Genomic DNA, 72089 nt, shown 5'->3' on the forward strand with positions numbered 1-72089 from the left:
AGAGAGAGAGAGCGAGAGAGAGAGAGAGAGAGAGAGAGAGAGAGAGAGAGAGAGAGAGAGAGAGAGAGAGAGAGAGAGAGAGAGTGACAGAGACAGAGAGATATGGATTGGGTATAAACTACAGTACTTGTCTGAGTGGTTTTGGTCTGGCAAGGTGGGGAAAAACGCTTCAGATGTCTGGGGCTTGGGGCTTCCAGCTGTGCACGAGGGCTTTGGAACTTGTCATCACATCAGGAGGCACCTGTGGGGGGCACATTTTACTCTCTCACACACACACACACACACACACACACACACACACACACACACACACACACACACACACACACACACACACACACACACACACACACACACACACAGTTCTGGCAACTCTGTTGCTGTAGGCTAAAAAAGCACTTAAACCATATATAGTAAATGACATAAAGAAATAAGATTAAAAATAATCTAATTATACAGAACAAGGAGAACCACCTCATAAGCTGATCGAAATGTTGGCTCAGTGTCGTTGTGTCCAGCTCCTGTACTGCTTAACTGTGGTGGATTGATTAGACAATGGATGGCAGATGAGTCCCAGATTGATGACCTCGGAGGAAGTGACCCGTAATGAAGTCGTTTGTCACTCATTAGCCCTTTTCCTAACTGCAGCTTTTTTCCAAATTCCAGCACATCCCGAAGTGAACCCCACGCAAATCACTCCCGGCTGGAGAGAAGCCACGTTTCGTGTGTGTGTGTGTGTGTGTGTGTGTGTGTGTGTGTGTATGTGTGCGTGTGTGTGTGTGTGTGTGCGTGTGTGTGCATGCATTTACTGAAATTAAACAGTGTTTGTGAAACAGTTATTTTACTTGTAGATATGCTATATTATTGTATAGTCCATGTACTTTAATAAAAGTCTGAAACAATGAAACTGCTTAAACAGCAAACACAAGTACAGAGATTTAATGAAAACTAAGCAGAGGTGGGAAGTAATGAATGAAAATACTTTGTTACTGTACTTAAGTCGATTTTTCTGGTATCAGTATTTTACTTCACTATTTATTTTTTAAAACACCATTTCTTTACTTTACCTTGAATAAAAAAAAGTGTAGTCAGAACTTTAACTTTAATTTTAAAGCATGAATATCTGTACTTCTACATGAGTAAAGGATGTGTGTAGTTTTGCCATCTCTGAAACTAAAGGTGTATTAACATACATAATCATACAACAAATTAATTCCATTTGGCATATTGTCTTATCCAGAGCAACTTACAATTACAACGGAGTAGCTGAGGGTTAAGGGCTTACTCGAGGGCCCATCAGTGGCAGCTTGATTTTAAACACATGACATTCTGGTTTAAAGTCCATTGCTTTAACCAGTGAGCTACCCCAATGCATAAAATGCAAACAGGGAATACAGATTTTATACATGTATATATTATACAATTCAACAGAAAATATTTTTATTTTGTTTATTTTTTATTTTATGTTATTTTCTGGCTATAATAATAATAATAATAATAATAATAATAATAATAATAATTATTATTATTATTATTATTATTATTATAAAAACTGCATTTCAGACAAATGATTCCTAATGTAGAAATAAAGGCATATCATTTATGGGCACACTTTATTTTACATAAGATATTTATTATTATTTAAAAATTGTATATTCACTTTCTATCAAATTTTCAATAGTGTACAGCAATGAGATAAAAAAAAGAAAAAAAAAAAAAAAAAAAAGTTAATAGGCTTTTTATGGCTTTATTGACCACAAAGTGCACCTACATGTTGTGAGCACACAAAAAGCTTCACACAGCTTTTGTCAGTAACAGATATGAAATATTTGTTTTCTTCTAGTACATTTTTTTGGTATTTTTATGGCATACAATGGATACTAAAGAATTCAGAAACTTTCACCACTGTACCACTGTATTGAACAAGATATCACAGAAATGTTTGTGAAAGAAAAATAAATAAACAAACAAACAAACAAAAGAAAGAAAGAAACAAAAGAAAGAAAGAAGATTTTAGTGCATGTGGATGCTTGTGTTTATGTGTTTATGTACATAAATACTCGTGCATGCACAAATGCATATCCTTTAACTTGCATGGGTTACTTTGCATTGGTTACTTTGTATGTGTGTGTGTGTGTGTGTGTGTGTGTGTGTGTGTGTGTGTGTGTGTGTCTGTGTGTGTGTGTGTGTGTGTGTGCGCGTGTGTGCGTGTGTTTCTGTTTACTTGTGGATCCAAAGGTCAGAGGGAGGGCCAGGCCCTGACGAATAGGCTGGTGCGGACAGCAAATGGGCCTCGGCTGGATGATGTATGTGGCCACAGTCTCTGAAGGTCAACTTTCTGACATGTTTACACTCGCTGGGTAATCTGTGTGTGTGTGTGTGTGTGTGTGTGTGTGTGTGTGTGTGTGTGTGTGTGTGTGTGTGTGTGTGTATGTGTGTGTGTGAGTGAGTGCACGAGTGTTTGTTCCCCACAACCATCAATTAGGATCTTGTGGAAAAAGCAACGAGCCAGAAATAGAAGTGAAGTTTGTTTTGTCTTTTGCTTTCATGGTGTTTGATTCGACATTTTAATTGCCACATGGTTGAGAAAAATATCATGAGGCTCAAAAACTGAACCTGCCCCTCAACCAAAACAAGCTATGTATAGAAAAGCAGGCGAAGAAAGCAGGTCTGCACAAGGCATTGGGGGAGAAAGAGAGCGATCGAGATGCAGGATGGGGAGAAAGAAACAAGACTGAAAATAAAAGCCACTGAAGCAGGGAAAATAATTTCTTTCTTTCTTTTTCCACATTTTAAACTTTTTCTTTCACCATTAGCCCTTGTTTTCACTGGTTATGTGCTGGATGTGCGGGGACCTAAAGTAAAAAAAAGGAGAAAGAAAGCAACGAAATGTGCCAAAATGCAGGAGCTGAGGGTATCATGTTAGTGTCATTTCCTTATGACATTAACTCAAGTAACTCAGGCTATTTCCTGACTGCCAATAAACCAATACCCATGAGGAAAAAAAATAGTATTTTAACAATGAGTCACTGTTTCAAGAAATATACAGATGTTTTGAGTGCAAGTGCAAACTAAACTACCAGAGATTCTACTGCATTGAACAAAAGGTTATTAATGCAATATCCGACTAGGAACAATCAATGTAAAAATTCCTACTTGGGAAAAATTCCAAATTCCTACTTGGGAAAAAACTCAGGATGGTCTCCTGAAGTTCTAAATAAATTCTTCACTTTGGATACAAAGTATATACAAATGTTTTACTCTAAATACAGGTAGTCCTTAACCAACAATGGAGATGCATCACAATGACACCATTGTAACCTGCTCTAAACAGAGTAATTTACAGTACCATAATGTATCTTCTTCTTCTTCTTTCGGCTGCTCCCATTAGTGGTCGCCACAGCGGATCATCCGTCTCCATACCACCCTGTCCTCTATATCTGCCTCTTTCACACCAACTACCTGCATGTCTTCCCTCACCACATCCATGAACCTCCTCCTTGGCCTTCCTCTTTTCCTCCTACCTGGTGGCTCCATCTTCAGCATTTTTCTACCAATATAATTCATGTCCCTTCTCTGCACATGTCCAAACCATCTCAATCTCGCCTCCCTCACCTTGTCACCAAAAAATCCTACATGTGCTGTCCATCTAATAAACTCATTTTTAATCTTGTCCATCCTCGTCACTCCCAATGAAAACCTCAACATCTTCAGCTCTGCTACCTCCAGCTCCACCTCCTGTCTTTTACCCAATGCCACTGTCTCTAATCCATACAACATCGCAGGTCTCACCACAGTCCTATAAACTTTCCCTTTCATATACCACAACTCCTCTCTTGACACCCTGTCGTACGCTTTCTCTAAATCCACAAATACACAATGCAGCTCCTTCTGTCCTTCTCTATACTTCTCCATCAACATCCTCAAAGCAAATAAGGCATCTGTGGTGCTCTTCCTCGGCATGAAACCATACTGTTGCTCACAGATGGTCACCTCTTCTCTCAGCCTGGCTTCCACTACTCTTTCCCATAACTTCATGGTGTGACTGATCAACTTAATTCCCCTGTAGTTACTGCAGGTCTGCACATCTCCCTTATGCTTAAAGATCGGTACCAGCACACTCCTTCTCCATTCCTCAGGCATCCTCTCCCCTTCCAGAATCCTGTTAAACAATCTGGTTAGAAACTCCACTGCCATCTCTCCTAAACATCTCCATGCTTCTACCGGTATGTCATCTGGTCCAACCGACTTTCCATTCTTCATCCTCTTAATCGCTGCTCTCACTTCCTCCTTACTAATCCTATCTACATCCTGCTTCACCAACTCCACATCCTTCAACCTTCTCTCTCTCTGATTTTCCTCATTCATCAGCTGCTCAAAATACTCCCTCCATCTTCTCAACACACTCTCCTCACTAGTCAACACATTTCCCTCTCCATCCTTTATTGCTCTAACTTGCAGTACATCCTTCCCAGCTCGGTCCCTCGGCTTGGCCAATCGGTATAAATCCTTTTCTCCTTCCTTAGTGTCCAACCTCTTATACAGTTCCTCATATGCCTTTTCCTTGGCTTTCGCCACATCCCTTTTAACCTGCTGCCGCATCTCCTTGTACTCCTGCCTACTTTTCTCATCACTCTGTCGATCCCACTTCTGTTTTGCCAACCTCTTTCCCCTAATGCTCTCCTGCACTTCCTCATTCCACCACCACGTCTCCTTGTCTTCCTTTCTATTTCCAGATGTCACACCAAGTACTTTTCCAGCTGCCTCCCTCATCACTCCTGCAGTAGTTGCCCAATCATCCGGCACCTCTTCACCACCACCAAGCCCCTGTCTGACCTCTTCCCTGAACCTCACACTACACTCTTCCTCCTTCAGTTTCCACCATCTTATTCTTCTTTCAAACCTTACTTTTCAAACCATCCTACAGACCACCATCCGATGCTGTCTAGCTACACTGTCCCCCGCCAACACCTTACAGTCCCCAATCTCCTTCAGGTTGCATCTCCTACACAGAAGATAATCCACCTGTGTGCACCTTCCTCCACTCTTATATGTCACCCTATGATCCTCCTTCTTCTTAAAATACGTGTTCACCACTGCCATTTCCATCCTTTTAGCAAAATCTACCACCATCTGCCCTTCCACATTCCTCTCCTTAAAACCATACCTACCCATCACCTCCTCATCACCTCTGTTCCCTTCACCTACATGCCCATTAAAGTCTGCCCCAATCACCAATCGTTCTTTCCTAGGTACACCATCTACCACTTCATCTAATTCACTCCAGAATCTTTCCTTCTCTTCCATCTCACAGCCAACTTGTGGAGCATAGGCACTGATGACATTTATCATCATCCCTTCAACTTCCACCTTCACGATCATCACCCTATCAGAAACTCTCTTCACCTCCACTACACTCTTACTGTACTCTTCCTTCAGAATCACCCCTACACCATTTCTCTTTCCATCCACACCATGATAAAACAGTTTAAACCCACCTCCAATGTTCCTGGCCTTACTCCCTTTCCACTTGGTCTCCTGAACACACAGCATATCTACCTTTCTCCTCTCCATCATATCAGCTACCTCTCTCCCTTTACCCGTCATAGTACCAACATTTAAAGTACCAACCCGAACCTCTACTCTCCTACACTGCTCCTTTTCCTGCCATCTCTGTAGACGTCTTCCTCCTCTCCTTCTCCTCCTTCGGCCAACAGTAGCCCAATTTCCACCGGTACCCTGTCGGCTAACGATACCTGTGGCGGTCGTTGTTAACCCGGGCCTCGACCGATCCGGTATGAAATTCTCATTTGTGATCCGCATATTTGATTTGGCACATGTTTTACGCTGGATGCCCTTCCTAACGCAACCCTCCCCATTTACCCGGGCTTGGGACCGGCACTAAGAGTACACTGGCTTGTGCCCCCCTAATGGCTGGGTTACAGTACCATAATGTATAAACTATATATATATATATATATATATATATATATATATATATATATATATATATATATATATATATATATATATATATATATATACAGTGAGGAAAAAAAGTATTTGAACACCCTGCTATTTTGCAAGTTCTCCCACTAAGAAATCATGAAGGGGTCTGAAATTGTCATCGTAGGTGCATGTCCACTGTGAGAGACATAATCTAAAAAAAAAAAAATCCAGAAATCACAATATATGATTTTTAAACTATTTATTTGTATGATACAGCTGCAAATAAGTATTTAAACACCTGAGACCCCTCGTGGGGTCTCAATGATCAATGATCAATCCACAGTGTATATATATATATATATATATATATATATATATATATATATATATATATATATATATAATAAATATATATATATATATACATATATATATATATATATATATATATATATATATATATATATATATATATATATATATATATATATATATATATATATATATAAATACAGTATATGAGGCAGCAGCCGCGTAGAAGGGCACGGTTCGAGAGTGGAGGGCAGAGGTGAATGCAGAGGTGAATGTACTCACCTGCAGGTCTCACCACAGTCCTATAAACTTTCCCTTTTACTCGCAGATACTCTTCTATCACAAATCACTCCTGTCACTCCTCTCCACCCACTAACACACTCTCCATTACTTTGCACTGTTGACCCCAGGTACCCAGGTAACTTCTCTACCTTCACCACCTCTTCTCCCTGCAACTGCACCACTTCACTGCCCTTCCTCTTATTCACACACATGTACTCTGTCTTACTCCTACTAACTTTCATTCACCCTCTCTCCAGCGCGTACCTCCACCTCTGCGGCTCTTCTCAACCTGCTCCCTTCTGTCACCACAAATAGCAATATCATCCACAAACATCATAGTCCACAGAGACTCCTGTCTGACCTCATCCTTCAACCTGTCCATCACCACTGCAAACAGGAAAGGGTTTAGATCCTTGATGCAGTCCAACCTCCACCTTGAACCAGTCTGTCGTTCCCACTGCACACTTCACTGCTGTCACACTGTCCTCATACATGTCCTGCACCCCCCTCACAAACTTCTCTGACACACCTGAATTTCTCATTCAATACCACAACTCCTCTCTTGACACCCTGTCGTACGCTTTCTCTAAATCCACAAATACACAATGCAACTCCTTCTGACCTTCTCTATACTTCTCCATCAACATTCTCAAAGCTAATAATGCATCTGTGGTGCTCTTCCTCAGCATGAAACCATACTGTTGCTCACAGATGGTCACCTCTTCTCTCAGCCTGGCTTCCACTACTCTTTCCCATAACTTCATGGTGTGACTGATCCACTTTATTCCCCTGTAGTTACTGCAGGTCTGCACATCTCCCTTATTCTTGAAGATCAGTACCAGCAAACTCCTTCTCTATTTCTCAGGCATCTTCTCACCTTCTAGAATCTTGTTAAACAATCTAGTTAAAAACTCCACTGCGATTTCTCCCAAACATCTTCATGCTTCATATGAAAATTAAAATGCTGCTCAAAACATTAAAATATTTGTAAAAAAATCTTTGTATCATTATCGTCATCGAAAGATAAAATATCATAAGTTGATCCATTGTAACTCGGATTTCCTTTAGATCCAAATACATAGAGTATTTACTTGCTAAATCTTTAACACTGACTAAACAGTTCACTGTTGGAAGTTAATATACATAACATTACAGTGAGCTTGAAAAGACCAACACAAAGGCTTTCATTATTTCCGAATATTATCGCCTGAAATGATGCAGGAAATGATATTATTCTCAACTGACTTGATTAATAATTTATTTTTCATTCTGGTTCATTCCAAAGAGGACGGATGTTTTTATATTGCATAAGCAAGAAGGACATTTTTCTTTATATGCTTGAGTGATTTGGTTGTCAGTTTCCTTCTTAGTGTTAAGGTCTTTAATGGTTAACATCTGCTGTCTTCTACTTAAAGTGAAATGTTTGCCTTGTCTACAGTGCTGTAGCTATTATGTCAAAGCATCAGTCATCTTTGCATTATTATGTGATGCTTGCAAGAATAAAATGTTCTACCTGGATTTTCCTACCATCGCGCCAGCTTCAAAATCCTGGCAATTGCGTATATGTAATGTATAGACAGGTGACCAGGAAGGGATCTAATATCGGCAGACATTTAGTACTATTGGGAAAATGTTTAACTTTTGTACACTTTATGGACAAATCTTAGTCTCTATTTGCTGTTTTAACAGCCTCCACTGTTCTGGGAAGATGTTCCACTAGGTTTTTTAGTGTGCTTGTGGCGATTTGTGCCCATTACCCACAAGAGTTTTAGTAAATTTAGCTATGGATATAGTGTGAGGAGGCCTGAGGTGTAGTCTGCGTTTTTATTCATCCCCAAGGTGGTCAATAGTGTTGAGGTCAGAGCCAAATAATATCTTCATGGAGCTCACTTTGTGTACAGGGGCATTGTTATGCTGGAACAGGTTTGGGTCTCGGAGTTCAAGTGAAGAGAAATGGTGCCACACACAAACAAATCCTATACAATTGTGTGCCTTCAAATTTGTACTAACAATTTACCGAAAATAACAAAATAACCGATATATGCAAAGGTATTGGGACACCTGCGTTTTTCTGCCATATGTGGTTCTTCTCCAAACTGTTACCACCAAGCTGGAGGCACACATTTGTGTAGGATGTCTTTGTATGCGGGTTAATAAAATGTTGCATATACTTGAACTTGGAAACCCAAACCTGTTCCCTCATGACAATGCCACTGCGCACAAAGCGAGCTCCATGAGGATATAGTTTGGAGGATATGGTTCAGACAGAATGATCTTTAGTGGCCTGCAATAGAGCTCCTACGTACCTCAACTCTACTGAACACTTTCGGAGGGATTGAAACTCTGACTGCTCCCCAGGCCTCCTCACCTCACCTACATCAGCACTTGACTTTATAAACCCTCTTATGTCTGATGAACACAAATGTTCACAAGCACACGACAGAACCTAGTGGAACATCTTCCCAGAAAAGTGAAGGGAATTATAAGAATAAATTGAGACTAAATGTTGAATGCGTTGCTCAAAAAGCACATGCCATTTTTATGACAGGTGTCTGCAAACTTTTGGCAATGTCGTGTAAATACTTTTGTCTTCTACTTTGCTGACAGACAGACAGACAGACAGACAGGGGAAGAAACAGACAGTGAAATAATTGCATATGCGAGTGAGTGAGAAACGCCGCAGTTTTCTCTTCAATTAAGCAGACTAGCCAGTGTGTGTTCACCATCAAATGTGAGTTGTTCACCGCAGGGGCTTGCTAAATGAGATGAACTAGCTGTGCTTTCTGTAGCAGTGCACTTCCAGAACTTTATATGTGAATATTAATAAAACAAATTAGAGGATAGATTATGGTACATGTCATTCAAAGCTCAGAGTCCTTACTGTGTGTGATAAGGCAAAAATAGCACCAATATACCATTGAACTGGGCTTGGCAGGTCTGTCTGGCTGTCTGCGTGATCAAAGTGGGACAGGGCGGTGATACTGATGAGTGCTAATAACCTCGGGTCATACCATCGCACTGCACTGTGAGGAAGTTTAACTGCAAATGAAAAGGAGCTGCTGCAATTAGCATGGCAATTGAGTGCTCAGAGGAATAAGCACAAATTAAAGCAGCATAGAGGAAATCAGAGTATTTTCTTTCCTTTCAGTACATCACGGTCAAATTTGTACATCTGGAACTAAATAATAAGCAAATAATTAGGCAGTATATTAATGTACATTTATTACTTAGTGCATGCTAATCGGGGTTAGTATTGCTGCCTGACATATTCAGGGCCAATCCACAGCTCAGGTTACTGCCTGTGCAAAGCTTCACATGTTCTCCTCGTGTCCCAGTGGGTTTCCTCAGGGGTTTCCCGTTTCCTCTGACCCCACCAAAAGCATGCTATTCAGTGGATTGGCTACTTTAAATCACCCTTAGGTGTGAATATGTGTGTGTGTGTGTGTGTGTGTGTGTGTGTGTAGAGCTTCGAGAAGGACTGTAGTTCCATTCAGTATGTACTCCTACCTCATTCTCCAATACTAAAATCTAAATATCACTTTTACCAACTTCCTGTTGGACGTTTAACAAGATTGTAACCACAAACATGCAAAAGTCTGGTAGTTTTGGCTGACAAAAAAAGTAGATGGGCAGATTATACATCCTAAACTTGAAGTTAGACTTTTAAACACAAATTTATTTACTGCTTGAGTTCAATTTCCATTTGAGAAAATGTGAGATTTCCCCTGAAATGCTCATAAAGATAAATAGAGAAGACACTGTAGAAGACATAGACATTTTTATGTCTAACTTTGTGGTGCTTTTTGGCGCTTTCACCACTTTTCGCCATGGATCCACCCAGAACTGATGTTACAGTTTGTGCAAAGTTTTGTCTGTTCTCATTTTGTCCCAATGAGCTTTTCATCTAGGTTTTCCAGGTTTCCTTTCACCTTCCATAAACACACTAATCAGATTGGCTCAGAATGTCCTCATGCCTCACACTTCCAAGATAGATTCCAGATTTACTATCACTGATAATCTAGATTTCACTTTGCCATCTATGCCTTGTACTACACCTTGTCTTATACTGTTTAAATGCAAGTGGAAAAATGGGCATCAGAATACCCATGAAGTTTAAAAACATCGAAGTGCATGTAGTCCATGAGTAACGATTGTTAAACATCTCACTCTGATGAAAGCGATACAACAAAATGAAAAATATTTTAAGTACCTTGCTCTCGCCAGGTGTTTTTGGTGTTTCAAAACCCAAATTCAGGGATAAAAAAATTACAGTATACCACCCCATACTGATCACCTTCATTATAAGTCAGGGACCGCCTATATTTCAGTTACAGTATGTGGTTTGAGAGAAAAAAAAATTGGATGCTTTAGCTAATTTCATGGCAAATAACCTACAAAAACATTTTGGCACAATTGATTTCCCTAGAACATACTTTAGTAAATGAACTTGAAGTAACTTTCTTTCGGCTTCTCCCATTAGGAGTCGCCACAGCGGATCATCCGCATGTTTGATTTGGCACAGGTTTTACGCTGGATGATCTTCCTAACGCAACCCTCCCCATTTATCCGGGCTTGGGACCGGCACTAAGAGTGGCTGGGGTCGGTTCCCTGACCGGGGATCGAACCCAGGTAATTCATAAGAATTGACCATTTGAGGGTTAAAGGATCTTAACCACGGAGCTACCACAGTTTTCTGGATAGCTACATGAAATAGCAAAATACAGTACACATAATACACAATTTGTTCAGTCTGTAATCAAATACTGGCTGTTTAAACAACCACAATTTAGATTTCAGGAAACCTGACTCTGAAATTTCACCCAAAGTTTCCACTTAAATTACACAATCATTTATATTAACCTGGTTGATCCTGGTTTATTTCAAAAACCAAAAATATGGAAGTAACAGATACACAGTGAGGCTAAATCTGCCTCAGACTGGTGTTTCTCCAGCATTTCTTCAAGTGATGATGAGTTTGGAGAATGCACCCTATGAAGGAGGTTAATTATGAACCTGACCCCTGCGTTCCTGCAATGCTTTCCGAATCACTCTGTACAGCTCCGGGTGCAGCTTAGCAAGCCGCCAACAAAAGCGCCGCTTATTTACATTTAGAGTGCTGAGCATTTCAGTGTTGTCAAACATTAACTTTTGTGCATGAAAGAATGCTGGAGAGTCATGAAGGCACATTCGGGAATCAGAGCTGGACTTTACTGTTTACTGATATGTACAGTATACACACACACACACACACACACACACACACACACACACACACACACACACACACACACACACACACAAAATGTGGTGCCTTGAAGTTCTTCAATTAAGCTTTCCATGTCATGTCCTGATATTTCAAGTGAAAGAAATTGCATGCTAATCGTTCTCAATAGCTGCGAGCTTCACTCTGTTACCTGATGAGTCACTTACTTGTAACAATTATATTCTAGTTTCTGTTCAGTTTTGCGAGATTTTAATTGTCGCCATAAACCAAACGTTCCTTACATTTAACCATCTTCTGCGAACACGCTAAGAGAGCTGGTTGGGATTTAAATAGAAACCACTAGACACAAATTAAACTTCATGGGATGAAAATTAAAGAATTATAAATACATAATCTAAATTGCTAACATCAAAAATAGCTGTCATGGGGGTGGGGGGTGGTTGAGGGTATAATGGGAGACTGACGTACATCAGACACCAGTTTCACACTGAATAGTAAATACTGATATCATGATCACACACTGATTATGTTTGACAAGAAAGGCTATGTGGTAGCTACAGAATCATATGGTAGCCTTTATAAAGTCTACTGCTTACCTGGATCACTCTTCCACTGTCACAAGTATTTAGCTAGCATTCGTTTTACCTTTTATTTATAAATATCCTCTAGGAAGATAAAGCTCAGGTCACCTCATATAGATGCTAGCTAGCTAGCTAGCTAGCTAGATAGATAGATAGATAGATAGATAGATAGATAGATAGATAGATAGATAGATAGATAGATAGATAGATAGATAGATGTACACAGCAATGGGATGCAGTATAGCATCTACTAGAAGTGCAAATATTTGCAATTGTGCAAACTGACAATTGCAGATAAATATGCAAATAAAATGTACAGCATGTAATAAATAAGTGGATAAATGTACAGCAATAGATGTAAGGCTATGGGAATGGAAAATGTGCATGAGCTGTTGAGTAACTGAATAAAAAAATATATGATATATTATCTATACGCATAGACAATTATATTGTACATAATTACATGTACTTGTGTACAGTATAAAATTAAACATTCATGTTGTCATGTCACAAGGCAGATACAGGTGCAGATAATCATTTTTTAAGTGCAAATATACTAAAGACAAATAAATCAAATACTGAATAACTAGAATAAACCAAAAACATGGACCATGAAGTTTGTGAACGACAAATGCAAGACAGAGAATGAATGTGCTCATTAACAGTGAAACAGGTGTGTGTGTGATCAGAGACATGTGATCCAGACATGGAAATCCAGTAATTGCTGAGGAACACAGTCCAGTGCATGGTTCATAGTCCTGAAACATGTATATATATTTCATTTTATTCATAAGTCATGAATCTGCTTGACAAATAACATCTGTTTTCAAATGAACAGAATGTACAGTAACACTGTAGAAATACTACAGTCAAAGTCAGATGCTGTCATTTACCTGCTCTGTTTGTGATATTCTCTAAACAATAATTTTTTCATCATCTTAATTGCAATATTAAGATTCTCTTTTCTAAAAAGCACAATTCAGTGCTAAAGACACAATTCTGATTACTAGTATCCTGAAAGCAGTATCATGATTGCAGTCATCTCAAAAACACAATTGCAGTTCAGATATTTCTAAAAACATGATTCTGATCTCCCGTCTTTAAAGCGCAATTCTAATTCTTTCTGCTTTAAAAGCGTGATTCTGATTTTAAAAGCTTCAAAACTATGATTGAGTTTGCATCTTCATTCTGATACTCCTTTTCATAATACTGATTATAGCAGTGGTGGGCCGTGCATATGGTACCTGGGCCTTTAGGTAAGTGAACGACTTACCCGACTTACTCCACCTCTCAATACCACTTCTATCACGTCTCAATCATAGAAACAATTAATACAATACAAAAACACAATCTAACAATGCATGGCATTACAGAGAGAGAGGCATTTCACATATTGAGGGTGAATACCATTATAATCAGAATGTTATAGGACCCACTCATAGTGGTGAACACACTCTTGATTTGTTGTTAACATTTGGATTAAAAATAAAAAAAATTGTCATAATTCCACAGTCTGAAACTATTTCAGACCATTACCTCATCTCTTTTAAAATCTGCCTCAGTCATTGCATTAGTACTTCAACACGTTACCGTGTTAAGCGTACGCGAATATAAAATCTGATTGGTTAAAGAAACAGACCCATTCATAATAATCTCTATGTAAAAAACGCCAGCAGAACAGACTTTGAAGTCTAACTCCGATGTAATAATGTGTGCAGAGCTACAAACGTGTTTTGGCAGTCGAACTTGGTTGTAACGGTTTCCCTCTGAACAACCAATCAGAGGACTGAAAAATGCTGATGATATTCTGGGCCAGCTAGCTGTCCTGTGAGGAGAATATGAGATCTGATTAGTTAAAGCAACAGATTTATTTCTTATAGAGACTAAAGTAAAAAGGCCAGCAGTACTGACTTTGAAGGCCCTGGGCAGATTAGATTGACAGGGCAGCACATAGAGACTGAAATCTGATTGGACAAAAATATCTAACATCCACATACACGTACTGGAAGCAGTGCAGCCAAGAGAAACACTACGGAATGAAGAAAATAAACTGTTGGGAATAAATTATTACATTTTCATGGATTAGAATTTAGGTTGTAAATGTAGGTCAGTGCTTCTGACAGTATTTAGGCCAGCAGAGAAGGCTTTGTTGGCCCTGACCGCCCGCGACTGGATTATAGCCGAACTCCCATTATCATTATACAAATAAAACTCCGTCTGTATAGAATATTGATTTTCCAATGATGATTTTGAAATGCATGTTGTAACTGTTTTCAAGCATTATTCAATACATTTAAATTCCCAATTTCAATAAATTCAATTCTTTCAATATTTTTATATATATATATATATATATATATATATATATATATATATATATATATATATATATATATATATATACACAACTTTTCATTTTAATAATTCTCCCAAACCCTGCGTTTTCCGAAATCAATAATGTGCGACAGCAAGACAGAGACGATGAACAGACGAGCGTGTAGTGGAAGCCATCTCACGTGTTGCAGTGCTCTTGACAGGCAGTGTGGACAATGCGCTGGCCCCTCAGAGCCCCCGTTAAAGCAGCCCGTAGCCTTCAGGCCTGCGGATTAGTGTGAATACACTCATTTCCCCAGGTAGCGGATTTGCTTTCCATTAGCCCGTGGCCCCTCTGCACCACCGCCAGAGCAGGTCAATTATCCGCCAGGCCCGGTCAGGTACTCACACTTAATTGGAAAGTTCATAAGAGCCAGTGCCATCTGGAGTGGAGAAACTTTGATACATCAGTTTCCAAATATGAACATAATGAAGTTGTTTGTGTAGGGTGTTTTTTGTGCAGCATAGTTTGAAACCGAACATCGTTAGTGCTGAGAGAGAAAGAGAGGGAGAGATGAAAATGTACCTCTGCAAATGTGTGTTAGATTTACATTGATGCCATTTGGCAGACACCCTTATCTAGAGCGACTTAGAACTGAACAGGGGATGGTTAAGGGCCTTGCTTAAGGGCCCAGCAGTAGCAGCTTGTTGGTGGTGAGATATGAACTTGTGATCTTCTGATCCAAAGTCAAATGCCTTAACCATTGAGCTACCACCTCCCTGTCATGCAGATTGGAGAAAAATCATGAGCTGGGCTGTAAAACTCCAGCTGACAGCAGTGGATAGTGTGTTTAGGCTTTAAATTTTTTTTACAGTATTCTTACCATATTTCAGACATTTGAGTTGGTTTGAAATGTCAGAAAATTAAACATGTATGCATAATCAATAGAAGCGGTACTTGCTGAAGCATTGATTGTCCACACTCCACCTTTCTATAATTTTTTTTTTAGACATAACATTCTACTTTCATACATATTTCATTGCCCTGTGAGGGTTCTGAGTCACCTGTCTGGGGACATTGACAGATGTCTGTCCTGGCTGATTCCAAGCTACATCGATGGGGGGGATGCTTGCCACACCCCCTACTAGCTCGGCACCGGAGATTCCCATCTGTTGGGTGTCTTGGGTTTGTAGTCCGGATGCTGTGCCGGCTGCCAGGCTGCTTGTGTACTGATAGTATTTCCTGTTTAAGGCACACAAAGTGAAATCCAGCCTGACTACTGTAGATGTGACGTGATTATTCAGCATGTTTACACTCGGGAGGGTTGAAAATGAGATGAATGGCCAGATGGATGAATGGTCTGATGTTTTGGCAGCCGCCGCTTTCAACTTTCAAGAGTTAAGTTGAAAGAGATGTGGCGTGTTGTGACATCTTTCGAATCAAGATGTCAGACTATATCCATATCCAAGAAGAATTTAATAGCAGTTGCCTGAAGCGTTGTTAAATGAATGAAATTGATATACAAGGGAATATAATGTGCAAAGAGGTGACAGGCTCATGAATGCAGTATGCTAATTAACACTGTGTTATCCAGGAGACTCAGCAGACACTTGGCAATGGTCTAATTTGAATCCTGTATCCAAGGTGGTCCTGCCACTGGGGGCCCGAATTGATCTGACACTTTGGCCCTTAGCTATAATGACCTGCCAATATTTGGCCCTGAGAAAAAAGAGAAGAATGTGGATCATTGTCCCTTAGCATCTGTCTCACTAGAGTTTTCAATGAGAACAACAGAATGAGGTTCGAAGCCATCTCAAATTGTTTTGCAATCATTGAAACTCATTTATTAACCAATGTGTTATGCTTTCTACTAGCAGTTAATGGAAGGCATCAAAATAAAGCAGCACAATTGTAAAATGTTCCGTATCATGGGCAAAATTAAACTGACATGCTGTTAAACTGACTGGTTATGCATGCATTTTTAATATGTGAGCTGCCGTGACAGTAAATATTCAGTGATATGACACTGATATAATGTTATAAGAAGTCATGTCATGGCAATTTATATGCATCTTAAGGTTCATATGAATCCATTGCACTTTGATTTAACTCTGAATCATTCTAATAGACCACATTAGCATTAATTAGAAACATTTTCACACCAACAGTGGTGTTTAAATGTACAGTAATATGAGTGCATTTTGTTCACTATTATACTGTATATACTATTTATATTTCTTCTTCTTATTTCAGCTGCTCCCATTAGGGGTTATCACCTTCTCTACAAAACGTCCTACATGCGCTGTCCCTCTAATAAACTCATTTCTAATCCTGTCCATTGTCGTCACTCCCAACGAAAACCTCAGCATCTTCAGCTCTGCTACCTCCAGCTCCACCTCCTGTCTTTTACCCAATGCCACTGTCTCTAAACCATACAACATCGCAAATATACTATTTATATAACTATAAATTGTTAAAACAGCTGCTGTATCCTATATGTTCTGATCAATGATGCATTGCTACAGTGTAATAGGTCTGTTTTTTTAGTTAGTTTGTGCTATATTGTGTTATCTTGTGTTCAAATATAATGATTTGTGTAGCACCTAGGTCCTGGTGGAACATTGTTCATTTTTATTGTTATGGTTATTTCAGGCTCATGATGATGCACTCTTATGGTTATCTTTTTTTTTATGCCTGTGGAACCCTGTAGTGACTAATTAACCGTTTTTTTGTTTTTGTTTTACGTACTTATTTGAGATAAAAAAATATATATATCAGTAGGTTTTTCTCACCGAAAGTTTGTCAGGTGAAATAAATAAGCTGTATGACTGAACCTTTAATCAGAGCATCTGGTATTAGTGAGAAGCAACCAGGTGGCAATGTTTTTTAGGGTTTATTTTGAGCGAATGTCATCTCTCTCTCTCAGTGTGCTTCCTTTTTCTGACTAATCAGTTTCTGCCGACCTGCCAAGACTAGACGGGGAGTGGTAATGAAGTAGTTCACGCATCCTGCACCTGGAAGAGGCTGCATCACTGACTGAAGTCAGAACAAATTAAATCCACTATATTATCAGAATATTTGGACCCTTCCCTGCATGCAAAGTTAAATATTTTTTGTGCATGTGTTTTTATATGTATATATATATATATATATATATATATATATATATATATATATATATATATATATATATATATATATATATATATATATATACTATATGTGTTCCCAAACACGTTAACAAGTGTGAATACACTTGGGCAAATTATAGTGGCATGGTGCTTTGTGAGGAATCGCGAACTCCTGTATTCATTCCATCTGTCAAACACTGTGTTAAGGACGCAGAAATCTGAGCACCAAGAATATGGTATGGATTTTCTTTTCGGAACCAGCTCAATTTTCCACGTGTCAGGTCGTCTCTGAAAAGTGCCATGACTTTTCTCAGAAGAAGAGGAACACAAGGTGAAGGGGGATAAAGCAGAATACTCAAACAACTGCAAAGCCTTTTCAACTTGGTGTGAAAGTATTTTCCTGCTTTTTCTTTTTTTTAATTTATTTTTTTTTTCAAATATAGATATACACCAGACAAGACAGGCTTTCAAGGGCAGCATGCACCTATAACATTCCAACAATCCAACTTCAGCTTCTAGGATTGATATCAAACTCAGTTCCTTATACTGTATTATTTTGGAACTCTATAGATCTTTCATGCATTTTAATCATAGAACAAAGTTACATACTATTTGTTTAATCAAAAACCTCAGGCTACGTCTATACTAATCTAGATGGAAAGTTTTTTTTGTTTAAAAACTCTCCATGTTCATCCACACTGAAATGTCTGAAAACATGAACGCTCAAAACGCAAGCAAGACGCAATTTACTTTCTGGCTTTTAGAAGCGTCGCGCCAATGACTAAAAATGTATCATTGTTTCCGAAAGCCTAACTAAAAACGCTGTCGCAGTGTAGACGGTTTGTCTGGTTTGTCTAAATTGTCGTTGTGTTTTCGTATTTTTTAATGTGCAACGACAATTCAGACAAACCGGAAAAGGTAGGTATAGTTTGCAATTGGAACACTTAACGATCATTGGACGAGACACCTGCCATTCAAGATATACAGGAAGTACAACAGTCTGCGGCAGGAGAAAGTTGGAACGTATGTGTAAAAGTGAACAAACTAAATATACAGCAGCATCTCCAACATCACTGCATATGAATGTTCTTCTTCAAACTAGGGGGGCGTGGGTTTGCGGGGGCGGGGGCAAGCATTCATTATGACACACTACACACACCACAAGCGATTTTTCAACTTCTCAGTTTCTGAAAAACCTTAAAAATTGCTATATACAGTACAATCATACAAAAATAAAGATTTGACACAAATTAAGCAATTTCTCTGAGCCTTCGTCATATAGATTGAAGAAACTAAACAGTGTATTGAAGAGGGGTTGAAGCAGAAGTTAATTATACAAAGAGCAGGGAATTATGAGTGTAAATAAGGGTGAAATCTAGACACTAGGCGAATTAGGCAACTCCTTAAAATGGGTCTTCCTTTAAAAAAATAAGAATTTAAGCACCCTATTAGAAAGATAACTTAAAATATAGCCATACAACAACCCAAAAGACTCTTTAAATGGTCTTCATTTCTAAGAGTTTAAATGAGAAGCTTCTAAGTAGGAGGTTCCAAGTGAACAATTATTTTTAAGAGCAAAACTAAAGAGAAATGAGGAAACTGATTTGGGTCCTAGTCATTTGGTCCTATACAGAACCCATTAAAATAATTTTTCATTATAAAAATTATGATTCTAAGGCTATATGCACTAAGGAAACTAAAAAATAAGCAAATCAAAATGGTAAACAATCTGCTCTGATAGAAGCATGGGTTGTATAAATTATTGTAGTAAATCTTCAGTTTTCTTTTAATTATGGATGCATGCAGCAGCAGACCTGGTCAGTTAACTATTAATTTAGTAAAATCTTTAACTTCTTCAACATTATCAGCTACAGTAGCTCATCTGTTGAATTAAAAGTTATAGTGCCATTGTATTATATCTAACACAAGTTAATGTTGTTGATGCTCGACAGGTCAGGACTGTTTTGGCAGCAAAAGGCAGACCAACACAATATTAGGCAGGTGGTCATAATATTATGCCTGATCGGTAGACAAAACATTATTTCTGATTGGTGGTATATTACCATACAGACACATTAGAAACGCCAGACTTCTTGTGTAGTCTTAAAACTATCACATGTGAAGTTTATATGAAACTATTTCATTGTAACAATATTAGGCATTCAGGAGAAGTATATTTTGTGTCCTTTTCATTGTCCAAGAACAACCAGAAATCAGTTGTTAATAAGTCATTGCAATAGAAACAATAATGTATTAGACAGACTGCATTAACCAAAATCAAAACCAGAAGTATATTACAAATTGATGAGCCATTGGTGTTTCAAGGATGATTACCACCTACAATTATCTATTTTAAGCTAAAAGAGGGCATTTTTTTTTTATTGTTCGTTGCCAGAGCCACACTGTAAAAAATTTAATCCTCATTTGTCCAGCATTCTGTACTTTTTGAGTCACATATACAGGGAATTGTAAATAACTGAGAATCTATTTAAAAATTCTCCAAAATGTTATACCTACATCTTAAAAAAATGTTTGCCCAGAAAACCCTATTAACGTTTAAATAGCAATTTTTGATCATTTAACTATTTTGAACATGGGTAATGAGCCATGAAAATCGCGCTAGTGCAATTTGAAGGATTTCTCATCTCCAACTTATCTCAGTGTGATATTGGACTTTGCTAAAACATTGTTTTTTTTAATCGTTTGAAATCAAAAGGTTTACATTTTTTATTTGAAATTTAATTAAAATGAAATGTAAAGACTTAATGCAGTGCAAAAACTGCAAATTCAGGAATACAAGTGTGGATGTTCTTCTAAAGCACTATCAGCTGCATCACCAACGATTTCCCAAATGGCCTTGCATTTGTACAGAGTGCATTTGTGCCTTTAAAATTGCAGGTACTTTAAGATCCTCCTTATCTAAATCACACCACAAAACGAATTCAGTCAGTTGAGAAGTTCGGGCATTTGCACACTGTGTTGCTGGTCGTTGTCCAAAGATGTTTTTCTGCATGGAACTCAGTATGGAAAAAACATGATCATTTCTGCAAGCCACTTTAAATGATTTCTTCAAGATCGAGAGCAGGTTGCTGTTTTTCAAGAACAGGTAATGAAGTTTTTCTCTTTATTATTAGGTGTTGATCACAGAATCTAATGTGTATCAAATATTGTTTCATTATTGTTAATACAATTGAGTTGTTGGTTATCTGTGAGGACTTTTTTTGCATCACCAACAAAGGCCTTTCTGGGAGGCTTCATGGCAGCCATTCACAAGTACACACCTAAGCTCAAAACCATCTTCATACTTTGGCTACTGGGTTGTTTCTTTTGTATGTTTTTAAATATGACAGAAATTGTAAATCACAGAAGGACAGCTGCTCTGGAAGACTTGCCTTTGTTTCTTTGAGCGGACCCAACCATATGTATGTATGTATTAATAACTTCAAAAGGCTGTCCAAACATACTTCTGCAAGGCCAATGTCCTGCAGAGTGTAACTCCAACATACCTGGATATTATAGTAATAATAAAGACCTTTAGCTGGCTAAGATGATTAATGGGTGTTAAAGCTAAAATCTGCAGCACAGTGGCCCTCTAAGAGCATGACTGGACACGTCTAGCTTAAATGGTTTCTTGTTTTGGTGTTTTCAGCTTATTTACTTGTTCTAGACCTGTGCTTGTCATTCTTTACATGATGTCTGATTCATTGTTGTAGTCACTTTTACTATGTACAATTATAAAGTTGGAAAATAGTCTAATGCATAACCTGTTCAGTCCTACAAAAATAATAAAATTCCATTAGTGGATAACACAATATAATAACATTTTCTATTTCTATGCTCAATATATTCTTATTGTGTTGTCACAGAAAGCTGAAGATGGTACAAGATTGGAATTCTCTATGTTTTTTAGGAAACACCCAAACGACATCAACAAGGATCCAGAACATTGCTGTTATACTGCAGGAAATTTAACTTTTACAAAAAAAATGTGTTTATGGAACTTGGGGCTGGATGCACCCAACATGTATTTTCCCATTAAAACAATCTGTTATAAGTAAAACTGTAAAGATGTTGTGACATACATGTTTTTCACCAAAAATACAGAATCTGCACTGCGAATGCACTTAGTATGTATTTTCATTGAAAAATAAATGGTTGTTGGTGAACCATTATTCAACCAATGTTTTCAGTTGTTTTTTTTTTTGTTTTGTTTTTTTTAGTTCATGTTTATGATAGTCAAAACTGTAGTTGTTCTTTAGTTGATTTAAAGTGTAAATTGCACTGCCATTTACATCAGAATTTAAACACAATTATGTGATCTTGCCTATCTGTTGCTTATAGTAGAAATTACTTCATTTATTCTAGAAATAAACTCATTGGAGGGCCGTGCATATGGTAACTGGGCCTTCAGTGAGGACGTACCCGGCTTAATCCACCTCTTAATACCACCACTTTCATGTTGTAATTATAGAAACAATCAATACAATACAAAAACACAATATAACAACGCATTACAGAGAAAGAGGCATTTCACATATAGAGGGTGAAAAGCATTTTACTAAACAAGAAACCCAGTTAAGACTCCAAACCTCTACACTACAACAACTGTGACACCCATATCATCTGGAGCAGTTCACAATCAATATTTGTCTAATAACATGAGAAAAACAAAAATGTAAATAAAATACAACCTCAAAAGAGTTGCAGACTCATAATAGGCACTGCTCCTCAGAGGCTGTAATTCAGTGGTACCGCTCGTATTTACTGATCTGGAAGTGGAGAACAAACCCTTTCCCGGGCTGAGACAAGCTAGCTAGCTTCGGGGTTGGCCAACCTCCTCACGATGTCTAGATTTTCTTGAACATGTATTTTTAAGTATGTCCGTGACCAAATCATTTTCTCTTCCTCCGTCAGCCATTGTGGGCTTTAAAAAAGTCTAACTCGGATGTGTGCATGTGTGCAGAGCTACAGACGTGTTTTGCCAGTCGAACTTGGTTGTAACAGTTTCCCTCTGACCAACCAATCAGAGGACGGAAAAATGCTGATGCTATTCTGGGCCAGCTAGCTGCCCTGTGAGGAGAATCTGCAATCTGATTGGTTAAAGGAAGCAGATTTATTTATTATAGAGACTAAAGTAAAAAGGCCAGCAGTACTGACTTTGAAGGCTCTGGGCCGATTAGATTGACAGGGCAGCACATAGAGGCTGAAATCTGATTGGACAAAAAAATCTAACATCCACATACACGTACTGGAAGCAGTGCAGCCAAGAGAAACACTACGGAATGAAGAAAATAAACTGTTGGAAATTAATGAATACAAACAGAGAAGGCTTTGCTGGCCCTGACCGCCCGCCACTGAATAAACTAATAAAGCAACAAGCAATTTTTAAAAATGACATCGTGGTGACTTGTATTCCTTAATTTTGCAAAAAATAATTTTTGATCCAGTAAACGGAAAAAATATATAATTATTTAACAACAGAAAATGTTACTTCAGTTGCTGAAACAAAGCATAGCTTTTTAAGCAAAATAAGACAATCATCATTGCATGAACAAAAGAATGTAGGTTGGCTAAACAAAGTATTGTTAGTTTTAGAACTACCTCACTGCATCAAGTTGCCTTGTATTATTGTTTTATTCACAGTTTTAACAGTTTTTACAGTGCATGTATAAGACGCAGGTGGAAAGTCTGACTGTTTTAAATTTGACTTTACAAAAGGTTTTTTTAATATTTCTGTCATATAAATGCATTCTCCAGGGTGTTTAAAAGCAATGGGTAGTTATTTCTTTTTTCAGGCTAAGCTGTGTGTAGCCCATGGCCTAGTATAGTCCAGGCTGAAATATTGATGAGTGTATTACAGTCTGGTCTTCATGAGGTCAAAGCATACAGCGAGAAGCTAATAGAGCGTGCAAGCTGTGGCTCTCCTGGGTCAAATGTATTATCTTCAGGAATAAAAACATTTTTTTTTTTACCAACACACTTACACCAAAAATATACACACAGAGCCTCAGGTACAGCTCCAAGGTGAGAGTGCATATCAACATTGATGGAGGCCCTCAGGTAGTTAGAAGAGACCTTTGTTTGAAAAGACACTGTTGTTAGGAGAAGAAGCTGGAGGCATTTGCATAAAGACCTGCTCTCAGGACATTTACCAGCTTATTTCTTCACACATCTAATATAGAAATAATTAGGAAATTCTCACGTTGCTATTTAATTTTTGTTTATTTTGAAAGCATGCAGGAAATTTGATGAGGCGATTCAGTATGACTCTGTTTTCTTTGGCCAAGGAGGAACTTGTGCGTGATTATGGAATGAGTTTTTCCAGACTTTTCCTTATGGTCACCACAGAAGGCAATGGAGACCCAAGAGATCGTCTTATTTCCTGTCAGATCACACACTCACACACACACACACACACACACACACACACACACACACACACACACACACACTGATACAGCATATGTTAATCCAGGCCTCCACATCTGGCACCCTCTCATTTTTCCTATGCAGACCTGTGAGAGGTGTGTGTGTCTCAAACTGGAGTTTGGGGAATCGTTGGAATTCAGATTCATCACAGGCTGGAAAGAAGTGCAGAGTAACACTGCTGAATGATATAAATAAGATATTTAAGTTATGTTTAAATAAAGACAAATTGTTTCACTCCATTTATTCCATATGAATAAACACCAGAACAAAGAACACGTAGAAATCTTTCAAAATCCTATATTTAAGGAAAATCATCAGAAACGGCTGCATTGCTACAGGGTTCCTGTTTTGATCCTAAGCTTGGGTTACTGTCCATGTGGAGGTTTATAGGTTCTCCTTGTGTCTGTGTGGGTTTCCTTTGGGTTCTCTTATTTCCTCCTATTAAAACATTAAGGCAAATGTCTCATTAGGCACATTGGAAATATTTCATTTGAAATATATTCAACGGGTTTCACATTGACTTCCACATGTTTACTAATATAAGTGAAGATTCCTAATCATTTTACATCATTAGAGTTATTTATTGGTCATGTAGAAATGGAATCATGGATTGTGCATCTTTCTCTTTTTTTTTCCTGTTATTTCTTGCAGCTCTGCAACCATATTGCAACCCTGCCCCCCATTTTGCAACCCTGCACTTATTTGGAAAATATATTATTTCCTCCGCTTTACTTTACATACCCTGCACAAATTGTACAGTTAGTGTATTTATCTTTAATTAAATTTCAATTATTTTAATGCATAGCACTTTTAATAATAAACATTGTCTCAAAGCAGCTTTACCAATATAAACGGTAATAAAATAATGTATATTTTTGTTCCTTATAATTGTAAGTTTATCTCTAATGAGTGAGCCAGTGGCAACTGTGACAAGGAAACACTCCCTGAGATGGCATGAGAAGAAATATTGAGAAGGACCAGACTTAAAATGTCTATTTATTACAGGTCCATCACAGTTAAGGTGTACAGTGATCAACAATTAAATGCAACCTGTGGTCCTGAGCAATTGTAGTAGACTGTTGATATTAAGTACAGTCCAATCTACATTCTTGAGTTGCTCAGTAATTTCATGGATCTGTAAATGCAGATTTTTTTTTTACATAGCTTTTATATATTTTCTTTGTATATATATTTTATAGGCCCAGCACACATGACAAATTATGTGTACATGCAACCTATGATGCAATTAGGAGCGTGACAATAAAGCATTCTTTTTAGACTTTTTTATCCTGTGTAAGCTATATAAACTGCGATTTTACAATGATCAGTAAAATCTGCATGGCTCTCCCTCTGCTCCAACTGGTGAATAAAATTAATATATGATTCCCCACAAAACATGTGTTTTAAAGCCCCATAATACAGTAAAATTCAACAACAATGGTAAAAAATTTAAATTTCAGTATAATACAGTATCAAGTCAAACCCTGAAACCCTTTGGGTAGTACGTGGAGCGCAATTTTGGGGTCTGGAGTCTCTGCTTTGTGTTGTATCTTTCTAAATGAGGAGGCTGGGTCAGAAATGCCAATCAGGACTAGGGCATCTTTCTCCTCTGTCTTCCCTGAAAAATGCCATAGTTTTCTTGATTATGCTGAGATAGCTGTGAGAGATGTTGCTGGAAAAAAAAAAAAAAAAGGAGAGGAGAGGCTCGCTTTTCCCTTGACGCTTAAGCAAATGCCCCTGTGGGTATGTACAGAATGCTCCAAAACAACAGCAACAACCACAACAACAACAACAGGTTTCGGCAGCATGGCTCGGATTAACAAACAGCAGCAGTGTGTTTTCTGTAATGTGGTGCAAGCAGTTTTTCAGCTCCCTGGTGCAAAGAGTCCAGAGTCAGCACAGAACATTTCCCAGAGTTGTACCACTCATAATAAGTAGAGTGCTGCAAGAAAAAGTCATGCGGTACTTGAATATTACATGCAGGGCGCAAAAAAAAGAAAAAGAAAAAAAAGAACAGAAGAAAACACTGGACAGGACAATCTGGAACAGGTTCATAAACTCTAATATTGACATGAATTATTTTGAATTATCGGCATTATTTCCAAATTATGTAGAAATAAATGAGTAGCATTTAAGCCACTATTAAATACTTCTGACTAAGTAATAAATAAGTAAACATTTTATAGTTCAAGGGCCCAAGAATGGCAGCTTGGCGATACCAAGGCTCGAACCCCCGACCTTCCGATCGGCAACCCAGCGCCTTAACCGCTGGAGCCACCACTCTCCCAATATCTAGTTCAATACTTCTATATGATAAAACAAAAGCCGATGCATCTAGCCAAGTAAAGAGTCTAGTCTCTGGTCTAATGTGCTAAATTCAGCTACATATTTGACATAAATGCACACATTTGTTTACACCACAACAGTTTAATCATCTGGATGACATGACAATTAAATAAAACCATGTCAAACTAAATAAAATAGCATATATGTCTTTGTCTCTATTTACTTTATCTGAAGGAACGCTCAGAGGTTTATAATTTTCTCAATAAAAACTGGTTTCAATTAGATAGTCTGAAAAAAAAAAATCAATTCATATTTATTTTGATAGAACTTTTAACAATAGACATTTGTCACACAGCAGCTTTACCAAAATATATACCCGATATCAGCAAATATTATTGGACAACTGAACAAAAGTTTGTGCTTCTTGAACATCCCTTTCCGTATATAGTCTCTATTCGGTGTTTTAATAACCTCCCTTCTTCTGGGAAGATGTTCTACTGCATTTTAAAGTAAAAAATAACAAATATTATATTTATTCGTAAAAGTTTGTCCATAATGAGCAATCTAGTGGTGACAGGGTTGAGGACAAACTCTGACACTTCATGGGGAAGAAACCTTGAGAGAAATCAGACTAATAAGGTAAACCCATCCACATCAAAGTGACATCTGGATATTTATTCATATTAGTATACTTCAGTCATGATGGCCATTTTAGTGGTTATTAACTGTTCACCAATGGAGACTTAAATGCAAAACTGTTTATGTCAATTGCAGACATTATTACCTATGACAGCATTACTGGGGGTGAGGATCAATGGCATGTTAGGATTGTGTGTAGATCAACATTGAAAAGTGAGTGAGAGAAAAAGACAAGTAGGTACAGTAAGCTGTCACATGATAGCTACCATAATGGTCCTTAAACTAAGTGAGAGCCAGTGCAGCTACAATAAAGTCATACATCAAAACTATGAAACCTAACATGTACAAAGATTAGTTTTCTTCAGCTTTATACACTATTAGTTATTAAATGCAGTAGAAAATGTCTCTTTAACGCAAACTGCCTCATATTAAATTGTGTATTGTATATAAACGGAAAGAAAGGGAAAAACAATCACTGTAAAACTATCTGTGTGTGAACAGAAGAAAGTCCTGTCATTGAGAACTGGCCAAAATGAACAGAGTCTTGATGCCAATAAATGCTTAAAATTATTATTATTATTATTTTTTTTAAAGAGACACTGCTCTTGGGAGAGACGCAAACTTTATCATACACAAACAACCTCGGCATCATTTATTCTCTGGGAACTTATGCGCAGTAAACAATCTCTTTTACTCCTTGTAACAGAAAAGACAAATGTGGATGAACTCTTTAGTACAAAGTAATAATTTTAGATTATATTTGTATAGAAACTGCCAAATCAAGTATAATAATAAAACACTTCTAATATGTATATATACTGTACTGTTTTTACTTTTATCTTTTTTTTTTTTTTCCTAACAAAAGGATTTTTGTTTTTTTGTTTTTTACAGATGAAAAAACTTCCACTCCAGAAATATCCATAAAAAAGCATCTTTTTTTTTTCAGCAAAACAAATTGCAAAAGCTCCTTCAACAACCGAAACCAATAATTGGGCAATAAAAAAAGGACTATAAATCCATGCCGCAGTGTGGTCTAGCTCCTTTTCACTCATAATGTCTTTCAGTTTGTATTGCAATAAAGTGACACGATGAACTTGGTATTTTTGTATAATCGAGGAGCGAATAGAGGCCTTGGACATGGAAAAACAAACCTTTCGGGAGCCTGAACTTTTGCTCTCTGTTAAAGGCCTGTGTTTGCTTTTACCACTAACCATCACCAATCACACCAACAGTTTGCATTATTGTTTGGCAAGAAAATATTCACTAAGGAGTTTTTTGGCTTGGCACAGGACTCCTTAGACCTCGGCAGGCGACAGGCCACAAGGACAAAATGTATAGAACTAGCTTGTTCTAATTGACATCATCTTTGTGTTATTGTATATGATTGTTAATTAGGAAGGAAAATGTAAAAACACATTCGTAAATCAGGCACACATTTAGGAGTATGGAGGAGGTTTGTGTGTTTGCTCTTGCACAGATGGTATCTAAGAAACGGGTGAGGCTCTATGGAACAAACACAAAGAGCAAACACACAAACATTCCTGACCCTTGAGACACCCATCCATCTCCCCCTAATCACTGCTCTCAGACAGAGTGACCCCAGTGATGCAGCTATGCAACTATGGCCACAAACAGTGTACTATACACAGACACAACCACAGGTTTGTCTTTCTATCCTGGTGAGGAAATTCTAATTGCATCAGAGGTGTAAAAAGTACCTGAAAATCATTCTTGAGTAAATGTATAGATACTTTACTGCAAAACCTACTCAATTACAAGTTCAAATTAATTCCAATATAACTTGAATAAAAGTCTTAGAGTATCTGATTTGAAAAGTACCTGAGTATTTTACTCATATTAAACTTAGGCTCAGAGATGCTCTAGTCCTCAACACAAAGATACATGTTTGGAAAAATCCAAAAACAGTTGATTTGTGAAGTTTTCCCTAAAACACAAATCAAATTAGATTCCTTAACACTGCATTAACCATCAACACAACTGACTCCTTAAAATGTCAGAATGAAGCAAAGATTAAACAAATCAATAAAAAAAGACAAAGTAATAAAGCAATCAAAATAAAAAGGGATTTTCAAATAACAAATACAATTACAGTATTATGTCACAGGGTAGAAGAAACATTAGTATTCAGTGGAGAAATACAATTAAAGTAACAGATTTTAAATGTAATTGGAAATGGACATTGTAAAAAGTACATATATTGAATCATAAATGTAGTTGAGTAGAGACTAAAAGTTGCCTAATAATCCTTGATAATCAGTAAAACTAGAAAGTAGCAAAAACAAAATAAAAGTACAGTAACGAAGTACATATACTCAAATACCACTGAATGACAAACAATACATCATTGCCATAACACAATGCTTGTATCAATCATTTAGTGCATTTTGTGTACTTGGGTTGAATTTGGGTTTAAACCTGGATGTGCTCTGGACTGGAAAATTAAGTATGAACTCTAACACAATGTCCTTAAGACACTGGGGAAAAAAAAGAGGTAGAAATTCCAGGACTGTCAATGTGGTGTGTGAAATCATGCTCTGAGAGTTCCTCACTCAATTTCATAATGGTCTCTACTAGACATTCTATGCAGGACTTTGATTTTAATGTAATTATATTCATTATTTAATTGACGATATTATATGATTGATTGCAATTGGCTGAGATATTAAATTGAATAAATTCCTATTTGCTAGAATATAAACGTGAATGTAGAGGACAGGGTGGCGTGGAGACGGATGATTCGCTGTGGCGACCCCTAATGGGAGCAGCCGAAAGAAGAAGAAGAAGATTTGTAAATGTATATACATGTAATAATAAATAATAGATGTATAATAAGTAAATGCACAATACATGTAAATGCCTGTCAACTTTCTTCATTCCATAAGATAAACATATGACTGACTTATAAAAATGTAAAACATTTGCTTGTGTGGCGTTTGTTACTACCCACTGGTACGTCTAGTGTTAAACAAATGTCCTGTGAAGTTTGCTGGTAAGCTTTAAAATACAGTGTGTGTGTGTGTGTGTGTGTGTGTGTGTGTGTGTGTGTGTGTGTGTGTGTGTGTGTGTGTGTCATATTTGTATCTGTTTAGAGCACAATATTTGTTTGTTCTGTCTAAATACATTTATATTTAGTTACATTCCAAGCATACACTCAAATGCAACAATGACCATAACCTTAATAAACAGGATGGGGTTCTCTTCGATTGGAGGCCACTCTGTGCAGCTGAGGAGGGTTTCGCATCAACCGCCTGAGATCCATGACATTTTGGAGCAACACAGGAGCTTTGAGGATGGATTTAGACTGTACAGGCAGTTGTCGACTTACAACCTATGCAACTTACAACCATTCGACTTTACGACCACAATTGCTAGCCGCGTCGTCGTTGTACGTTCAAAAATCACCATCGGTGAAGCTTTTCTCCCGATGCCGTGCAGCTCAGAACACAGGTGAAGTGCATTTATATTGGTCTAATGTTATGGGGCTCAGTGTTTTGGCTTGAAGCTTGTGAAACTGGGAAAACCCCCGGAAAATCCATAAATTAGCCGCTTCATTGTATAAATGGGAAAAAAGTAGCGGCTTATAGTCCGGAAAATACGGTACTTAAAGATTTTTATAACATCATTTCATAAGACTGTACATATAGTCTACTCTACTTACGACCAAATCGTGTTACGACCGGTCTGTCGGAACCAATCGTGGTCGTAAGTCGACGACTACCTGTACTTAATATTAACAGTCCCTCTTGAGTCTGGTTCCTCTCAAGGTTTCTTCCTCAAGCCATCCTCATAGAGTTTTCTCTTGCCACTAGCTTGCTCTTTAAGGACAAACTTACAATTATAAGGAATAAATGTATGAATTTTTTATCACCACTTCATCTGTGTGAAGCTGCTTTGAGACAATGTCCATTGTTAAAAACACTATACAAATAAAAATGTATCGAATAACCAAGTGCACTGTTTACACTAAAATTCTCCTTAAGGTCAAAACAGACATATGTCCAACCATGTGTGGACATTTGGTCCTCAGCAAAATATAAAAACATGCCCCACCAGACACCCTTCCCCTGCTCACAAATACACATACACACACTAGGATTGTGTACACTTTATCTCAGGCAGTGTTAATTTCCTCTTATCAGTTACTGTGCTGTTTGTCGGTGGCTGCTTAAAGCTCAGTTCTGCAACTCAGTGTCATTTGGTTAAAGGCAAATTGGATAACCTTTGCATATAATTAATTCCTGCAGCTGGCATCACTTTTTCTCTTTCTCTATGCTATTTCTCTGTGGAAATCAAACCTTCTATCCTACCCCCACCCCTACAGCCTGTCATCACTGGGTTGGCAAAGCCACATCAAAAAATATTTTCAAAATGTCTGCGTGCAGCTGTGCCTCCCATTTGTCAAATCCTGACTCTGGCTGGCGGAAGTCTCCGTCCTGAGCGCCGTTCTGATTACAGGGCTCAACGTGGCGGCGATAGCACTGTACCCCCACATGGCTCTCTCTGGCTGGTTAAGCGCTCAACATATGGGAGGGAGTGGGCTCTCCTGTTCCCAAAATACACAAAAACTCAGTCTGGACTTCATCAACAAATTGCCGTAGCATTGTTGAAGCTTGTCCATATATCTGGCTTGAGCTTGTGTAATCTGTTATATCACCTTGCATTGGGGTTGTACTCAGTATGTAATTAAAACTCTTCAAGTTAACATATACTTGTTGACAGAGATGCATTTTTAGCCCTCTCTGTCATGCTAGCAATCAAAATTTCCAGTATTCACCCTCTATATTTATGTGTTCCTCATAAGTCAGAAACAGTCCAATCGGGTCATAAATTAGCACTTCCTGTGGCAAAATGATAAATAGTTTGTACGGGGAGGCTATGTTTAGTGGTAACGCTCTTTAGCATGGATGATTTATCTTTAGCAAAGGAGTGAATTGCATTCTTCACACTGTTTATGAGGTTATTATCCACTCACTGTCCTCTCGCTTTTCTTGCTATGGAGAAAAAAAGAATGATGTACTCACAAGCTAACAGCCGAAAACACACACCCTGCTGTGTCACAATGTCTGTCAGACCGGGAATATCAATGAAATACCCACACATGCATGTGATGAACAAATTTTTCTCTGCCGAATAAACAAATACCGTTTACTTAATACCCTTAAATAATAACTATTATAGAAAAACTGCACTATGTTCATTGATTGTATGTTTTCGTGCACTAGTTAACTTTCAACTTATTGAGTGCTGCGATTAGAGACTCCTTCCATAAGTGATAAAAATTCTCCATGAATGGTAAATCCTCATTAAAACTTCATCATATGAGATAAAAACTGCACCTATGTTTGCCAATCTATTTATAAAAATGTTTTAGAAACATAAAGTCTGCCCAATGCTACATAATTAGCAAACTAGATTAGCCTTGAACAAATAATTTACCTAGAACTGAGTTATGTGGCTAAAATTATCATCGACTCAGCTAACTTATCTTGCTACTAGCATAGCTTCTTGCTAATTGTACTTTCAACCATTTTTTTCCAGTTATTATTATAATCCTTTATTAGTAATTAACACAGGATATTTACTAAAGCAAGATTTTTAACATGTACTAAGTGCTTGCTAGCTAGAATAGTCTCTTTATGTACAAAGAGCTAGCTAGAATTGCCTTTCTAATACACATTAAAAGCTAGCTAGCTAGCTAGAAATGCCTGTTTGTTATGACCAAAAAACAAGCTAGCTTAATTTTGAATTGCCTTACAGAGAGAGAAAGAGAGAGAATAGCTCATAAATACCACATAAATAGTTAATCTGGCTGTGTTCAGTACTAAAATCTCTATATTACACTGTTTAGCACAAAATATTTTATCAAGCTCAATTATACTAAAATTGCCTGGCTGCTCTAAAGCAAGAAATTAAGAAATAGTAGATATTAAATAGAAACAGAGAATTCCTTATAATCTAATATAGGGGCAATATTGTGGAAAAAATATATATATACAGCACTTATAACTGCTGAAATCATTATTTCTTTGCTATGAGTTAACAATTTATGTGATTCCCCATTACCTGAAGTGTTACTTGAATCCTTAATGAATCGCTTTCTTTATTTCGAACATTATTAGTCCTTGTATTTAATGTTACTTAAATTAAAACTTTTCAACTCGAAGATTTACGACTCTCATTTCCTCGCTTTGTTTGCATGTGACTGATCTTTAACCTCGACGAGGAACATTTACATTTCTTCGACAAGCGGCATAATTTTTATTTTATCCTTCATCAGCCTGGTGTTATTCATGGAAAAGCTGCCTGGTTAGTGAAAGCTGGGTTATCAAGAAAGCTACATGTAGCGCCAGGGTTATCAGGCCGTTTCTCACGATGTAACTAGGGTCAAGCAATTATTCATCGAATGGATGAATAATCAACCTCCAAACATGTGGGACACATTAGGATTGCAGCGGTTGTGTCAATCAAACGGTATCTCTGCTGAAGTTTTCGTAAATGTGCAAAAAAAATCGCAGGAAAAAATAGATTGAGATTGGAGATTATTAAAAAATTTAATGGTTTTGATCCTATACATAGTATAGAAGCATGTGGGTGTTTATTCAGGGTGATAGAGTTTATACTGCATAGTTGTCTATGTATATTGTTTGCATGTATTTTTGTGCTCTTGGATTTGGATGCCCTGTTCGAGCCCCATGAATGATTGAAAGCGAGCGATGCAGGAAGCGCTCATAAATAAACACAAGTCTGTTCTTCTCAGTGCCTGGGATCGAGTGCTACGTTACAGTGCAGAAAACATACACTCATACACTTGGGCGGGCGGTCAGGAAGGGTTTGGCTGGCTTCCTCTCAAATTAAAGCTTTCCTACTCTGTTAATGCACTGGATATTATTTTCATGCCGTGACTGGCGATGATGCATTCTGGATAGAGTTTGAGAGTCTCTTCATGTGTCACTTATGTGAGAAAGAGCAGGGAAGAGAGACAGAAAGAGAGAAAGAGAGAGATGGAGAGAGTGTTATTGAAGCATGAGTATATTTCATAGGCTTCACAAACACACACATCTACACACACACACACAGACAGCATTGAGTACACATTCTAACCTGTGCATTCTAGCTCCATCTACACACTGAACCATGCATGTGTGAGTGTACCTCACAGCTTTCTCTCTCTTTCTCTCACTCTCCCGCTCTCTCTTTCTCACACACACACACACACACACACACACACACACACACACACTCTCTCTCTTCTAGTCAGCTTGCACTATGTGCCTTGTGTGCGAACACCGGCTGCATACCGATGAGCAGGTCTCTGGGCGTTCAGCTGTCGAACATCCGTCCTCTACGGTAAATAAAATGTCACATTGCATTTTGTCACAATATACTCAGCCAAAACATTCACTTGCTTCGTCCATCCACCTGTCTGTTCCCAGCAGCCATAACCCAAGCTAAGCCAGCCGTAAGTTGGAAAAACCCAAATCCCATTATATATGCCTGCTGTATCCAGGGACATAACAGCTTCATGTTCTCTTTCTTGAAAGAGCTTAACATTTAGCTTAACATGTGTTGACCTCTGGGTTCAGACTAACAAGCTTGTGTTGGAGATACGTCCAGAGAGATACGTCCATATTCCGACTAAGGCACTTTTCTAACCAGCTGAAAGCTACAGAAAATGGTGTGGCTGCTAATCTGAATGCAGAACAAACAACATAAATTTTAGCTACTTTCTTTTCGGCTTCTCCCGTTAGGGGTCGCCACAGCGGATCCTCCGCACGGTTGATTTGGCACATGTTTTACGCTGGATGCCCTTCCTAACGCAACCCTCCCCAATTTATCCGGGCTTGGGACCGGCACTAAGAGTGGCTGGGGATGGTTCCCTGACCGGGAATCGAACCCGGGTCGCAGCGGTGGGAGCGCTGCATCTTAACCACTAGACCACCAGGGGACTAACATCAATTTTAGCTACTGTTTAGTATTAATTAAGTACTTACAACCATTTCCTATCATATTTTCCTATCATACCTAATACGCAACAGCTCATGCACATTTTTCACTACCATAGCCCTCATATTTATTTGCTGTACATTTATACACCGACCAGACATAACATTCTGAAATTATAACATTATGACCAGTGAAGTGAATAACACTGTTTATCACTTCATCAAGCGAACATTTTGTCCTCAAAGTTGATGTGCTAGAAGCAGGAAATTGGCAAGAGTGAGGATTTGAGCGAGTTCGACAAGGGCCAAATTGTGACGGCTAGACAACTGGTTTAGAGCATCTCCAAAACTGCAGTCTGCAGTGGTCAGTATCTATCAAAAGTGGTTCAAGGAATGAACAGTGGTGAACCTGCGACAGGGTCATTGTCGGCTAAAGCTCATTGATGCATGTGGGGAGCGAAGGCTGGCTCAAACAGAAGGCTGGCCCTAACAGACGAGCTACTGCAGCTCAAACTGCTGAAGAAGTTAACGCTGCTAATGCTTGATGGGTCGGGCTGTTTTGGAAGCAAAAGGGGGACAAACACAATGTTGGGCAGGTGGTCATAATGTTTTGCCTGATCGGTGTATATTTGCATATTTATCTGCACTTCCAAATTACCATGATTGCTATCATTTAAACTTCTGGTAGATGCTAAGCTGCATTTTGTTGCTGTGTACCTGTACTGTGCAATGAAAATAAAGTTCTACCTGCCTACCTACCTACCTACCTACTTACCTACCTACCTACCTACCTACCTACCTACCTACCTACCAAAACGACCCACCCACCCACCTACGCTAACAATAGCAACATCAATGGAGAAGCTTTAATGTTTAATTTGATTTTATGTCAAGATACAAAAAGAAGCTATTTTTAGTTCCTAGGTTTTCTAGTTGGTCAAAGAAAGTATTACGCTTAAAAAAAAAGCTAAAATATGTACACTTCTAACATTGTTCTTTCTCTGATTTATTTTCTCCTCCAGGTGTCTGTGTGTGGGTCTGGGCGTGTGTGAAAGTGTGTGTGCATGAAGCTTTAGGATATATCCAGGAAATGCCCAGTGTTCTAAATTTCAGATCCACCATGACCTGGTTTGCTGAAGAATGAAGGATAAATGATGACTGACAGCACCATGGAATAGTAATTATAAAATAATGGGTTGCACACAACCAGTTTAAAGTCAACACTGCATGGACTGCTATAATTATATCTTCTTGGAACCAACACAACTATTATAAATATGACAAACAATGACTTAGTAATTATTAACTCTTTTAACTCCCAGGAGACTTGTTTGGATTCAGAGTTATATTACTAACTCATGTAACCTCACTCCTTCTCCATTTGTGTCACTGTAGTTAATTAGTAATATGTTTTCAATTCAGTTCAATTTCATTCCATTTTAATTGTATAGCAGACATTTTACAGAAATTCACAGATTACTAATATACAATTTTGGTGCCTAGAATGTTGTCCCTAATGAACAAGCCAGTGGTTTCAGAGCAAGGAAAAACTCCCTAGATGATATAACTCATCCTCATCTGGGTGACACTGATGTCATGTCCACATTAGTACATTTCGGTTTAAAAACGCAAATTTTTCTCTTAGTTTTTGCCCTCTATTCACACTGAGATGGCGTTTTCATTCAATGGAAATGTAGCTTTTTGTAAATGCCCTGGAAGGTATTTAATTTGGTTCAATGCATTTTTAGTCATTGCGGCGACGTTCAAACATCCGTAAAGAAAATAAACACCAGGCATAAAATATATATATATATATATATATATATATATATATATATATATATATATATATATATATATATATATATATACTATATGTGTTCCCAAACACGTTAACAAGTGTGAATACACTCGGGCAAATTATAGTGGCATGGTGCTTTGTGAGGAATCGCGAACTCCTGAATTCATTCCATCTGTCAAACACTGTGTTAAGGACGCAGAAATCTGAGCACCAAGAATATGGTATGGATTTTCTTTTCGGAACCAGCTCAATTTTCCACGTGTCAGGTCGTCTCTGAAAAGTGCCATGACTTTTCTCAGAAGAAGAGGAACACAATATAGGAACACATATATATATATACACACAGACACACACGCATGACTTATGATTTATACAACACACTCACCTTTCTGTTTGATCCAATGTAGTTATAAGAAGGATGTAACATTTTATTTGAAACTGATATGATAAAATAGCAGTAATAAAAAAGAAACATTACTAATTTGAGTTTGTGAATTCTTTTTGTTTTAATAGCTGGTCACATCCAATACAATTCATTTAAAGCAACTTTATGCAATGCAATAGTTTTTAATATTTATGAAAACCTTTTTTTCAATATGTTTCACATGAGCTTTGCTACAAATATGTTGGTTATAGTAATTTAATAGCTCTTATTTCACAAAAAAAAATCAGGTAGTCATTTTATTGTTAAAATGTTTTTTCTTACACAAATAACATTTCCTATAAACACTGTGATTGTAATTGTATGCTGATTTGGCATCACTTCCTGAGCTTGCCATTGATAAGGCTACATTAAATTAACAAGTAGAATTTTTTTTTGTAATTGAAACCACAGAAAACACCCCAGAAACTGGGGTTTGCGTACTAAACCCCAGAAAACACAACAGAATATTGAAAATATTGTTTAAATACATTTTTATAAATTTGTAAAAAATCATTGGATATATTTATATAATATTGTATATTATATAACAACCAAGCTAGTAGTCTTATTTTAACAACCACTAGTTTCCTTACTTTAAATTTATATTAAAACTTTGTCCAAAGGCAGTGAGGTTGAGATTAATCTCATCTAATAACATGATTACAAGAAACGTGTCCTATCTGTGTTGTTTTAACAACAATGCACTTTTAAGTGATTGAATGGATGCAATTAAGAAACAGCATAAAAAGATTGACAGTGACCTTGGAAAAAAAAAACGTTAATCAGTTTCTCATAAAAAAATTTACAGCTTTAGGGGAAAGATTAAAGAACAATAGCTGGGGATTGTTTGAATATGTGAATAATTGGTTGTTGTGTAAGCTAGGAGATCTAATAAACTAGCTTTGTTTACCAAAAAAGTTAATGACCAGGTATCAGAAAAAAAAATTGCAACTGTTCATTGTGATCGAGTGATTAAAGCAGGTAGTTTAGCATACATTGTTTAGGCATGCAAAGACAGAAATCATTCATTAGCTTAAAGGCTGCCCTCAAAGTGTAAGCTAAACTAGCATGGTATTTTTGTCTAGTTTTTTTTGTTCTTTCACTGGGCTATGCTTTGGCCGTGACTTTTTGCTATTTTGTTTAGCTTTGATTCACCGTTACATACTAAACAGACTTCTGACACAAATTGTTACATTGTGCCCATGGTCACAAAGGTTAATGTCATTTAGCTTTCCAAACGGCCGCTGGTATCTTGGCTTTGTCTCGAAGCCCTAATTCCTTTATGGCGCAGTGTGAGACCTGCCGAACATGGTGCTGAATGACGGCCGCCTGAGCTGGTGTGAAAGGGTGCCTGGCTTGTGGGCTGGTGTAGGTCTCGGGGCAGTAAGATGGGGAACAGAAAGAGGGGTGGCCCTCACAAGACAATGGCTCCAGTGTTGGGCGAGCCAGAAAAACGGGGTCAAGAATCAAAATGCAACTGACATTTGCAGTCAACAGATTGATACAGCACCATTGATTCCCGCTCCGGACGCCCGTGATCTGAATTGCAAATGGAGTAGCGCTTTGGCCTTTTTGCCATCCGCCAGCTCGGGTGAGGGGTTGTTCCCACAGTGATCGGCCTCTTGCTTCCCTCCCATCCCCCCCTTTCCATCCCTTCTTCCCATACTCTACTCTCTCGTTTCTCTAGCCCTCCCCAACTTTCTTTCTATTCAAGTCCTCTCCAATAGACACCCCCCCAACCCCCCACATCTCCTTTTTCTCCCCCAGAGCAGCCGGTGCAGTCTCCCAGACTCGAGCCCTCCATAGGGGACACAGCTAGCTCATTGTCTGTCCCCTGTTGAAGGGGGGGGGCAGGAGGACACAGCGGCACTGAGGTACGCCAGGCTCTCCTGTCACTATTCGCAAATGAAACTTAAAAGGGTCCCCCTTGACTAAAGATTGGAAGGGGGGGAGTTCACCCCATTTAAAACCCAATTAATGGGCCTTCTTTTTCTAGCTTTCCATAAGTGGGATTTGTGTGCTTTTCTGGGCTTTTCTCACTCAAAAAAGTCAATATGCCCCATTTGTTATAAGCTAAGGTTAAATGGGCAGTCTCAGCAAGTGCTTTAAAAAAAACAACAGTGTAATGGAAAGCTTTTTTGGCTTCTTTTCGATACCATATACTATGCTGAATCAGTTCAGGGAATGCTTTTAAGTTGTGTTTACTTGTACACTAAAGAACCATTTGACGAGCACCTTTAGGTCCTATTATCAGCAATATCTGTTCAAAGATACTGCTTTTGTAAGACGCGCATTTTTTTATTTGTGATTATGAATCAAAATGTTAATGTTTTTTCTTGGTAAAAAAATAAATCTATTTTATTAGATGTAGACTATTAGGTAATTATGCCATAGCTTGTAGTTTAATTCTTATTGTTGGGATCCTTAATAGTCAATTCAAGTTTATTTCTATAGCACTTTTCATGATAGACATTGTCATAATGCAGCTTTACAGAATTTAACAGATACGGTGAATGATGTGCATTTATCCCTGATGAGCAGCCTGGGGTGAGTGTTGGAAGGAAAAACTCCCTTAGATGTTACTAGGAAGAAACCTTGAGAGGAACCAGATTTAAAAGGGAAACCCATCTTCATTTGGGTGACATCAAGAGTGTGATTATGGTCTTTAAAACAATAAAAAACACCGGAGAGTAAGAACTAACATGAGCATAACCAAATACTGTATGTATTAAAATAGTAATTAAATTAGGGTTCAAAATGAGCAAATTTTTTCAGTTTTTTATTTAAAATAAATTTGTTTTGTGAATAAAAATGTGAAATGTCTAACATCTAAACAACAGCATACAGTTTCTATCTAGGATCTCTTAACCCACAAACTGGACAACGTCATCAAAGCAAGTCCAAGTAGGAAAAACGTAGTTAATTTGAATTGTTAAAAGGGTCTGCGGTCCCCAGAAGTCTAAACAGGATACGAGCGTTAAATCCCAGAGTGATTGCTAATCTCATTTGGACAAACTTTTTTTTTTAATCACATTTTTGTCTCATGAGTCACTTTAAGGAACGATGGTGCTTCTCCTGTTACCCGTCTTCGTTTTCTGACCTCTCACATGCCAGTTACTGATGTTTGCCATTCCAATCAGCTCTGCTGTGCACATTTAAGCTCTAGGTTCAAATCCCGTGGCAGCAAACTTCAACGGCTGGCAGCACCGTGTTTGTGGTAAACACTGATTGGTGATTCATTAACCCTGTCCACAAACATTGGCCCAAGGATTTTTTTTGGGGTCCAGATCCAATTTGAAGGAATGCTAAATAAATTGTGGGATTGTGTGGAAAATACAAAGGTCTGGGACGACACTCACTGTGAAGGGGAACACAAAAATCAATACTTAACCTGTTCTAACAATTACTGCTGAGAAGTGCTTCAGGGCTCTACGGTGTCTCAAGAGCCTCCGGTACATTCATGCAGTTAGAGAAAGGAGACAATTACAACAAACTTGGCTTCCTATTTTTTTGTCTGGGATTCCCAATAGGACAAGAAGCATCTTATTTCCGAGCGTTTTTGCAGATAAATTTGTCCAAGTTGAAAAGGAAATCTGATTGTAATATGTTACCAAAGTTTTATTATCAGTGCTCTGACACTGGAGACTCCTTTCATCAATGTGAAAATAAAAACCTTTAAAGAAACCATTAGGCTAAACATTATTATATCAACAGTTCAAAATATCGTTTCTATGGTTACAGTTGATTTAGAGCTGCATTATTGTCAGAGCTGATGTTATAGCAAATTTATCAACACCTAAACATTGAAACTTCTAAACATACGTATTCCCTACAACTGTATGCAATTTGGGGACAATTCGAAACAAATAGAAAGTGGTAGCAATAACAGGGATCATTGATAAATCAGTGTGGCTATATATTTACATTGAATAGTTCTAATAGTAGTGTTTTTTACATTTTAATAAGAAAATACTCTTCATTTCTGAATGTATTTCATAAAAAAGTTTGTTTGTTCATTTATTTATTTGCTTGCTTGCTTATTTATTTGTTTGTTTGTTTATTGTTACTGGTGGTTATACAGTTAGTATACTTAAACAAATACCACGTAGAACAACGATAAATTCTAAATATTCAAATAATTAAATAAAACCCAACAAGCACCGTAAAATAAGCCAAAAGGTGTGCCAAGGTGTGTGCTGATTAATGTAACATTTTTCATTTGTCCTCAATAAACACTTCATGGTAATCAGGGTCAAGGTGGATCCTTGTAAAACTGGATTCGAAGCAGGACTTCACCCCGGGTGTGATGCTAGCTGACTTTAAACACACACTAAATTACACTATTTTAGCAGTTCATTTGATTGGCTGCATTTCATAAATCGTATGCAAGTACTAATAGTTGGGTTCAGGGTTAAGGTGGATCCTTGTAATACTTAATGAAAATCAGGAATACACCCTGGATGTAATGCTAATCTATTACACACAGACTCAATTACGCCTAGAGGCAATTTGGCCACCAATTTTCTGGCTACTACTGGCATGTTTTGGGGAGGTTGGAGGAATCCTACACGAATACCCTATAGAAAGTAGCCTACTCCCAATAACACAAGTTTAGAATGAAACCATAATGCAGGAGCTTCGAAGCAACAAAGCAACCTGCTGCACCACCATTTCTCCATCCTTAATAACCATCATCCAGCCTAGTCTGGATTATCCTGAGCAACATTGTGCTCCTGAATGAACTTACTCTCATGCCACATACTGTAATGACTGACAGTTTGGTGCTGAAAATCAACTCACAAACCCTGTTCCATAATGCTAAAATTGAAGTAAGCTCGACGAGTAGCCCATCTCAGTGGAACTCCACTGGTTTTATGCTTACTAATAGAGAGCCATGGCTCAGATCTCCCCCTGGGAGTAATACAAGAAGTAAGGGGGAAAGAAGCTCTTCCTTTAAGGCCTGTGAAAGGTTTTGACAAGACTCCTAAATTTAATCCTCAGACCTGCTGGGTTACAGAGCAGCCAAGCAGCAGGGAAGCTGCCCTTCACCTTAAGGATGGGCCTCAATATGAGACAACCTGCCAGAAAAATCTCTATAGCTGATGACAAATTCATTTGGCACGGCCACACCTGTGACACTGTCGAGGATGTAAGAGGATTCAGACATACAGAATTTGTTCCTAATCAATTCAGACACACGCTGTTCATTCCAGGATTAGGAAAGTCATATTTAGTTATCTAGAACGTAGATACACTGTTTACATGTCCTCGCCACAGATATGGCTTAAGATAACTATTCTTGAGATGGTGTGGTCCTGAAGGAGAAAAGGATTTTTCCAGCCAAGTTGAAAGCTAGTTGGAGTTTGTTACGGCCGGTGGGAGACCAACTCTCTTACTCTCTCTCTCTTTCTCTCTCTCTCTGTGCAACTTTTTTCCCTCCTTAATGTGTGTGCCATGTTAATCGCTTGGTGCTCTGACATCTGGAAACCTCCCGCTGGATGGCAAAACGCTCAAGCCTTTTTATGCCTAAACATTTGAAGTTGTCACACCTAATCTGTAGAAATGAAATCCATTTAAATCAGGCCGGATTTCTTTTCCGCTATCTGCAAGCGGGACTAGAAAGTCATTCAGAAGTGTGTTGGAGCACCTTCTGGACTTTGGTCTCCACGTCGTCTCATTTCCACCTCCCTCGATTTTCATATTTAAAAAGGGAAACTTGACGCCACTTATTGGTCATAAGATGTCACCAATATTTTCGTCATTCTTCTCTAGCTCCATGAAATCATCCAAAACAACTCTTCCTGCTATTTTTTTCTATAACCTTCTCCCCAACACTATCCCTGTGGGTGGATGTACTACGGGCATTAAAATTTAATCTGAATAATGTATGTATCTTCTGTTACATTCTTTATAAGATTTTTTGGCAGTCAGTCCATCCTGCGAAGCTTTCAATCATGGGTCCCCTGGGGCATTGTGGGATACCTGCTCTTTGAAGCCGTCTGAGAAGCCGTGGAGAGCAGGCCCTGCCTGGAAGACAGGAAAAGCTCTTTGCTTATGTATTACATTTCCAATGAAATGTAGCGCTGCTGTTTTTAAGGGCAAATGGAGGTGCATTATGCAGAATGAGCCTCCTATCTATACGACTCGTGATGCTTAGGTCACCATGTTGACTTTCGCAGCTGTTTGAGTTTTTTTTTTTTCCCCCTGATGATGTTGTCAGAGTGTCTTTGCAGATGGTGGAAAGCAAGCATTGTCCATTAGATGATAAATCAAGACATTTCGATCATATATATTTGTGGTAGGTGATATTTGGGAGCACGTCTGATTGGTTATACTTTATAAATCTGTAAAGATCAGCAAAACTGAATGTTATTTAATCGCGTGGGGGGTGAAAATAATACTGTTTGAGCCTGTGCATCATCTGAAATGCTAGAGGGTCCGTCTAATGAGCTTTCCTTTGGCACATGGAGATTTATAAGAGGTCAAATTGTTGATGTTGCTTGGTTCTTTATCTCTTTCCTATTGGTGGGATAGAAACTAAGCCATCCGTCAATAACCATCTATGCTTTTACTGGTTCATTAGCTTGTCTGCTCTTCGAGCCATGGGTTGCATGTGTCTCATCCGCATCCTTTACAAAGTTTTAAATTCATTTCATTGTTGAGACAGCCTTATACCAACCTGCTTTAAAAAATTTTTATATGTAGGCTTGTCATATCCCAGGACATTTTTTGGATATCTGTCTGTCTCCTTCCATCTCTCTGTTACATGTAAAGGATTTCCCAGACGAGTACTAGCCCCAACAAAGAGACTGGCCGATTGGAAATGACATCATCACATTGGAGGTGTATAAGAAAGGAGACTGCCAGTGACGTATTAGGATTATGCTGTAAGAGACACTGGACTACGCTTCCCATTAACCGTGTCACATGCTAATGCTAATGAGCTGTTTTCCTGTCATGTTTTGTTCAAGTTTTTTTGTATTGTGCTGTACATCATGCATCATCTCCAGCCTGGTTACATGACACAATAGCAACACCACTGAGTACATCAGATATATCAGTTCTGACCCTATTTTTAACACACTGGTTTTAAACATTGCATTGCACACAACGATTGAGGTTTGGGGGCTTTTGAATCCCACCTCTGTTCTCTATGTGTGTAGAGTTTACCTGTTCTCCCCATACTTCAGGGGTTTCCTCTTGGCTCTCCAGTTTCCCTCTCCATTCAAAAAACATGCATTGTTTGCAAAATGTGTGATGGTACCCTGTGATGGTGCCCTTCCTTGTGTCTTATGTTCCCTGTACTAAGGTTTTGGCTTCCCCATGACCCTGTAATCAATATAATAGATGGATGGTATCTGGTATTTTTGATTAGGAAACTACAATGAAGCAGCTCTAAACTTTATTAAGAGACTATAAAAAAAATATGGCGGTATTTTTAAAACAATAAGTTTTTTTGGACTAATTGAAACATCTACGATGAACTGTTTTCCATTGTCAGCTGCATTGTGAGTCATGAAAAATTAAAGAAAGTTAAAATTGGCTAGCACAAGGTTTGCCGTGAGTTGTAAAGTCTGTGTGTTTGGCAAGTCTGAGCAGATTTGCATGCATAGGAACATTTCAGGAAACATTGTGGCTTATCTTTAATGTGTCTGTCTGGGCTGAGTTTATCTCTAAGTCTGATTTACTTCAACCCAGGTGTGAAGGAAAAGATCTGTTCCACTCAGCACCTCTGTGATTTTTGTCTTGGCCTCTGTTTCCACTGAGAACTTTTGGGATTTTTTTTTTTTTTTTTAATTAATTTTCTCATCAGCATTTTTTTTATAACAGACAATGCAGGTGATATGTTTGGCTTGTACTTGGGAATGGACAGCATTAAAATATGCGTGAGGGACAATAAGATAATATCATAATGATCCTTTGCATACATGTACTCATCTCATAGCTTCTGAATGTCATATCTAAGCACTCACGTGTATGCAAACACGCTCGAGTTTAGAAATGCCATAATGGTTGTCTTTTAAACAGAAGGAAATCTCTTCAAAAAGCTTTAATCTCTTTAAAACACATTTCCTGTTTATCGTCCAGTCTCTTATGTAAATCCACTTGGCCATGGTTTGGTGTGACACCAAAAAAAAAGTCCTACAACTGAAATAAAAGCAAGGTCCTACTCTTGCTTACCCACCTCAACCCCAAAAGCATCAAACACATCTGGATCAAACACCACAGCTTCAAACAAGGTATGATTGAGCATGAAGCAGTGTTTGAAGTGGAGCGTGTAATGATACATATCCATAGTTTCCTTTCAGAGAGGCCCGCTCTGTGATGTGTTCTTGCTGGCTATCTGTAAAGCTAATCTAAAGAATATTTAACATATCCGGATCCTCTTGACCACCGAGGACAATCTGTCGATGAAAAGATTAGATTATGCACGTTAACAAACTCGAATCATGTCTAGTCTTTGTAGCAATTGTTCAGCAGTAAAGCTTAAGTGTTCTCAGTGTTAAATACAAATGACAAATACATGTTTAAGTGCATTGCTTAGTCAAAGAGGTGTCATCAGGGCTTGTCATCAGGGCTTCTTTTATAATAAAAAACAAGTTGCCCCGAATTTGTAATAGGCATTCATTGAACATCTTTAGGATAAATTGGAACACAGGCCTCCTCACCTCACCTACATCAGTACCTGACTTTACTACCCCTGTGTCTGAATGAGCACAAATCTCTAGTGGAACATCTTTTAAGAAGAATAGAGGGAATTATAAGAGCAAATTAGGACAGAATGTTGTTAAAAAAAACTTGTGACCAGGTGTCCACAAACCTTTGGCAATATAGTGCATATTTGCCTAAAAGGTTTGCAGGTTGATAAGTGTGTGTTGTGTCTGGGATTCCACTGGAAGTAAGAAAACAGTCACACAAGTTGGGGGTTCTTAATTTTTTGAAGGACACTGGCATGATTAATTTATTCAAACAATCATGAAACTATGAAAATGCATAACAATCCCTATATCTCTCACCCATCTTCTCTCTCTCTCTCTTTCTCTCTCTCTCTCTCTCTCTCTCTCTCTCTCTCTCTCTCTCTCTCTCTCTCTCTCTCTGCCAAGCCAACATGCTATTGAGGTACGAGTTCCAGTTCATGTCCTCTTCTTCTCTTTGGATCTGCCTGATTCGTCCTGACAACCTTCCTTTGAATGGAGTTCTCTTCAAAGGAAGTTTACGGGCAGCTGAGGATAGTTCAACTATAACATCCTAAAGATCCATGAAAATACTGAGCAACAAAATTTTAAGGATGGATTTGGACTGTAATTAATAGCAACAGTCTACTAGAGTGGCTGCACACTGCACACCTTAACAACAATGGAACTGTAATGAATGTATATTTGGTGCTGCCCAAATGAGGATGGGGATGGTTCACTTATGAGTCTGGTTCCTCTCAAGATTTCTTCCTTCTGCCATCTTAGAGAGTTTTACATTTGCCACTGGTTTACCATTTAGGGATGAGGTTACAATTATAAGGAAACAAACGTATACATTATTTTATAAGCATTTTATTCCTGTAAAGCTGCTTTGAGACAAAATATATTGTCAAAAGCGCTATACAAATAAAAATGAATTTAATTAAATGTATTCTTCCTTCGCAAAATTATATTTTGAAAAATAAAAAACAAGAAATGTGTTAGATAATACTGCTTATATATCAGTTACAAACAAACATTATAACTGCATGAAATGTGCACATTGAGTTTCTAGACTCAAGTACTGCACAGTAGCAGGCTGAGAAAAAGCCAGAATTTACACCATGCTGGCAGTGATGCTATTTCTACTTCTGGATTGTGTGAGTGTCTTCCATTGTTGTTTGGTTTCCTATTTAATTATTATATGACCCCCCCAATATAGATATACAGACACCAAATGGATAAAATTATGTGGACATTTGACCAAAAGTTTTGTACTGCACTAGTCGCCATTTGCTGTTATAATATACTTCACTCTTCTGGGAAAATCTTTCACTAGTTTTTTTCAGTGTGCTTGTGGATATTTGTGCTCATTCCACAAGAAAATTCGTAAACTTAGGTAATGATGTATCTGAGGTAAGAAGGTTTGTGGTGCCGTCAATGTTTCAATTCATCCCAAAGGTGTTCATTATGGTTGAGGCCACTCAAGATCTTCTATTCCAAACCATGTAAACCATATCTTCATAAACCTGGCTTGGTGCACAGAGGCATTGTCATGCTGAAACAGACTTGGGTCTCCTAGTTGAATTAAAGGGACATTGAATGCTACCACTTCCATTGACATCTTATACAATTGTGTGCCTCAAACTGAGTAACAGTTTATGGAAGAACCATATTTGGCTGGAAAATTAGGTGTCCCAATACCTTTACCCATATACAGTCACACTGCACTACATCTCAATGGAAAGACATTCACACATAATGACAAACTACACCTATTGATATGCTTATGAGGATATATGAGGAAGCTGGTGACCCTAGAGCATAGCCACACAGACATAGATAACATGTAAAACTCTACATTAACAGTAATCCATGCTCTGTATGGAAATGAAACATTCAATATAAATAAAACCCTGTATCTAACTAGTGTACTGAAGTCTTCAAAAACGCATATTAGCTTTTGATATGTCTATTTGTTCAGTCCTGTTAGAAAATGCTGTTTCACTTTCCCTAATGCAACTGTGGTCTCTGGCAGGCTCAGTCTCACTGACTGCATTTATGTAGAGTAAAACCACTAACACATCCTCCTCACTTTTTTACAAACTCCCAAAAAAAGAAAAAAATTCTCTGACCAGCTGCCTGTTTACACAGGAAATAGATGAGTTTTAATGCTCAGTTAATTTCCCTTACCGCTTCATGGCAATGTTTGCATGTTTGAACAGAACTGCTCCCCCCAGGCTTCTCTACTTACATCTCAAGTAAGGAGCCTCAGCATGGCTTTTAGTGTCGTTCAACCCACACATTTTTTTCACTGGACCAATTTGCTACAACGCTCCCAAAGGAAGGTACAACCTGTGTTGACTCTGGCGCTTGTCATCTCTCCATACCAACAAATTCTGCCTTTTCCAGACTAGTTGACTTGGCCAGCCACCAGAGGAATAGAAAAAAGTGAGAGAGAAAGTAGGACTTAGGCATACAGAGACACTGTATGCATACGTATCAAGGGTGGAACCCTTAGCCAGGTTCAATAAACAGACATGTGATGGAAAGCTGCTCTTGATCCTGTGAATCTCAGTTTTCTTTTAGCCAAAGAAAAGGAGAAAAAAGGCAAAAGGAAGTCAAAAGGCCACCAGTTCCAGGCTCAGGGACTGGCCTTTCAGTGTTTTCATTCACTGTTGCATCCTGATCTCCAGCTTCCTGCTCAATGGTGCACTACTAAGAATGCTTGGCTAACAAGGTTTCCAATCCTGTTTCTTTTATTTTAAAAGACAAGAAACTACATGGAAACCTAAGAAAATACCAAACACCCAGACTCACAAGCCTCTTTGAGACACTTCCTTCCCACCAATTCTGGGAAAACAGTGTTACAAACAACAATTAACAAAAGGTTGTCCATGTGAAGGTGTCCACTTTTCTAGTGCCTGCATCTTATCTAAAATAGAGAGACAGCAGACGTCCTGATTTGCCTTATAATTACTTTAAAACCCTGCACATCTGGATAATTCAGTTTCTACCACAACAGGTTTAAACGGTACTTTACATCACTTAACTATTTTATTAATCCCTAACTATTTAACTAATTACTAATTATTTATAAAGTGTAACGCTGTTGAGGATATTCATTTAGTGGCATCGCTAATAAGTATAGCCAACTGAATTAACCACTCATCCACAATATAGACAAATGTCACTTGACTTGTGTAGTTTTCTCCAAACTTTTACCCCAAAGTTAAAGCCACACAATTCTGTAGGATGTCTTTGGATGTGGTTTTATTTGTCTAATGCCAAACTCTAGGAGAACCAAACCAGTTCCAGCATGACAATGTCTCTGTGCACAAAGCCAGCCCTATGAAGATATGCTTTGCATGTGTTGGAGTGAAAGATCTCCTGCTATAGAGCTCTGACTGCACCCCAGACCTCCTCACCGTACATCATTAATTGACCTTACTAACACTCTTGTGTTTGAATGAGCACAGACAAGCACACTCTAAAGTATAGTGGAACATCTTCCCAGAATAGTGAAAGATATTATAACAGCAAATGTGGACTCAATGTGGTATTGGATGTTCAAAAGCACATAGTATCTATTAGTCAGGCACATACATTAATAGATTTTATTTTACAGTAATTTATTTCACAGTTTTTTCCAAATAGATTAATGCAGGACATTCTTCTTTACCTTTGCAGAAAGTGAACATTCATTTGCACATTTTTTCAAGCAGGAAAAAAATATTTCCAAATATAATGATGATTCAAAATGACTAATGTGGGTTAATTAAAATCTTTAAAACCTACGCAAACATTTCAAATTAATACGTGGATTGGTTCATCTGTAATTTCCCTATTTTCATATTTTTGTTGTTGTATTATATTTTATTATGTACTTATAGCTGCATACTAAAATGCAGACTTGTTTTTTTTTACTTTTTGTTGAAAAGAAATTTACACTCTGTGCAGAAACCAGTGTGGTGAACTCCAAATTGCCCAGAAAGCTAAAAATACAGAGGATGTGGTCAAGTTGAGGTTTCAGTATAGACTTGAGTGTCAATCTTATAGACTTCTGGAGAACAAAATAGGCATGTATTGTTTTTAATTGTAAAACATTGATGTTTTTGGGTTTCATGTTAAAATGGGTAAAGCCTTTGAAGTAAATCAGTAAAATAATTAAAGGATTTTCTCTACTGGAGCTAACTATTGTATATTATCACCACTGTAGGTACTTTAAATGATTGCCTGCATGAATGGTAGTGTAGATAGCAATTTAAAAAGACCTACATGATTTTTTACTTGAGCTATCAATAAACCTACAGTGTCAAAAAAATCTGAGAATCAAGAAAACAAATTCAAACAATTTAGGCAGCTTTTGAAATATTACAACGTGAAGCCAAACCAATAAATTAAAACTGGTTTAGTTTTGCAAAATTGCTACTATTCGAGCAAACACTCAAATACTATGCACTATTGCATTTTACTGTGTATTTTACTTTGCACTGTATCCTTGCATTGGATTGTATGTGGTAGAGGGAAGTGGCTGCTTAGTGGCTGGTAATGGGAAGTGGCTGCTTCTGATCTAAAGGTTTTTAGTTCAAATCTCAGCACCACCACCCTGCTGCTTCAAGGCCCTAAAGCAAAGATGTTATAGTTCACCTGCTCACTTATAAGATACATATGACGATTGTAAGTCTCAATAACAAAAAAATATAAATTTGATCTGTTGCATTATCCATGTTGCATTCTACTTTTTATTCGCTTCTATCTTGTCCTCTTGCTTTGTCTTTGCAAATCTCTTTGTACAACCTCGTTCCAGGAATTACAAATCATTTTGCTTGGATTTCTTCCCAGCTGAACTTTTGCTACCTGGTTTCAAGAGCATATACACAAAACCCAATGTTCTTGTAGCGCTCCTGTCTTCACCTTTTCTCATACAATGTTGTTTTCTCTTCATTTTCAGGCTGTCATGTTAAAAAAGGAATTTAAATTGACATTTTATCAGACCTTCTTTCTGGGTCACTGCACGGATCTGGTGAAGCTTTTGTTGGAGCACCTGGGCGATGATGCTTTGACAAGGTGCAAAGCTCACATTTCCACTTCTATTCACTTCCTAAATGGATCATGTATTTTTCCCATATTCAGACAGCACTAGCATAGAGTACCTTTTTTTAGTTTTGTTAGATGAATAGACTACCTTTATTGTCATCTTAATTTATGATAACACTAGTTAAACAGAAATTCAGTAGTAATTACCCAAACAGGTGGCAATCCATTTCAGTCTACAGGTTTTCATTTACAGGTTCTTTATGACTGCACTTTCAGAATAGCTTGAAACCAAAACACTGGGACGAGAGAAAAACTGAGCTTGAAATATCCTTTACAAAACACTGCTTTCATAATGGGGTCTGCAAGGACAACAAATTTATAGACAGAAAGGAAAAAAAAAATGAAGGAAAATGGGTTACGTTTTCCTACAAAAAAATTTGGCAAAGCTGAAAATAAACCCCAGGCTTCCAGTGTTATTGCAAGGCTAGAGCTAAATGATGCAAAAACCCACTAAAAGTCCAGATGGGACAAGGATATATAGAGTTTTGTTTGTATATTTTTTTCTATGCAGCTTTTTTCATCAAAGTCCTTCCACTCACGTTGCCTTGTTTTTCTCTACTCTTCATACAAATGGATGGAAGGAACCGGCTGACCAACAAAAGATCCTATTAATCCGTTTTGAATGTGTTAAAAGGCCCAGCAGCGAGAGTGAAGTAATGCTGCGAGGTTAAATGGAACGAAGCGGAGGTTAAAATACTGATTTCCCGGCCCAACAGATAGAGCTTCTGTGACGTCCCAATCAAAACAGGGCCCAGGCTCTTAACACTACTGAATGATGTCATGTTCCTCTAATCTTGTGTGACCTCACAAATACTCCTGACAGAATTTTCGTGTATAGTTTTGGCAGACAACTCAACACTGTCGATCACATGACATTGTAGTATTCACTTTGCATTTTAAAAGCTGAGCAGTAGTTAAATGCACATTAGACACTTCAAAGTCTAAACATCTGACAACGACAGACAGTAGGACCTTCAAAGTTTGTTCAGCGGATTTTGTTATGGCTGTTTTTCCCCCTCGTAACCATAATGAGAGCGTTATGGTGTTTCATTCACAGCTTGAAGACGGGAAATATTACCCAGCTGAGCCGCATTCTCCTCCTTTTATATACACCTGGCACCTGTTTTTAGTTCCAAACCAGAAGCCACCTGAGAAGGAGATAAGAGTCTGATCATTTACCTAAGAGCTTTTCATTTCCATTTTTAGACTTCCTGTGGCTGGTTTTGTCTGGAAGATCCTCCCATTTTTTTTTCCCCAAAATCAAAGCATGGCATCTTCAAGCTAGATTAATCTGATTACACTGCAACTGTAATTATCACATTACATTTATTACACTATTGCATTGCATCATGCGGGGTTCAGAACGATCACTCTGGAGCAATTATATGTATTACTGTATATACAATTATACGTGTATGTACAATATATATGAGAAATTTTGTGATCACTGGTGCCTCATCTTTTTTCTTAAGTCTGGCTCCATTATGGCTCGTGGCTAGTTTCTTTAGACAGGGATGATGTTCGGGACGTGCCGAAGAGTTCTGAAGACCCCGATCTGCATGCATGGGGGCAGGGCACAGACATGATGAAACACATAATGAATAGGCCTGTGTGAGCCTGCATGGCACCTTGTTCACCACATGACATGAAAGAATACATGCTTTCCTCACGAAGGTGTGTTAGTGAGACAGACAGATAGAAAAAAAGAAAAGTGGCAAATGAAGAAACCTGGTGTGAATAAACCTAGTTTACACCTCTATGTCTACAGTGTTAATTTTGAGTACATTTGGTCTCTAAAAATAAAAAAAATCGCTAAAATAAGGAGTAAATTAAATTTTTTTTTTACTTTGGTCCATTGCTCCAGTCAGTTCTGTTCAATTCAATAAATTGTTATTTGTCAAGCGCTTCTAAAGTTGTATCAAATAATGTATAATTTCAGTGCCTGTAAGTTTGTTCCTTATAATTGAAAGTTTATCTCTAATGAGTGAGCCAGTGGTGACTGTGGCAAGGAAAAACTTCCTGAGACGGCATGAGGAAGAAACTTTGAGATGAACCAGACAATTCTCTCAATTCTTGAAAGGAACCAGACACTTCACTCAATCCTGTTGCCCATTACAGTAAAATAAAATCACTAAACAGCCATGACATGCACATCCCTAACCAATTCCACTTATCTAGTTTAGCATGACACGAGCCAACTCATAAATGGTGATTAAAATTTATTTTTAGATGGCTGCTGAAGTTAAGCATAGCAGTTCAGCTTTCAGGGCTTTATCAGCCTGAAAAGACTTCCCAGACACTGTTGTAGACATAACATCCTCCAAAGAAGGAAAGGCTGCTTATTGAGTAATAAGATGAGCTCTGTGGATGGACATAAGCTTCCATACTGCACGCGCTCAGTAGAATAGACGGTTTGTCTATTTTAAAACTTTGTTTATACTTAGAAAGTGTCATACATTTATCATTTTTCACAATTTTTGCAATGATTTATTTACTTTCATTGTTTCCATTGCAGAATGACATTTTTGAAGCTTGAGTCTCTAACGAGTAATTAAAGTGTGATTCGATGTGTTTGCTTAAATTAGCCACTTTGCCAGCACTTGCCGTAACAATGATTCAGCAATAACGATGTATGAGTTTAAATAGTGACAACTTTACACTCTCATTGGCTTATATAGTAATTATGAGATGACGTCATTATTGTTAGAAGGCATGGTACCCAGATACCTTTATTCAGAGAACTTAAATAGCTGGATTAGTTTATGTTACTGTTAAACAAAATATGCAATATCTGTACAGATTCACTTTACTGTGAGTGGCACATTGCTGCCTCACAGCTCCAGGGTCTTGTGTGACATTTGGCAGCTGCCCCTGATTTTTTTCTTTTCTTACAATTAAATAATAATAAAACATGTAGATAAGACGATTTCATTCATTTATTCATTCATTTTCTCCCGCTTATCCGTAATTCGGGTCGCGGGGGCAGCAGTCTAAGCAGGCACCCACCTTCGACTGCTGCCCAATCCTCACAGCACCGTCCCTTACGGTCCCTCCTGCAGGCGGTGAGCCTACGGGAAGGCGGCCCCACGTCACTCCGACGTTACAGACCTTGATATTTCCCTCGTAAGGGACCCCCGGAGCATAGAGGGTTAAGGGCCTTGCTCAAGGGCCCAAGAGTGGCAGCTTGGCGATACCGGGGCTTGAAACCCAGACCCTTCGATCGGCAACCCAGCGCCTTAACCATGGAGCCACCACTCCCCCCGATAAGACGATTTGGTATTTAAAATTACCCCAACATGCTAATGTGCTTAAAAACTAAGTGTGTGAATGTGTGTGTGTGTGTGTGTGTGTGTGTGTGTGTGTGTGTGTGTGTGTGTGTGTGTGTTCAAAAAGAATTCTTCTTCCTTGAATCCAGTGTTCCTGAAACAGGCTCAAGATTCACCACAACTCTGGCCAGGAAAAAGTGAATACTAAAGATGAATGAATGAATTTTACAAGCCAAAACATAGTGTGTAATCCCAATTATGTCAATGTAAAAAAACATTTCCAAAACTGAATACTTGACTTAGCTAATGCTTGCAGTGATTAAATGGTTGTTGTCATATATTCTGTCAGGGTTCTCCAAAATAAATGGTCTAATAAATTAAAACTGAAGTAGGAATAGCTAACATGTTAGCTTGCATTTACAATTATAGCACTGGAGATGCCCTTATCCAGAGAGACTTCCATTTATCTTATTCATACAACAGAGCAGCTATGGGGTTAAGGGCTTTGCTCAGGGGCCCAGGAGTGGCAGCTTGGTGTGACTGGGAATTTAACTTATGACCTTCAGACCCAAAGTCCAATGCCTCAACCACTAAGCTACCCTTTCTTAATTATTAGCTCTTTATTATCAAACTAACTATCAGAGGGACATGATTTACAAATGTAATTTTTTATCAAGGTAAAGGTGTAACGGTGTCAGGGAAGTGTTATTCCGGTTTCCGTCTCTTGATCCCCTCTTGATCCCCTGTTGGAAATGTATACATTACCCTCAACCCATTAGGATACACAGGATCAGTCTAGTTCTCCATCATAATATATATAGAAAATATCTTGCTATTGAAAAACCTCTATTATAAAACTTTTGTGTCGACGTACTTGTACACACACACACACACACACACACACACACACACACACACACACACACACACACACACAGAGAGATTCAGATTAGAAGATAAAGGTCCGACTGTGTGCAGAGGAGTTGTTCCAGCGTGCAGGATTACACCAGCAGCAGAGTGTGAACAAATCCAGAAATGTGTTTATAATAACACACAGTGCCATGCTGAGAGCGAAGCTTGATTCACACCACAGCTGATTTTGAATGAATCATACAGTATTTACACAGTGTTTACTTTTAGGGAGCAGCAGGGAAACTATAAGTAAATATTTTATTTAGGACATGCATGTATTTGGTGGGAACATAATTTGGGTTCTGTTTCTACTTAAACCATTTAAACCCTAACAATGATAAAGGGAAGAGAACCCCACCACCAATCCACCAAAAAAAGGAAATGAATAATACAAATAAATACAGCAGCTTGAATGAATGACAGAAAGACTCCTGAGACTTGATGGGATGAAGGACAGCCTGAGGAAATAGATTTCCACACTTCCTGAGCAGTGAGGATTAATTTGAAAAGACCTACACTTTGGCTCCCGCTCAGACTTTCCCCTATATATAGCATAGTATTTTATTTATTTTTTTTATCTCAATATATTTCTGCAGTATTTCCCTGAAATGTTGCAACTCCCAGAAGCGTACTGCTTTACTTATGGGATCGGTTTTACTTCTTATCATTTCTGTTTAGCCTGAGATCAATTTAGAGGTTTAGCTCTACAAAAATGCTGCCTTTGATGTATAATAATCTGTACATGACAGCAATGATAGATATCCATCAATCACAACTAGCCAACTTTATTTTCAGAAAGCCTTTTTTTCTCAAACGAAGCAAAACAAATTCGCAATTAAGAATGAGTAGCTAGAGTGTTTTCATCTTAGTGTTAATAGAAATTTTCATTTCTTCAATTACCTGCCATGAGCCTTAGGCTACGCCCACATTAAACGCTATAGATCTGAAAACTGCATTTTCATTTCAGCAACACTACACAGGTGTTTTCAAACATTTTCCAGAAGTTTATTTTTTATTTATACAAATATTTTCCGCAAGCTTTTTTAAAAAAAAATATATTAATAAAATACCACATAATTCATACAAATGTTTTCAATGTGTATTGTTCTGAAAATGTATGTTTGAAACACTTGTGATGTGCTGCCTGAACCACTAGGCTGATTGCTTTAACACCCACTTTGCTTTGTTGTGCTGTTGTGTGTGTGCGTGTGTGTGTGTGTGTGTGTGTGTGTGTGTGTGTGTGTGTGTGTGTGTGTGTGTGTGTGTGTTACATCCATCATTTGTGTTGTTCTTTTGAATTGCAGTCACATGTCAATAACAGTGAGTGATGTGAAGGGACTGATGGTCTCTGTGGTAAACTCTTTAAAAGGCAGGCCACGTGGTTCTCCTCCTTGGCTTTGTTGTTTCTTAATAACATGGTTGGCCTCTGTAATTTGGATCTGTTTAAATAATTTGTTATGAGATGAGCGAGAAATGAGACTGTGATGTAATAGTTTTTTGTATTATGTTGTAAAAAAATTTCATATGGTTTAAACCTGTTTTAAACTATTACATTATAATTCTACTATTTGATGAAACAATGCTATGCATTACTACCTGTCTATACTATACTATACTATACTATACTATACTATACTATACTATACTATACTATACTATGCTTTTACTCTTTCTACAGGAATAATTATACCTGAGTATAAAAATATATATATATATATATATATATATATATATATAAATAAATGAATAAATTAATATATATATATATATATATATATATATATATATATATATATATATATATATATATATATATATATATATATATATATATATATATATATATTACAGCATTTACACCTTCTTACACCTACTTATGTGTCTCGGATATTTTTTCCTTCCCAGCTATTGATTTCAATAATCATGTTTCTGTGCAACGTAAATGTATTTATTAAATAAACTTAAAACATTCATGACAGAAATGTATAGATACCACATTGAAATAATTGTGCACAAAGCGAGTTACATGTAGATATGGTTTAATTCTCCTGCTATAGATCTCTGATCTCAACCATTTTGATCACCTGTTGGGATAAATTGGAACACAGACTACATCCCAGGCCTCCTCACCCTACTTCAGTACTTGACTTTAATAACGCCAGTTTGACTGAATAGGTATAGATCTTCCTAAACAAGTGGAGGTTATTATAACAACAAATGGGGACTAAATGTGGAATGGGATATTCAACAAGCACATAATGAGTCTTCTGGTCAGGACACCTATTATATATACACCGAGCAGGCATAACTATTAATAACCACCAGCTTATTATTGCGTTGGTCCTTCTTTTGCTTCTTAAACAGTCCTGACCTGTTGAGCATTAACAGCATTAGGCTACAGGAGCTCTTCTGTTGGATCGGACCACACGGGCCAGTCTTCACTCCCCAGGTGCATCAATGAGCCTCGGCTGCACGTGACCCTGTCGCCGGTTCACTACTGTTCCTTCCTTGGAGCACTTTTGATAGAAACTGAACACTGCAGACCAGGAAACACCACAAGGGCTGCAGCTTTGGAGATGCTCTGACCCAGTCGTCTAGACTTTACAGTTTGGCCCAAAGTTGCTCAAATCCTTACGCTCACCCATTTTTCATGCTTCTAACACATCAGCTATGAGAACAAAATGTTCACTTGCTGCCTAATAAATGAATCCCACTCATTAACAGGTGCCACGGTGAAGAGAGAATCAGTGTTATTCACTTCACCAATCATAATGTTATAATGTCATAATCTTATGTCTCTTCGGAGTATATTACTAATAATAATAATAATAATAATAATAATGGTATACTAGTTTTGATTTGATAAAGAATTGATCAATATTTTGACTCACAGCTTTTTTTTTTTTTTTTCGCTACATTTCCCCCTCATATTTTAGTTAATAAGAAGCATTTGTCGGGATGTTGAGAATTTAATTAGAAACTAAAGCTTTTTTGCAATCAGACTTTTCAGTGAGACTGTTCACTTTTCTCAGCTACCAGAAAATGCATTGGGTTTTAATTAATTGGAGTAGGTTTCTTACACCAATGTGTAAATCATGCATTAGCCGAGTTTTCTCTCGCTGTGACAGAAGGACTGGATGTTCATTAGGGCTGAAATGGCTGTCAGTGAATCAGAGTCTGCTGATGTTCTGACCTTGCCCATGGCTATAACTCATCAGGATGTCTATTAATCACATTTTTACAACTTCATTGTCAAATTTTTACCCAGTTCATTCCTAGACAATGCCTTTTAATTCAGTATGAATAATAATCCTCCTGGAGAAATCCTGTGAATCAGCATAATCAGGTTCGGCTGGAAAGAACAATTGAAAGAGGAACTTCATTAGGTTTGTGATTAACCTCATGCTACCTTTTGTGTGCGTTTTATCTCGGAGATATAGAACGACCATTCAGGTTCATTTAAAAAAAATCTTATAAAGAAGTCAGTGCAAATTGACTTTTGCTTTTCTTTCTATTCATGCCGTAAAAAAACAGCAGTCATGTAACTGTATCTGGACCTAAAGCATGAGTTATATAATGACATTGCCTTTTCCATACTTCTGCTCTTCTGGAAAAAAAGAAGCACAATTATTATAAGAAAGCAATATTTTCATGCAGCATGGGACAGCAGAGCGTGCCAGACAGAATCTCTGCTCCTGTTCCCTTACAGTTTACCATGAAATGGAAATTTTCATTCACTTAGAGGAGTCCGGGTGCTCTGCCGCAGACAGCTGTATATTTAATGAGAGCAGAGAGATTTAATTACTGCTGTTTTAAACAGGCAATACTTCTGCAGAAAAGTGACAAGAAATCCGAAGCCAAGAGACGAGCAAAAAAAGAAAAAGGAAAAAAAGAAGGAAACTGTAGAAGATGCTTTTTCATTCCCCTTAAGCCAGCACTGAGTATAGCAGTCACTTTGGCTGCAATTATTCCAAATTTATTCCTCTGTTGTTTTCACAGACACCCCTAAAGCGTGGGAATATAAAAAAAAAAAAAAAAAAATACAACGCATTTAGTATGTAGACGGAAAACAGGACCGTCTCTAGGTATTTCTGTCGCATCATAAGCTGCATTCATTTTCTATAATCTGTATGTAGTTCACAACAGCTTATAGGTTATAATCATTTACAAGCTTTTGTGCTAATAAAAGAGCTGTCGTTGCTTTACTTTATTGTTTTAATGATCGTAATGCTGCGGTAATCGGGGGGGGGTAACAAAACTAATATAAAAAAAATAAAACATAAAAACATGGTAAATGTGTAAATAATTCTCCCAAGCTATATTAAATCATAAACCAATAGATATAGAACTTAACCAATAGAAGTTATAGAAGTGCCATTCTCAACTAGATATGTTTTAAACTGATTTATAAAAATGGCACGAGGATATGAGTTAGATCAGCGGTCCCCAACATTGTTTGCGCCACGGACCGGTTTATTATCAGGCAATATTTTCACGGACCGGCCTTTAAGGTGTGGTGGAAAAAAACAACAAAATTAAATGATACGACCGGCATAAAAACTGGTGTTTTCTAACTATAATAATAAACGTGAATTCACTGTGTTGTTTGTTCATTTTGCTCGCTTGGGGGTTTGAGTTTAGCGGTAATGTATTATGTGTTAACGGCCGGAGCAGCCCCTTTAAGAAGGTAGTGGATGGAGGTAAGACATGTGACCGAGGAATCATGACATGCATCAAGAGTGAATCATAGACAGATGTGGTGGAGAGAATCCGGTAATTTTCTGAAATTAAACATTGTCAGAATCAGATAATAAACAAAACGGAAATAATGTAAGTCGTATTCTTTCTGTGCGGCCCGGTACCAATTGACCCACGGACTGGTGCCGGTCCACAGCCCGGGTTTGGGGACCACTGAGTTGGAGTGATGAATACCATAACAATTAAGACAGTAGCACCAAATGTAATATGAATAGAATGCATTTGTTCTAATTGTAGTAAACATGCCTTTCAAAGCTTTTATTACATTATTACATTTTATTACATTATAATATTATCAATTACATTATCTCTCAAAGTATATGTATATATTTGTTTATGTATGGAGATTGTTTTTCGGTTACGGGGATCATTTGAATAATCTGGACAGCTCTTATATGAATGATAACAGTTCTAAGACATAAAGCTCTGACAGGATGTGGAATACTTCATAGATAAATATCAATATAACTGAGAAAATGACCTGTCTCAGGGATGAGAAGAAAGTGGAAAGAACAGTGAAAAACAGCACAAGCTCGGATCACAGCCAAACATTGTTCTGTTCTTTAGAGAAAGAGAAGATCCCTGAGCATCCATTTAGGCTGATGTGTGTCTTTATTTCATGTCAGTGGGGTTTTTTTTGAGGGGGGAAAAAAGTATGCAGTTCAAACACTCTATGAATACTCAGGGAATCTCTGCCAGATCTGAGGCACAAATATATGTTTTAACACATTATTGTTGACTTGAGGTAAAATTCTAGTCTGTTTATTTAAGCGTTTGTTTCAAGCGATGCTAAAAACTCAGACAAAACATAAGCCAGGTATATACACACACACACACACACACACACACACACACACACACACACACACACACACACACACACACACACACACCAGGTCCCATCGTGATCTGTCTGGTCACTTATTATGGTATTAATAAATCTCACCTCAGGCCATTTCTCTTATTTATTTTTTTTTGCTTCTGGAGAGCTTTATTCAGGAGATATATTCTTTAATGACCCATCCCTGTATTGCTCCCAGGGCTTCTCATTATGAACTGTATTGGAATTAATTAGAAACTGTATCCCATATGTCCCTCAGCCCAAAGCAATCATCTTACACTCACAGCGGAGAGAGCTACTAACTTACTGTATGAAAATGAGACTTTTTTAGTGTGGCCATAAAGTGTGGAGTATGCAGTTTTCTAATTTAGGTCTCCAAATGTTAAAAATTCAGTGCTTCTGTGCATAAGGGGAATGTTTAACCACAGCACCCAAATCCTCCCTCCAGCAAATATTCAAAATCTAAATGTCGCTCTGGAAGGGTTTAACCATTAGTACTTGGCCCTTATCAACTAATAACTGTTCACTCAGATTGTCCTAGGGCAAACCCGATATACACATTTCCATAAATAAAAAATAAAAAGATATTAATTCCTGCTGAGAGAGTGGGAAAGATTTCTGCAAACAGCAACACTTGCTTGTGTCATTGTTATTACAACAAATTAGGTTAATTATTTTTTTTTTATTTTTTATTTTTTTTTTATTATCTGGATTGTATTTTAATAAACGTCTAACATACTTGCACTGAAATTATCTGAATAAAAAAATTATGCAAATAAAATGTGCATAAGCTTGTAATCCTTAACACCATCTTCATGTTTTGTTCCTTTTTTGGGGTTGTTTTGTGCAGGAAAAAATGTGGCTGCATGCAAAAAAAGAAAAAAGAAAAAGAAAATCCCACACTTTCTACAGTCAGTAATCTGACCTCAATACCAAAATTAAAACTATAAATGTAGTACTTTATAATCTTTAAATGCACATGTTTTTTCTTTATTTATTTTCAAAGAAATTCAAGAAACTCAATTGTATACTAATACAATATTTAAACTGGTTGATTCTAATAAAAAGTATTAAAACACTATTTAATCATCAATAAATATAGAGAAAACTCAAAATTCATTGTACATGAGTACAAAAATACAGTTTGTGTGAAAGAATCATAATAAATCTTTAAAATTTAAACTATATCACTATATTAAACTTTCTCCCGTTAGGGGTCGCCACAGCGGACCATCCGCATGTTTGATTTGGCACATGTTTTACACTGGATGCCCTTCCTAACGCAACTCTCCCCATTTATCCAGGCTTGGGACCGGCACTAAGGCTTTTTAAACTCTAATGGCTGGGGTAGGTTCCCTGACCGGGGATCGAACCTGGGCCTCAGCGGTAAGAGCGCCGCATCCTAACCAGGGAACCTTATGTTCATACAAGTGTGAACTTCATACTGTTCAAATTTGTGCTAAAAGTGAGAGACATTCTTGCTGACACAACTGTAACAATGGGTATATTGTTTTTTTCTAAAAGAAACTCGCATTTTGTAACTCTTTCCAGAAATCACTAAAATAACATTGTTTATGGAACTAGTCATTCACCTGTGTCCTTTTTAAGCAGCTTCCTGTGTTTTGCATTCTGCGTCTCCCGCTCATTTTCTGTTTTTCTTTCTGCCGGGTATTTTCCTTTTCCATTTTCTCATTGTTTGGATTAAGGCAGACTTAACCAGACCACTCCGTCTATGTGCCGCTCATGAATCACCTTGTGGCAGGAGACCCAGAGGCCGAGATGTGATGGTGGGGAAAGCGGCCGCTTTGGCTCATCTTGAACAAGTAGCCTATGCTTCTGTCACTTGTCAGTCAATTGATTTTATACCAAACAAAACTTTGAAAATATAAGATTTTTTAAACATGACTGAAACAGTATGAATTAATTAATGGTGAATATTTTCCATAGTCAAAGGTTCCCTATGGTTATGTCAGAGATGGCTCTTACATTTACGGCATTTAGCAGATGCCTTTATCCAGAGCGACGTACAAAAGTACAAAAGGGGATCATGGCAGGGTAAAGTACTGTGAGAATTGTTCTCCTGGACCTCTGCAAACCACAGAAATGTACCTTTCAGCACAGCCCCCTTTCATGAGGTGTCAAATAGACACAGGAGTTCAATGAGTCTAGTTTGTGGTTGGTGTTTCAAGGGTCAGCATGCTCCTCTGGTTTAGCCTGAGCTATGAGGGAGTTAATGTTGAGCTCTGTTATCGTACATACACTAGTTTAATAAGAGGAAGGATAGAATAGATTTCTCCTAAACCTTTGTTCTTGTATTTGATTAATAATTCATAGCTGACAAAGAGAATGTGGTGGAGACCAAGATGATAGCTGTATTTGTCAATAGAACGCAGTTATATAACATGACTTCACACAAATTTATAAGACGTGTCAAGGTTAAGGTCAGGGGTGGAGTTAACATGTAGGAATTGACAAGAGCCCAGTGGGCAGTAAGGAAGATTAAAGGCAGAGAAAGCAGGCTTCAAAGAAAACAAGGCTGTGTTTATATTTCATATTGATTAGTAACCTGATAACACCAAATTTCTTTTGTCAATAGTTTGTTAATAGTCAATGTCACTCTCTCTTGTGACAAAACAAAAACAAATGTCCATTCAATCCACTCCATCTTAACCACACACATGGAGTAACCACTCACACATTTCCTGCTCGTTCTCTGCAAATCCTCCTCTTATTTTTAGGTGGGACTTGAGATTGTTGTCAAGATTTTTTAAGAGATCAGATACCAATATATTCTCTAACACCTTGCTTACATCTGGTTCCCTTTCAGGAATTTGAGCTGCGTCAGAACGCTTTGGAATCGTTCCCAAAGCTCCCAGCATCTTGTTCCCTCAGGGAACCAGGGTTACATACGTAACCTAGAGACGGTACTTCACATGCTTTCATGTTTTAAGATTGGGATTATTCACATAAAGGCATATAATCCACCCGAAGTTCTTGACACCAGATTTCACAAATAATGCTTACATTTATATTAGCTGTCATTATATCAGTAGTATCACTTTAAAAAAAACCTGACTTCTGGTGTTGTATTCTAGAGAATGCAATATGACTCCTTAGACTGTCAGGATAGAAAATAAAGGTATAAATTGAAGATGATGCTCCAAAGAGTTTTCTCTTCTCATACAAGTTCGTTTTATCAGTTCTATGGACGTGGAAGACAGCACATTATTGAATTCGTAATTGTCAGAATAACTAACACCTGTGATGCGAATCCAAAAACAACATTTCATTTATAACCACTTATCTAATTAGTTAAAATGTCGTTAAGTATAACTCAGTCTAAAAATAGTGATTTCTGTAATTCAAATCACATCTTTATATTAATTCACGTGCTTTAATAATCACAATTTAATATATAGTAACAACCTATTCAATGACAGATGTGCTTTCCGCCTAAAGGCAACTGTTTTCTGCAAAACATTATTCTTTAGCACTATGGAAAACCCTGCTCAAAGGCATTAAGTGGCATCTTAGTGTTGCTGGGATTTTAACTCACAAACTTCTTTTTAGAAGTCAAACATCTTAACCACTGATCTACCAAAATAACCAGAAGTAGACTATATCTGAGCATGTCAGTAAGGAGATGTCTGCTCATTTTAAAAATAGGAAGTGATTCAAAGTTCAATTGAACACATTATTTAAGTTCTGATTCCTCTCATTGTGAATAGATAACGTCTCTATTTTATGTATGTAATTCTAGTTCCCTGAGATAACGTGACTCTGCGTTGAAATGCTTTGGGAATGCGCCTGAGTGTTCACGCTCTGAAATCAGTCAAAAATTGGTGGGGTGACGTCACATAAAGGAGTATAAAACGCATATGAGTGAGGGAGCGGCAGCTTCTGTAAGAGAGAAGGAAGTGCTGCAGTGACGCCGGAGGTGTGGCATAGAGACGCATTATCTTGTTCTCTCAGGGAACTATGGTTACATACGTAACCTAGATACGTTCCCTTTCAGGAACTCGAGCTGCATTGAAAGGCTTTGGGAACAAGTGTCCAATCACGCCAGACTGACCAGTCCCTGCCTAGTGTGTGTCTGTCAACACAGCTAGAGGAGGACTGAGGGGCCGGGAGTGGCACTGCGGTTAAGGTTATACAATATAAAGTGAGCTCTAAACCCGAAGGGAGTGGGGAGACCAGAGGACTCATACCATGATGTGATAGCATCAACAATCCACCTGCTCAGAGTCTGCTTATTAGTAGGGAGGCCTCTCTTGGGAGGGCCGTAGCAGACGAGCAGCTGACTGGTCCTTCTCCAAGGACCTGTCCTGTGTACGTAGGTGTCCAGTGCACGCACCGGACAGAGCCGGTTCAGTTTCTCCTGGTCTGGGGCCTGGAACGGAGAAGGATAGAATGCCTGTAAACTTACGGGTCGTGGGCCGGCTGAGGGCACCTTGGGGATGTAACCTGTACGGGGGTACAGAAAGGCATTGGCCATACCTGGGGTAAACTCCAGGAAGGAGGGGGGCACAGAAAGTGCCTGCAGGTCCCCTACCTTCTTGATACCCTCTTGATAGCCAGTATAGGCTTTACCAATGAGCACTGATGTATTGTGTAGGGGCTTCGTGGGTAATGTCCGGATCTTATGTGAGGAGGCGATTCCAGACAGAAATAGATGGCAAGTGTCTCTTCAACCCGCGGCATCGCCTCATAACCCACCCCTTGTGGTTTATCCCTACTGTGGGAATACACAGTATAACTGGGGGTGAAGGGGCGTGCTGAAAAAGGCTTAACCCATGCCCTGGACATCTTGGTGTGCAGGTTTGGAAAAAAGGGAAGACCCCAACCTGAAAGTTGTGACACGGGTGTCAGAAAGCGCTCATCTAATTTACTAGATAAACTTTCTGCTCATGAGCCGGCCAAGTTATATTGATCTTAACAACAGCACGCGTTACAACCTCTGGACGGCCAGCGTTCAATTTTTGACTGGTTACACACATTATTTTAGAACATAAACACTTGGGCACATTCCCAAACATTTCAACGCAGTTCAAATTCCTGAAAGGGAACTTAAAAGATCAAATTATAGCTGCAAATACACAATACGGACAAACATTAGTGGAAGCCTGACTATAATATTTGTATGTGCTTTTTAAACTGTAGTCCACAGTTGTTTTTATAATTCTCTCCACTCTTTTGGGAAGATGTTCCACTAGGTTTTCTAGTGTATTTGTGGAGATTTGTGCTCATTCAGTCACAAGGGTGTTAGTAAAGTCAGGTATTGATATAGGTGAGGTGAGGAGGCCTGGGGTGCAGTCAGTGTTCATGTTCATTCCAAATGTATTCAGTAGGGTTGGGGTCAGAGCTCTATAACAGGCCACAACAGTAGATGTTCTACTTTAACCCAGGTAAAGAATGTCTCCTAGTTCACCTGAAGAAAAAAATGCAAATTTACCATACCCAAAGAAGAACCACATATGATTGGAAAAACCAGGTGTCCCAATACTTTTGTCATTTAGAATATAACAGTGAAAACGTATGCATTCAGAATATAAATAATGCACATGCTGAAACTTATTAGCAGTTTTACTAAGAATAGATTGTGTCACAATTATCATATGACGACTTTGAAATGCATGTTCGGTATCTGATCTAGTCTAGTCAAACATAGCTCTCCCTCTGTACTAGTCATCAGAAGGAAATGCATGATGGGTTGAAATATAAAGCCAGGCTTAACTGTTAAATGCATTTTTAGTGCACAGACACATATCGTGATCTCAATGCAAAACCCTTTCGCTGCTTCCTGGAACGTTTATTGCTATTCACTGACAGCCAAGATACACACACACACACACACACACACACACACACACACACACACACACACACACACACACACTCACACACACACACACACACACACACACACACACACACACACACACACACACACACACACACACAGCGAGAGAGAGAGAGAGAGAGAGAGAGAGAGAGAGAGAGAGAGAGAGAGAGGAGTGAACTATTCATTCATATTTTTTAAATCTGTCTGGTAGTGCCTTAAGGTCACTGTAGTTTTTCTTCATAATAAAAATTAATTTTTCAGTTCTAATAGACACTTCATAAGATCTTGATAATTATTTTTAGAGGTACAAAAGTAAGGGGAAAAAAAGCATGACAGGGCATTATGGCAAAAATCAATAAAGATATATTGAGCTATTTTTTACCACCATGAAATTGATTAGCTATGTATAAAGTATACTGATGCTGTGTATATGTGGTTAATCAGTGATTAGTAAAATACAGTACATTTACCACATTTGGCAGATTCTTTTATCCAAAGCGATTTACACTTATCCTAGGATATGCAACTGGGATTTACAGTTATCCCAGTATACAATTTAGGGTGAAGAATCTTGCTCAAGGACCCAGGAATGGCAGCTTGGTGGTACTAGGATTTACATCTTCCAAGCAGAAGTCCAACAGCTTATACACTGAGTTACCACTTTCCTATTTGTGTGTGTATATGTGTTTGATAAGCTTAAAAAATAAATGTGTTTTATGCTTGTCACATGTATATTACAGCAAAGTGAAATTCTTTCTTTACATATTCCAGTGATGTTAGGAAGCTGGGGTCAGAGTGCAGAGTCAGCCATGTTGCAGGGCCCCTGGAGCACAGCCCCGAGACTGACAGCTTGGCGATAAATGGGCTTAAACCCCTGAACTTCTGATTAGTAATCCAGAACCTTAACCACTGAGATACGTTTCCAGATAATATGATAATTTTGTGCTGAGGGAATGCTAATCTTCCAATTTTAGCATATGTGCTGCTGTAGTTTGACTAGTATTCCAGGAAGTGAAAGCCAGGTATCGTTTCCTGTGAAGTTCAGGTAGTTATGCTGCATTCGTGGTGCTTTGTAAGTGGTCAATTTCCCCTTTAACCAGTGCTGTCTCAGAATTTATTCAAGTAAAAAGAATTTCCTAAATCTGCATGTTTCTGTAAAGCCGCTTTGATCACAGATCAGTGCACGCAAAGCCTTTAAATGACATGAATATGTTTGTAATTATGAAGCCCAAAAAACCTATGCCTATTTTTCAAAGATGTGATGGGGAAAAAGGCCACCTGAAGATTTTTCCAGACGTGTTTAAAATTCTATAGCGGGAAAAGCACAACAGCCGTGTTTGTTGCTAATGTAAACAGGTTGAACTCAACACTTTCTCTTTCGTATCATTACTCCTGCAAGCAAACGGAAAAAGAAAAGTTACTCGTTAGAGAAACGGCCCCCTTGATGCTTGCCTTCCTGGAGCAAGTCTTAAACAAATCCACCATTTGGTCATTTGCAGATGCAGGCAAGAAGAAAGAGCAGCTTAATATTTTCCGACACAGGGAAAGCTTTCAGGTTGAGGGAATTTGCGCATTTGTGCTTTCAGGGTAACATGACAGAGTGCATTTTTCTCATCTTCCTCTAATTATTATTTTAATACCTTCAAGAGAAAGAAGAAAAAGAAAGTTTAGTGAGGGAATTGTATTATATGGAATGATTAATGGCTAAAAAGTACAACTTGTCAAAAATGTTCAGTGGCAAATTGCTGTGGTATAAAAGCATTCAACCACAGTACACTACACAGCCATTGATTATTTTCCTATAACAAAACATATTGTCATGATTTATTACTTACTTAGCAAGCTCAAAAAAAGAACATAAGAGGTTCAACAGAGTTTTTTGAGAATTTTGTTGCCAGAGAGGCAAATTCTGAACAAGTTCTCCGTGAAGATCTTCTGAAATGTGTTCGAATCCAGCCCTCTCTATTATTTGGCTATTTCATAGGTGACTAAACAGACCTTAAACTGCAAGTTTTTTTCTTTTAGTTAAACCACGTCCTCTCATAAATGAAGGCTTACAAACCCGAGAACGAGGCAACAAGGGCGAGAAGGAATGTTCACAAGTAAATGAAAAAAGAGATCTTTAAAAGGTCTTTGATATCTTTTGAGTCTACAGAGTAGCCTCGGGCCATCAGAGCTTTGAGAGTTTGCCAAATTTCAACGAGCAAGGTTCAGAGCTCTTAATAGAGGGTAAGAGTGCAAGACGATCTCTATCCATATTTGATATTGGCTGAAGTCAAAGTCACTCTGGTTCGCCGCTTGGATATGTGTTCCCGCTTAGAACGCCTGCCAGAAGGATGTCAGGTCAATTTCATGGATATCCGGTTTAAAAATCATGACACGAACGGCTGATTCCGAGGTTAATTACAAATACGATCCTTTAAAAGATAAGAGCGAGAAAGACATGAGAACATGAATGAAACCTTAGCTTTGAAATGACTTTGATGGTGTGTGTGTGTGTGTGTGTGTGTGTGTGTGTGGGGGGGGGCTTTCACATATGATTGCCAATCGCTCCAAAACAAGAACAATAACCACATCCTGGAGATGACATGCGGAAACGTTTTCTGCTTGACCAAATATCTTGTGATTTGATTGACATGTGCATATTGCACAAGATCCAGGCCTCTCCGGCCTCGTCCACTCTGAGCGTCTCCCCGAGTCTCGTTTCGAGGTCTGTAAGCTGTTCTGCGGAACAGCACACTGCATTCATGCTCCGCTAAATGGCGCACAGAATTGATTGGTCATGCCCCGTCAGCAGAGCAGTAATCTAATGTCCGTAAGCGGAACAGTACATTGGATTTTTCATGTCCCATGCTGTGCTCTGGGAATGATCGAGAGCAAATAAATAATTGTACAGCGTGTGTTTGAGTGTGTGCGTGTGGGGCGAGGATGGGTTAATGCATCATCTCCTGTGGACTGAAAAGTCTGATTGTTCTTGGTATAAGAACATCATTGTTTTGGCAAATGCTGGTTAGGAATGGAAGCTATTTAGTATAACAATTTGTGCACAGTTGCTGACAGCTGAGTGACCGTGACACATTGTTAAATATAAGAAAAGCAAGGATATGTTTTGAGTCCCATTCAATCCACAGCAAAGTGAATTTTAAGCCTAGGCTAAGGTCAAGGTGGCAAAAATAGCAAGATCCTTTAGAAGGCAGTAATCGCAAATCACAGCTTTTCAGATGTGTGTATGAACAAATACGATTAAAAAAGTTACATTAAAGCAAAATTCTTTCTTTACATATCCTAGCAATTTTAGTCAGCTAGGGTCAGGGATAATTTAGAGCCCCTGGAGAAAAGAGGGTTAAGGGCCTTGCTCAAGGGCCCCGAAAGCGGCAGCTTGGTGATACAGGGGCTTAAACCCCCAACCTTCCGATCGGTAACCAAGAGATTTAATGACTGAGCTACCACCTCCCCTACTTAGCGATCAAGCTATGATTACAAAACCACATTGTGCTTAATTAAATTTCATGTAAAATTTTAGACGAACCAATAGTGTCTTTATGTATTGTCTCAAGACATGCAACTCTAATGTTTTCCAAAGTTTCTACTACTAATCGAACACTTTTAAAAAGCCACACTGTTATTAGGAGGTGGTCTGTAAAAATACACATACTTAGAAATTGAGGTCAGTTTAATTCCATTCAAAACATCACTCCTCCACTCAGGTCATCAAGTACATAATGATGGTTGGTCCAAAAAATGCATGACCTTTTTTTGTTGTTACAGAAAAGAACAATATTGTACAGTGAGTGAAAGAGATACAGTATGCACACATTCTCAGCATGACTGAGCTTTCACCAGCACACACTGTTACACCATGAAACATCAAGTTCTGTGTACAGATTAGACTGGATAAGGCCATTTTGGACACACAGTGCAGACGGCTGCATTAGAAGGGCCGAAGCGGGTTTTAGGGCTTGGATGCGGTCCAGTCACCAACTTTGTGCTGTTGCCACATTTCCAGCTCCTCCCTGCAGGCTGGATGTGGGGTAAAAGCTCGCTTTTTGGCTCAGTTGTAGGTGCACGCACCAGAGAAATCTCTCAGCTAAAACCTGAGCTGATCACTTCACCTACTTTTACAACGGCCTTTTCAGGATCTGATGAGCTTAAAGCTGTGATCTGATAGGCTCTGTGTTTATTAGGTTCAGTCTGTTGTACAGAAAAAAAGAAGAAGAAAAAAAAACACGTGCACACACACGCACACACACACACACACACACACACACACACACACACACACACACACGGACAAAGCTCTGGAGTTTTCTGTGAGAACAAAACCTGCTTAGTTAGAATACACTGAGTCATTTAGAATGTTAAGCCAATAATAATCAGTGTTACCAATAAAAAGAAAGCAAAAAGACTATTTCAACAATCTGAGTAGAATTAAGGCAAGACACTAAAGGCAAATAAAAAAGAAGAAATTCTGAAGCTACAATAGCTGTCCAGTTTTGATGAACCTGTGCTCACTCTAGGCTCAGATTCCTGTTCTTGGCTGAGAAGGAGGACCTTAATGTGTTTACATTAACATTTGGCAGATGCTCCTATCCAAAGCGACTTACATTTATCTCACTCATACAACTAAATAGCTATTGGGGTCAAGGGCCTTGTTCAGGGGCCCAAGAAAGGCATTTTGGCCCGGCAGGGATTTAAACTTAAGTCCCTCAGAACAAAGTCCAATGCCTTAACCGCTAAGCTACCACCTGTCCATGCTGTTGTGCCGTGTGCTCTTATTCTGAGATGCTTCTCTTCTCACCATGGTTGTAAAGAGTTTTTGTTCTTAGTTACCATGGATCTCCTGTAAACGCTGAGCCATCAGTTTGTTCAACTTTAATCTCAATGCCAAGGTGTTTTTCCTCATGACACAGTTAAAAACCCTGTGCCCCACCCCTATTGTATTACTCAATGTGAAAATTGAGTTCCTGACTTTTATCTACATAAATTCTGTGCACCAGACTTGAAAGATCTGACATAAGATCATTGAGTGGGTGGAATATACATTCTTTAAAGTTTCTGATAATGAGGTGGTCATTAATGAACAGAAAACTATGAACATTTTATTATATACATTTACATTTATGGTATTTGGCAGATGCCCTTATTCACAGCAACTTACATTTATCTTAATTATACAACTGAGCAGCTACATGGTTAAGGGCCTTGCTGAGGGGCCCAGAAATGTCAGTTTGGTGTGGCTGGGATTTAAACTCAAGACCATAAGATGGTATATATATACTGTATATATACATAACCCTGTGTTTTCACTGTGGCCTTGATTTTAGCGTGAAACAAGACTAAACGATTTCCAGTATAAAAA

This window comes from Silurus aristotelis, assembly GCF_946808225.1.
Source record: "Silurus aristotelis genome assembly, chromosome: 1".
Classification (NCBI taxonomy): domain Eukaryota; kingdom Metazoa; phylum Chordata; class Actinopteri; order Siluriformes; family Siluridae; genus Silurus; species Silurus aristotelis.